This window comes from Nicotiana tabacum, chromosome 6 (assembly GCF_000715075.1).
Source record: "Nicotiana tabacum cultivar K326 chromosome 6, ASM71507v2, whole genome shotgun sequence".
Classification (NCBI taxonomy): Eukaryota; Viridiplantae; Streptophyta; class Magnoliopsida; order Solanales; family Solanaceae; genus Nicotiana; species Nicotiana tabacum.
Genome location: NC_134085.1, coordinates 188,194,302 through 188,266,390, shown reverse-complemented (window position 1 = coordinate 188,266,390; position 72,089 = coordinate 188,194,302). Strand labels below are relative to the sequence as shown.

Here is a 72,089-nt window from a genome sequence, read left to right as displayed (position 1 = left end):
GGATCGTAAGACTGGGAATGAATTGATGGTCGAAGGAATCTCCAGAAGAGGGGTCGTATCTACAACGCCCCGATTCCTCGAAAGAAATAAAATGAGAGAGTCTTATCGGTGAAAACCTGCACAGGCACCGAGAGGCGATGTAACATGAGGGATATGAAATGAGAGAGTCTTATTGGTGAAAACCTTCACAGGCACCATAAGGGGCCGGGAGATGAGAGAAAAGAGAGAGTCTCATTAGTGAAAACCCCTCGAAGGGCACTATGAGGCGGCAAGACAGATCAACAAAAAGCGACCACATTTACAAAGAAATGGACAATCATTTATCATCCCCAGCAAGTCAGACCATCGGGCAAGTCGATTGATATAAATAGACTGGGTTGGGAATCTATGGTGCACGTCATGATCACGGGGACCAGTCATATCCTCCAGATAAGTTCTTTTGAGGAAAGATTTTTCTCCTTTTTCCACCTTTTACTTCCTTTTCCTAAAAATTGTCTTGAAAGGATTTTTCAAAGCTTACTACCAGAAACCGGAGGGGAATTCATCCAATGCAGGATAGTACAAACAGTCTTAAAAGCCGATCCCAGGCAATGCAGTGATCGTGCCCGGCAATTTTGGAGGAAGTAAGCTCCTAAAGGGAGTGGTGTCGGGAGTTAAAAGCAGACTCCCACAGCATGTGCTTAAAGAGAAAGCAGAAAAGGGGATTAATTGAAAGCCAATCCCCAGCAGGCTAGAGACCCCCAGCAGGCAACTCTGCCCACTAATCAATTATGGGGACATAAAGTAAGAAAAAGAGAAGAAAGGAAAAATCATCCGCCCGAAAGGCACCCTCTACCACCACGAGGAAAACTAATTAAATCCTTTTGTCTGTTGCAGGAAAACAAAGGATTGATGATGGCGGCAATATGCAACGCCAGGGAAGTCACCAAAAACCGGGGCAGAAAACTTTCTACCGATTGTCGAAATTTTCTCGGAAGAACGGGGAAACAATTTCAAATACATTTAAGTTCTAGGTCGCCCACCAGTATAATGCGGGAATACATTTAAGTTCTAGGTCGCCCACCAGTATAATGCGGGAATACATTTAAGTTCTAGGTCGCCCACCAGTATAATGCGGGAATACATTTAAGTTCTAGGTCGCCCACCAGTATAATGCGGGAATACATTTAAGTTCTAGGTCGCCCACCAGTATAATGCGGGAATACATTTAAGTTCTAGGTCGCCCACCAGTATAATGCGGAAATACATTTAAGTTCTAGGTCGCCCACCAGTATAATGCGGGAATACATTTTGTCTGTTCATTCCATATTCTAGGTCGCCCACCAGTAAAATGCGGGAATACATTTAAGTTCTAGGTCGCCCACCAGTATAATGCGGGAATACATTTAAGTTCTAGGTTGCCCACCAGTAAAATGCGGGAATACTTTTAAGTTCTAGGTCGCCCACCAGTATAATGCGGGAATACATTTCAGTTCTAGGTCGCCCACCAGTATAATGAGGGAATACATTTTGTCTGTTCATTCCATATTCTAGGTCGCCCACCAGTAAAATGCGGGAATACGTTTAAGTTCTAGGTCGCCCACCAGTATAATGCGGGAATACATTTAAGTTCTAGGTCGCCCACCAGTATAATGCGGGAATACATTTAAGTTCTAGGTCGCCCACCAGTATAATGCGGGAATACATTTAAGTTCTAGGTCGCCCACCAGTATAATGCGGGAATACATTTTGTCTGTTCATTCCATATTCTAGGTCGCCCACAAGTATAAATGCAGGCATGTCATGACCAATAGGAGGCGCACTTCCTCAGTTTAGTTTCATCATAGGAGACGCACTTCCTAAGTTTAATCTTACCAATAGGAGACCCGCCTGTAGAACGGAGTTTGTTGTATGTCAAAGAAAAATAGAAATCAGGCGTCCACCTGGAGAACAAGGACAAAGAAAAATAGAAATCAGGCGTCCACCTGGAGAACAAGGACAAAGAAAAATAGAAATCAGGCATCCACCTGGAGAACAAGGACAAAGAAAAGAAGTAATCAGGCGTCCACCTGGAGAATAAGGACAAAGGAAGGAAGAAATCAGGCGTCCACCTGGAGAACAAGGACAAAGAAAATAGTAATCAGGCGTCCACCTGGAGAATAAGGACAAAGAAAAATGGAAATCAGGCGTCCACCTGGAGAACAAGGACAAAGAAAATAGAAATCAGGCACTCACCTGGAGAATAAGGGAATACGATTGAAGTATTGAAGTCAAAAGCCCGCTCATATGAGAAAGGAGCACACTTAGAATCAATGAAGCAAAGGAATACAACAGGAATCTCCAGCAGAAAGCAATAAAATCCCCAGCATTCACAAGAGGCTGGTCAAAGAAAAGACGACAAGAAAACAAGAGGGGAAAAGAACCCAAGGTACGGAAGTAGAGAACAGATGTGGTCCGCTCAAAGAACTAGCACCTACAACTAGCTGTATCAAGGTTCAAACCTGAAGTCTGTATGAAGCACCATTCAAGACTCAAGACCAAGTTTCAGAAGACTTACAGATAGGAATCCCTGTAACTAGTAGTTGATAGGCTTAGTTAGTCTTTTTTTTCAGGCTTCGTTTTTGTTGTAACGACAGGACCGCAGACCGGAACCTCAACGGAACGGCACCTCGATCGGCTCTTCACCTCGGTACACTTCACTATCTCTCTCATTTCGAACTACACGTGGCCTGATTCCTGTATAACCAAGGATATGTAGGCAGCTCAGATACCAGGGCTCGGTCACATTCCCTCCCTTTCCGTAAGTGTAGTCCGTCCAAGTAATGGTCGGGTCAAAAACACGTCTAGTCGTTCTTTGTCGGAAAACTCTTCGTGTTTCCAGTCAAAGAGGGGCAGCTGTAAGCACGTGATTTTTGACCCTCCCCGAGATTTTTCACCTTTTTAGCGTGAATATGTGAAATTGGGTCTAATATAGCCATTTTAACTATTTTTACTTTATTTCGTTGCAAAAAGAAAAAAATCACAAAAAGTACATATATAAATTTTAGTTTATGCATTTCTCATAAACGTGGGAAAAATACAAAAAAATTGTACTTTATTTTGGTACTTTATATAAATTCAAAAATTACTAAAATATATAGTTCTATTAATGTTTGCAGTCATTATAATTTTGAAAAATACAAAATTTGTACTTTATTTTGGTACTTTATATAAATTCGAAAATTACAAAAAAATATATATAATTCTATTAATGTTTTGTAGTCATTTTAATACAAAAAATACTATTTTATATTTTGTCTTTATTAAAAAACGAAAATTACAAAAAAATAGTTTTATTAATATTTTATAGTCATTTTTACTTTGAAAAAATACAAAAAATATTACTTCATATTTTACCTTAATATTTACGAAAATTACAAAAAATAATTTTATTAATATTTTAGAGTCATTTTAACTTTGAAAAAAAAATAATACAAAAATATTACTTCATATTTTATCTTAATATTTACGAAAATTACAAAAATAGTTTTATTAATATTTTGTAGCTATTTTAAATCCTTAAAAATATTTAAAAAGATATAGTTTTGTTAAATACTAGTCTTATTTTTGGTAGTTATTTTGCTTACATAGGACTAGTTAAGCAACGTGTTCCTATTTCTCGGGTCTGGGCAAAAGAATAATATTCGGGTTCAAACTACCCGGTTTTAGGCCTAATTTTCGGACCTAGCCCATAATAAACCGTGTCCAGGACACGTGGGGAACCCCACCACGCGTGGGGGACATATGCCTTGAACCCCACCACGCGTGGGGCTCATTTTTCTTGGAAAAACATTACAAAACACGGACAAAGGCAAAGGGCATAGGGAGACTTTTGAAAAATTGGCAAGAAAACTACTGTTGCTCTTTCTTCTTCAAAAGAAGAAAGTAAAAAACCTACTGTAAAAAGAAGCTCCGACCATCACTTACCCGGCGTCAAAAAAACCACGACGACCCTCCTCCTCGCATCGTTCAAACCCAAAGACCTCCCCGTCACTTCCCCCACGCTCGACCCCTCCGGTAAACCACCCAGCTGACCCCTCCCCGTCACCTCCACCATAACCGACGACCAAACGACCACCCGTCCCCTCCCTTCACAAACGCCATAACCACCGAACAACAACCACCCTACTGCCCCCCAGCGTCAAGACCAAACCGGACCACCCTCCTCCTCCCAAACACCACCCCGTCCCAACACGAACCAGTCGCACCACCACACCCCCCGTCGCCAAAAAACCACCACCCACAACGCCATAACCACCATCCAAACGACCACTCCTCCAGTCCGTCGACCTCCACAACCTGCTGCCCGGTTTCGTCGACCACGACCACTCCTCCATTGCTGCCGCTTCTACTCCCTACGTCCAAACGACCACCTGCTCCGACGACACCATCTCCCTCGTCGTCTCACAACCAGTCCGTCGACCACTACCCGACGACCCAACAACCAGCAAACGCCCGCCTCCATTAACGCCGGCACCCTCACGTCCAAAACCTTCAACCAGCCCACCTGCTCGTCGAACTCCCTCTTCCTCACATCCCAACGTCCCTTCTGCTGCAGCTTCATGCACCAGTTGCTGCATCGGAGATACAACAGCAACCAACAATCTTGGGGCATCGACAGTTGTGGGGTCCAAGCTCTCCGTCGAGGTCGTCTTTGGTTCGTCGAGGTGTTTGTCCGAGGTTTCGTTGTTGTTCCTCGTTCAGTGAAGTCCAGCTTGAGTCCCGTCGGGGTCTTGTTTGTGTTCTAGGTTTGTCGAGGTTCGAAGGTTAGTATTCCTCATCCTTTGTTTCATTCCGTTCATTTCGCATATTATCGTTCAAGGTGAATAAGAGTATTATTTGATATGGATGTATGTCAATAATGCATTTTCGTTGTTTCTTTTGTTAAAAAAAAAAAAAATAAACTTATTTCATGGTTAGTTACCGCATATGCTTAAAGTAAATGAGAGAATATATCGTGGGCTTAAGTTTTTACGAGAATGTTTACTTCTATGCATATATTTGTGTTTATTAAGGGAACAATTTGACATCCAGTGAATTGTTGCGAATGTATGTACTCACGTGTATTATGTACTCTCGTTGCAATAAGTATGTGGACGTCTGAATGAAAAATCATGACTACTGGCGTTAAAGCCATATTTCTCATTTTTAGTAATAGAAGTTAGATTTAATAACAATAACAATACTCTAGCAAAGTTGGGATTAATAGGAGCCTTATTAAAATATTTAGATTCTGGGACGGACCGTTTAGCAAATTTCATGGCCTTACCCAAAAATAATAATGCGCTAGTTGCTTTAGGCGCGCCTTTAATAATGTTATCTCCCTAAACTCGGGTGCACGTTTATGTGACCCAAATCCAAATCTCAACGGAGTCGAAATATGTCTCTAGTCACGGGCGCATTGATTGTGGCGGGGCCCGAGATGCATTTCCATGACGTTGCAAATTCTTTAAAAAAATAAGAACGAGATGAGCCTCGCCGAAAAAAAAATGCAAATTGCGGGGCCCTCAGTAAATACTTGTTTTAAATTACTTAGAATTCAGGAGGGCCGCTTAGTGAATTTCGCGGCCTTCCCAAAATAATAACATGATAGTCTCTTTAGACGCGTGTTTAATAATTTACTTTCTTAAACATGGGCGTGCATTTCATGCGACCCAAATCCCGATCCCAAAACATCAAATAAAATGTGTTCCGGATTATGGGTGCATTTCATGTGACGTAGTCCAAAAACGTGTTTTAAATGATGTTCACATTCTTTTTAAAAAATAATAATTATAAAAGCGGTAAAAAGTTAAAATTTGCACATAAGTTCATATTCGTATAAAATCAGATATTCAAGACGAATATAACAGTTGAGCGACCGTGCTAGAACCACGGAACTCGGGAATGCCTAACACCTTCTCCCGGGTTAACAGAGTTCCTTATCCGGATTTCTGGTACGCAGACTGTAATATGGAGTCATTCTTTTCCTCGATTCGGGATTAAAATTGGTGACTTGGGACACCCTAAATCTCCCAAGTGGCGACTCTAAAATAATTAAACCAATCCTGTTTCGATTGTCCTTTAATTGGAAAAAAACTCCCTTGCACCCCATCGGGTGCGGAAAAAGGAGGTGTGACACCTACTGGATCAATTTGCTCTGTTCTTTCTGAGTTGCGGCCAGCTCAGCTCGGAGGCCCTTGTTTTCTTCTTCTTTTTGCTCACCAAAAAGCTTGAGGGCATCTCTCTCCTCAATAAGCCCTTGTATTTTGGCCTCGTATCAGCTCAGTTCTCTTTGAGACCTAAAGAAAGCTTCATGATGAAGCACCGAGGCCTACACAAATAGAAGAAAAAGAATTAGGCAAGAAGAGAAAAACACACAAGTATGGAAATTGGTATTGACAAGTAAAGTTAGAGCTTACCCGATTCAAAGCCTGCTGGGCCTCATTGAAAAGACACAATGCTCCTACCTCGTCCATCAGAGCTTGGTCTTCCTACAGTGACCAGACTTCGAAGGTAACTAACCACCCCTACGGGGGCAGCAAAAACTCGTCCTCCGGGATCGAAATGATGATTGTTTGTTTGCACTCGGGATTGACACTAGGGGCCGAAAACTGGCTGACCAATCTGAAACTCGAGAAAGATTCGCCCAAGCTCTTCCTCGGTACCTCCAAGTCACTTAAGCCAACAACATCATCGACCTCAGGGAAACAACCACGAAAAAGGTCCTCTCCTCCGAAGGTGCCTTCTACGTGAGGAGTCTTCATGGCCCGAGCCTCTCGAACTTCCTCTTCGGAGAATGAAGGAAGCGAATGGGAGTCTCCGATTTATATTGCCCCAAGTGGATCTCTTGAGGAGTTCTCCCCATTTTGAGGAGCCCCGGACCGACTCCACGGCCATTATCGATGCCTTCTCACCCCGAGGTGAGGTACTTTTGGCTTCAGTCGGCTCAAAGACTCCAACTGAATCCTCCTCTTGGACCCCGTCAAATTGAGGCAGAATATCTTCAGTTTCGACTGATATAGTGGCCTTTTGACCCTCGGTATTAGCTCGTGCTCGAGCCACCAGAACGGAATTATCCTCTTCTTCTTCTTCTTCTTCTTTTTAGGAGTTGAACTGAATCCATGGATAGGGTAATCACATCCTTATTGGGCTTTCGAGCCACTTTATTCTTAGGCTCTGGCCCCTTGGAGGTCGAATCCCTTTTCATCTTGCTTTCCTTTGCTGGCTTCGAGACAAGGAGTGAGTTTTCTTCTACACCAGATGGGGGGAGTGAGTTTTCTTCTACACTAGACGAGGGCCTCATCATCACCTCCTTCCCAAGACCTAAAAAAGAAGAAAAACAAATTAGCTCAGAAAAATATCCGAACAGTGGTCGAATCTATCAGGTTATTATGAAAACTTACCATGGTTTTGGGCCTCCCATCGACCTTTCGCCAATTTGTGCCATGTGCGCTCAGCATGTGTCGATTTTGATACTAAGCTTCTGACCCAGTTCTCGAGCTGGGGAATCGCACCTGGCATCTAGGCAACGACTGCATCAAATAAAATGCCAATAAGAAAGGATGAAAAAATGAAGGTAATAAGCAGAAGTTGAAAAGGGAGTTATACTTACGTCTCATATTCCATTTCTCCGGAAATGGCATACTTTCGGTCGGGATCAGGTCCGAAGTCTTCACTCGAACAAATCGGCCCATCCAGCCCCGATCCTTGTCCTCATCTAAGCTCTAGAAATCTGTCTTGGAAGCTTGACGTTGAAGATTTATTAGCCCCCCTCGATAAAGTCGGGGGCTATATAAGCGTATAAGATGGTCGAGGGTGAAGGGAAGCCCATTGACTTGGCTCACAAAAAAGTAGAGAAGTATCACTATCCTCTAAAAGGAGGGGTGTATTTGGCCGAGGGTGACCTCGTACTTCTTGCAGAAGTCTATGATAACTGGGTCCAGGGGGCCCAATGTGAAAGGGTAGGTGTAAACACTTAGAAACCCCTCCATATACGTAGTGATTGACTCCTCAGGCGAGATCACCACCACGTGCTTGTTTACCTAGTTGCAATCTTTTTTAACTTGGTCTAAAAGGCCATCGGTGATTGTGCATCGACATTGGCTCGCATCGGCCCAGAATTGAGGGGGTCTTTTCACCTTGAAGTTGGAGTCAAGGACGCACGATAGAGGAAAGAATTCTTCAGGGCGTGGCTCCGCCGCGGGTTGCTCGCCGGCCAGCTTAGACGAGGAAGCCTTTTCTTTCTGCAGAACAATTTTAGATGTTTTGGCCATTTTGTTCTTGTGAACGAAGAAGAACAAAGATTGGGATATCTGGTGTTTTGGAGAAAATAAATGTCGAGCCCCCTTTTTCTCGCGAAATCGGGTTTATGACATTTGGAGGGCAACTCGTTCCTTTTGGGAACTGGGTATTACATTTTGAAGAGTTGCCACCTAATGAGTTAAGGTGCATTAAGACACCAATATATATTCTATTCTAGGTTTGTTTGGATAACCAGAGATTGGGTAAGGGCTTGAAATTATCCCGAGGGGAAGGTGGTAGGCACCCCTCAGGATCCACTAGTGTGGTTCTCGGCTAGACAATTTATTGTGAATTTAGCAAATATACAAGTATGAGCTCAAATATTAGGGGATTTAAATTTAAACACATAAAAGAAAGAACAATTAAAAGAAGAATTTTAAAAAGGGGTTTGCAAATAAAGGAAAAGGGGTCCTAGGTTTATATTTAATATGGATCACGTCAATGCAATACCCGGTAATCACTCCTCAAAAGAGGGGTTACACATGGCATTAGCGCACCGGTCATCATATCCATATCTACCTTTCCCAAACCGTTAAGGTATTAAAGCGCGGATTGATCTCAATTACTATTGCATGCTATTACCCGTCTCATTCCTATCAGTCCCGGAGGCACTTAGGACTACTAGTCCTAAAGGATGGGATATTGGGCTGATGGTTTCAAAGGATAAAAGTCTAAGGCGACATACGAAACAAATAACACTGCACATTAGGGGAAAGCATGTAAGAAAATAAAGGCTCAGGTATGCCTCCTCAAACAAATCACATATATAGCATGACTTACACATACTTTTAGGTCTGATTAAAACACTAAAGACGAGGGGAGTTTGATTATTGAAGCAGATTTGTTTATTACATAACTCAGATAAGAAGTCCGAATCAGGTCTGCCTACTGGTTGTAGCAATTAACAAAAAACGGATTTAATTTTACAGTTATTACTCTAAGGCTTGCCTAAGTGTTTAGACGGGGTCCTATAGGCATGATATCTACTTAATTCAGGAGGTGGTGAAACAGTGATAACTCAAAACGAGTTGCTTGAAATCCAATAAGCATGCTTGCTAAATCTTGTTAAAATAAGGGAATTAGATTATTAAAAAGGTTCAGAACTGACGAATTTTAAATTAGACTAGTTTAGTTTCTGCAGATGACAGTATCCACTATCGCTGATTTTTACTCCTATGAACATGATATCTATGTCACACCTCCTTTTTACATACCCGAGAGGGTACAAGGGAGTTTTTTCCAATTAAAGGACAATCGAAACGGGATTGGTTTATTTATTTCAGAGTCGCCACTTGGGAGATTTAGGGTGTCCCAAGTCACCAATTTTAATCCCGAATCGAGGAAAAGAATGACTCCATATTACAGTCTGCGTACCAGAAATCCGGATAAGGAATTCTGTTAACCCGGGAGAAGGTGTTAGGCATTCCCGAGTTCCGTGGTTCTAGCACGGTCGCTCAACTGTTATATTCGGCTTGATTATCTGATTTTATACAAATATGAACTTATGTGCAAATTTTATCTTTTAACCGCTTTATTATTATTGTTTTTAAAAGAAATGTGAATATCGCTTAAAACACGTCTTTGGACTGCGTCACATGAAATGCACCCACAATCCGGAACACGTTTTATTTGATGTTTTGGGATTTGGATACGGGTCGCATGAAATGCACACCCAGGCTTAAGAAAGTAAAATATTAAACACGCGCCTAAAGAGACTATCGCGTTATTATTTTGGGAAGACCGTGAAATTCGCTAAACGGTCCTTCCGAATTCTAATTAAACCATACATTTTGTGAGGGCCCCGCAATCTATACGTTTTATTTGGCGAGGCTCGTCTCATTTTTAATTTTGAAAGGATAAACCTACAATGACTATATTTTCTATTAAGTTCGTCTCTAAAATAAAAAGAAAATCTCTTAATTATTTACATGCTGAAAAATGTAACTTATTAGTTATTAGTTTACGGCTAATGCGAATGGAAAATTGCGATCGAATTTGTACAAAGAAAAACTGCTTTCATTTTATATTATGTTATTCAATAATACTAGAACATGAGATTGATCATAATATCAAAACATATTAATTATTCTCCGATTAATTTAAACTAACATTATTAGATGAAGAAAATATACATATGCAACCTCATTATTCATTAATCATTCAACTACATCTTTATACGAAGAAAGAAAAATTATATTCAACCACAAATCTAAACAGGATGAATTCAACAGGAACAAAGCCTGATTAATATTTCATTTTTGCTTCAAGCCGAGATTGTACAAATGTGTACCTGGAAACAGCAGTACAAGAACAAAAGAAGTAGGAGTCAGCAACAATAATACTACAGCAACAGCAGGTTCAGCAACACCGCAAACCAGTAACAACCAGTAGAATAACCCAGTAACAGATTGAAAACTCAGCAATACCAAAGTGCAATTGTAGTCAAAGCAGAAGAGAGACGGATACAAGAATCAGTAGCTTACTGATTTTCAATAACACTCGAGAAAAGACAAACGGAATTTATTCAAGTAGAAGTTCAAGTTGTCTTTCTCTTTTACTCTCTAATATTCTTGAAATATTCCAGAATGTATTACTCTCAAAAATATTCTCCCAATAATCTCTAAGTCTTACTTAATGTTCAAGTCCTAAAAACTCTCTTCCAATCCTCTCTATTTCAAGTCAAGAATGACTCTATATATAGCAAGACAAGTCTTCTATTCCCAACCCCAAAATTATTCCCCCAATGGCATGCTTTGGCCCACTATTAAATGTCTTCTTTATTTTAAATTTTGTCCCCCATGCCTATATTAAATAAATACCACATTCTCAACCCATTACAATATGTTCTCCATGCCTACATTAAACAAGTACAAGATTCCTCCCCATTATGTTTTGTCTTGTCCCCCATTATATTAAACAAGTACATCAAAAAACCCACCCCATTATATTTGTCCCCCATGCTTAACATAAAGAATCAAAATAATGTTCAATTACCAAACTACCCCTCCGACCTTATTGCAATTACAAATCTACCACCGAATGCAATACAATTTACCAAATTACCCCCATCAGCTCTAAACACTCAATTAATCATAACTTGACCAAAATATGATCAAGATGACCAATTTCTCAACAATCTTCAACAACAAATTACATGAACATGATGAACAACACAAACTCCAAATTAACGGAAATAAATCAATCATATCGGGAACCAATCCTGGTTAATTTAGACCATTAATGGATGAACAAAGAGACAACAATACAAACAACAATATGCATGATTCAAATTAAATCAAGCAAATCACAAACAAACATAAACTCACATTAAATCACTGAATTTACACATGAACTTCAAACCAAGACGAACATGAATTAAATCTATCTTTAAGCAACAAAACATGACAGATTCAATGATTCAAACAACATTACTAATTTCTGGAAAATACATAACAACATGAGACAAATTGAAGAGATAATTAATTAGATTTCAATTTGAATCTAACAAACGTTAAACTAACAAATATTCACATAAACAATAATACAAACATGAAATAAACATAAAAACAACTAACTAACTTCCATTTGAAATCTGAAAATTAATTCAACAAAACACATGAACATGAACAAAACCAAAATCAAATATCCAACCATAGACATGAACAAAACAAACATTTGCCGATTTTAGATTCGAAAAATATCCAAACGAAATACGGACAAAATAAAACTCAAAAACTACTAACCGGATCGACTATATGTATGGACTGTTTTGATGAACCTCGACCAAAGCTCAACCAAAGCTCGACCAAACGTCGACGAACACGAACCTAAGAAACAATCGAAACCACACCGAAGCACTATCGGCAGTTGGGGGTTCGTTTGGTTAAGTGAAAGAGCTGGGGTGCGGGCAACAGTGATGGGTCTGTTTGGCTCGACTGGTTCATCAATGGAGGGAAGGCAGTAGCAACAGTAACGACGGTGAAGCTGCAGCGACATGGACGACGAGGACGAATGAAGCTAAAGCAGCAGCGCGGAACGGAGGAGCTGGAGGATGAAACAACAGCTGAAGAAGATGAAACAGTAGCTCGGAGGAAGATGAAGGCAGAAGAAGCAGCTCGGAGAAAGGCAGCCATGGCGATGAGCCTCGACGAAGCTGGGACAGCAGCGTCGGGGCAGCAGCAGTGGTGGCGCGGTAGGTTTTGGTCATGACGAAGCAGCGGCGACGAGGCTTCGAACAACAGAAGTACAAAACAACGGTCTGGTCGACGCACAAGCAGAAGCAACTGGTAGTGATGACGGACTGTTTTGCCGGAGAAGATGAAGCTCGACCAAACGACGACGAACTAGAGCAACAATGGTGGACGAAGAAGATGAAGTGCTTGGGCAGCAACTGTTTGGACGACGAGGGTGTGTCGAAGAAGAAGGTAAAGGGCAGCCATGGATGCTTGGTTGGAGCTTTGGAGGAGTTTTTTTGAGTTTGGGGAAGAAGAAGATAGGGAAGGGGCTGATGGGTTAGTTTTAAGTTTTTAGGGTTTTTGTTTTGTTTTCTTTTTTTTGTTTTTGTTTTGTGTTTTGAAAAATGAAGAAGGGTGTTAGGTATTTGGGTTAAAGGGGCGGACCGGGTCGACCCGGTCTGAAGTGGACTGGGTCATGGAGAAGATTGGGCAATATTTTGGGCCTTTGGCTTACAATTGACGAAGTGGCCCAATCCGATTTTCTTTTATATTTTTGTTCTCTTTTCTTCTTTTATTTTCTAAAACTAAATTATAAAAGTACTTAAATTATTATTAAGAACTAAATTAAGTTATAAAAGCGCAAATTAACTCCCAATAACAATTAACGCACAATTAAGTAATAATTAAGCATAAAATTGTTCATTTGGACATTAAATGCTAAAAATGCAAAAGATGCCTATTTTTGTGATTTTAATTTTTGTAAAACTAATTTAATTACTAACAATTGTAGAATTAAATCGTACATGCAAAATGCGACATATTTTTGTATTTTTTTTATTAATTTAACAAATAAGCAAACATAGACAAATACAAATAATTATCCAAAAATATCACAAAATCTCACAAAATTGCACACCGAGGAAAATCATATGATTTTAAATTTTTTGGGAGTAATTCTCATATAGGGCAAAAATCACGTGCTTACAATCTAGGATTACTGATTTTAGACCATTATAGACATAATTGCTGATTTTAACCCTAGTATCTGAATAATGTCAAACCCCTATAGGCATAATATCTAGTAGACAATGAAAACAGGCAGGTTTTCCCTTTGGGAATTCCTATAAGCATGATTTCTAAACTTTATATGGATTTTAACTTGCTACTGGGTTATAACTAATTGGGCGCTAAAACATGATATCTAAATGGTGACAAACGTGTAGAATTTTAGATAATTCCTATAGGCAGGTTATCTAGGTGTGAACAAGCAGGATTTAAAGTAAGTCTTATAGACATGGTTTCTAAATGTGATGTGAATATGCAGAATTAAAAGCAGTCATATAGGCATGTTTTCTAAATGCGAATTGAACATGTAGAAAATGCAGTCCTGTATGCATGTTTTCTACCCTTAAGCATGCATAATTACCCAACCCTTTTCACTAGCCAGCCCCAAATGTTCATTACAACTTATTACAAACCAAGAATACTGAATTTCATCAGAAAAGTTACAACCAGAGGAAGCCTAATTTTTGACTTCCTCTCTGAGTTATGGAATAAACCACCTCAAAATGCCATTGATCCAAAACCTTTCTCAGACTTGAGTGTGTCAGAGTTCCCTAAGGGCCTCAATAGGATCCCGTCCAGTTCTCACACCCAAGTTACATAACCAGAATAGAGATGAGTGCAGTGTGGAAACGTCAGCCCTCATATGTCCAAGTTCAGATGGAGCTCATGGGTCCCAAGGCAAGGCTCACATGAGGGGGCAGAACTTAAGTCTAAGAAGAGAGTGAAAGTGCAAAAACTGAGTTTTAGGAGCTGAGGGAATAAAGGAGAGGGAAAGGGTGATGGGAGACAATCATTAACATTTCAGGGAGTCAATAACTTCATACAAAGGGGAGCAGGGGATTGGGAATCCATTGCAAGGAGCCTATACACTTAGGCATGGGTTAACTTTGGGCATGTACATCAATAGGAAGTGCTGACATGCTTGTAAATCAACCAGAGCACACAACATATAAGAGAAACATGGAGGTTATGATCCTAAGAGGATCAAGTTTGGGTCATTTACAGCAATGTCCAATGTTGTCATGCCCCAAGCAAACCACAAGTATTAAACACATTGGGGTGGGGATTTAGAATTCACAGGTCATGATGCATTGATTCAGAACAGGAGAAAGGAAATTACAGCATGCTAAATAATGGCACTGGGTTAAATCAAACAGTAGGCAGACAAGAATGCAAGAAACAGTAAATAAGCATGTTGCTGTTGGTACAGAAAAAACTTAATTAGAACATACCAGTAAGATATGCAAATGCAAAAAATAAGCAAGTTCCCCCACAGCCTAGCCTTGGCTTTCAGCCGGCTAGGTAAGGCAACAATATAGTAGTAGCATAAAAGAGAGAGAGGTTTAGTGTAGTGTGTATTTGAACTCAAGTATTTATGCCTTGTGTTCGTGTTTTTAAAGAGAAGAAGTACAAGGTATTTATAGTTTTTGAAAATGAGTAAGAGAGAGAGGTAATAAGCTACAAACATGGAAACAATCATGATTAGGAATCAATTATACAAGTGATTCCCTTTAATTGAGGGATCACTTGCTTAACGGGCATTGATAGGTTCAAAACAAGGAAAGAAATAAATTTGTCAGCAGACTGACAGTTTCCATAAAAGAAGTAGTAAGACATTAAGTAAACAATAGATTCTAGGTACAGAAATATTCTAATTTTGGAAAGGATTCAATAAGGCAAAATAGGAAAAGAAATCAATTAACCTTAACGGGCGGGTGAAATCAGAATTTCACAAAGGAAAAGTTTGAAATCAGTCACAAGTTTGAAAATTAGTCAAAGAAGGAGACTCAGCATATAAATAGGATGCATAAACATTATACATGCGAGGCCAAACCTGTTGGCAAAAGGAAAATAGCATACAGTAGTAACACAAAAAGAAAATTCAATGGATAGCAACACTCGAAACATGATAGTCAATTGAATCAGTAGTGAAGAAACATAGAAGATCAAAAGCATGCGAAGGTCTCACAGTAGCAGGTGGGGAAAACCCCTTTTGAAAAATTAGGGTTTCGAGCATACTTGAGTTCTAAAGGAAATAGGAACCTAGAATCAAAAAGATCACACAAAGGAAAAGAGGTTTCGAAATAAAGAACTTCAAATCGGGCCTTGTACTTAAACTAACAGTCTCAGATCCCAAACAGTAGGGATTTCAACAATAGAAGAATTTTAAAAGATGGATAAACAAATAAATCGGATAAAACTCTAGCAAACCAGCATTAGTCTAATAAACAGTTCAAAAGGAATTAAGACTTTTAATATGCAAACTCAGGCAAAAGAATAATACGAGCAAACACAACAAAACATGTCAAAAAACCAAAGAAAAGTTTTTGAAATATCTTAACATAACCCTAATCGAAAAGATAAGGAGTTTTGAAAGCAGAGTTTTAAAAGAAACTTCGAGAAAAACGCTTAAAAGTTCAGAGCAAACATAGATCTGAAAAGGACCTAAGAGAAATCGAAAGAACCTTAGAGGTTAGGGTTTTAGAAGAACCCCAAATGATGAGAAAGGCTTTGAAAACCCTCGATCTAAGTAGGAGAGTCAAAAGTCTGACTCGAATAGCCATGGCTGGCTGGAGAAAGGCCAGAGACGACTGGAAAACGGTCATCGAGCAAACACTGGACAAAGTCCCTTCACGATCCGGTCATGATAGCACAGAATTGAACACGTAGAAGCCATGAGAGGTGGATACGAGTTTTCGATGACCTCAGAAGCCATAGATTTGGGAGGTATTAGGGTTGCAGTTTGATGGCGGCAGCTAGGGTTTGTGAGGGATTGCAGAGAGAGTTGAGAGGGAAAAGGGTTCAAGGGCGGCAAAGTTTGGAAATGAGGCTAGGGTTGGGGGTCGTTGGAATTAAAAAGGGAAAGGAACCATGAGGGTCGTTGATCTAAAATCAACGACCAAGATTTAGCAGGTCTTGAGTCAGATAGGCGGATTTGTTCAGATGGCAATTGGGCTGGGATATTGGTGTTTAAATTGGGGGTCCAATTCAGGTTGTAATTGAAATGCAATTGGGGCTAGATTTTAAATAGACACTTTTCACTTACTTATTTTATAAAAATAGCAAATTAATTTCTGAAAACAAATTGAAGGTACTAAAATGATTCGTAATACATATTTATTAATTTTAAAATACTGGACTTAATTTTTATAAATATAAACGCAATTAAATCTAAAAGAGGCTAATATTGCAATTATATGCAATTTAGCTTTAAAAAATACTAAATAACTTTGTAAAAATATGCAAAACTTATATTAGCTATATTTTAGTATGAATATGAGAATCCAATAAACGAATCATAAAAAATAATAATTTTGGAAATTATTATTGGATTTTAGGGATGAAAATAAGGAAATAAATTGGTTTAAAACCTTTTAAAAATTAAGGAAAAATAATAAAACAACTGGACACACTTATATATACATACACATGCCATTTTGAAAGTATTTTGCATATTAAAAAATATATATAGGAAAAAATTGGGTATCAACAATAAACAAGGGAATTCAAAAACTTGAAAGTAAGAGGTTCTGTAGGTGGCGAAGAAAAATGGAGATTGGAACGGAAAGAGATTAAAAGTAAAGTTTGGGCAAGAGAAGGAAAATGCATTTATAGGATGAAAACAACAGTTCAGAACCGATAGTGGCCGACAATAATCGACATGCATTTAATGCCTCGATATACGAAAAGACAGGACGTTTCGGTCACCTCTGCCGCTTACGTCATGATAAACCGAGGGCAAGTTCGAAGCCTCAATTCATTTTTTGTCATTGCACTCTAAAAAACGAGGGGACTATCTGTATACAGTCAAAATCTGTCTTGCCTAATTTTGTACAACTAATCAAAATCGGGGGTGGCAGATCAAGGCACGACCTCGGTTATTTCAAACATGATGCGGAGATGAAATGGTAAGCTCGTGGCTCAATGGCCGATCAAAATCAGGACCGGGTGTGATCGAGACCTAAGCAAGAAAGAGATCAAGCAAGATCAAATGAAGCCTGCTAAGTTGAGTAATAGAAAGCCGAGATATCCGCGATTGGGCAAGGATCATGGCGGAAATCTCGGCACATATCAAGTCAAGGCTGGTTATTTAGCCTATCATGGGATTTACTTCTGCAATTAGAATTGTACCATAAATAGGATACCTCTACTAAATAAAGAGGGTTCTAATCATTTTGTAACCATCTTACATTCACGCATATCAAAGCAATATATCACATTTTTATCTCTTGCAAGCTCTGTTGTTCAGTTCTACTTTTAATAGTTTGTTCGGTTGGTTCGAGGGCAATTAGCTCAAGGACCATAATTGTTCATCACATTGGTTTGATTTATTTTACTGCAATTTCTATCATTAATTCTTACATTTATCAGTTTGTGCCAAGTGAAATCACATATCATTAAAACCACTTATAAGTTTAATTGTTATCCCATTTTAAGGGTAAACAATTATTATAAGAAATACGAAACTCTAAATACATATGAAATATTGGTCTCTGTTATGAACAATAAAAGAAGAAGAAGAATATTACAGAGAAAAGCAAGGAAAGAGAATTCTTATTGATCTTGGAGTTATTTATAATGGAATAGAACTCCTCTATTTATAGGAAAAAAGTGACTTAGCCATCAAGTAACAAACCCTAAGATTTCTCTAAAATACAGACATTCACCATAAAATAAAATTTTATTTTTAACACTCCCCCTTGAATATCTATTTTACAGATAATGTGCCTCGTTAAAACCTTACCTAAAATAAAATCCAGTGGAAAAAAAACTCGTAAGGAAAAAAGAGTAACGTGTATTAATTTCCCCTGATGAGAGCATTCCAATCTTGTGTACTAGCTTCTTGAATGTTGACGTCGACAAAGATTTGATGAATAAAAATAGCCATATTAGCTCCAATGAAAATGTTGCACCTTGAAAATCATCGCTATCACATTATCATGCTTATAGTTATAGCAAGATACAAATGTGCGCAAATATCACTTAGGATATGGTACTTCAGGACCAAGAATGTATATGGTTTAAGCGATTTAGATTCTTCAGGGATTGTCATATAAGTTAAGTCATATAAGCTATAAAATAGACTTTATATGCATATCAAGTTTTCATGTCATGCTAGACAAATAAAATATTGAAAACTAATTGCATATATCATTGACTTTATACTTTCAAGTATTTGAACTGCATGTCTTTCATATGAAACCAATTCTATTCGAAATTGTTTCTCTAGACTTAAGATCTTCATATATATTTTTAGCGCAAATATAGATGCCATTGACAAACATTTTATATCGGTTTCCAACCTCCTTATTTTCATATAGACATAACATAGAGATCTCTTCATTCATATATTCAGGTACCTGAATCTCTCCTGAAATTTTATGAAGTGTCATGTCATGTGATCATCTAGATCACTTGCCTCCTTTATTATGATTATTTTTATCATTTGCTCATCTTCAAGAAGTTTATTTGAAACCGATTTGTCCATACGCTTTAAGCGAACCATAGACTTTGTCCTTCTAGGACTTATTCTAATAGGAGGATTTACAGCGAGAATATGGTTACTTTCTTTGGGTCAGCAAATGCGCCCCACATGCTTTGCAATATATTGCAGATGAATTATAGTTTTATGAACTTCAAGTTCATATTATCTTCGAGGGTCTAGAGGTATAAATGATAATTCATTCCACGTAACTTTTCTTAACTGGTTATCATGTCTCTCTCATGTTAGAAAAACTGATTTGCTTCCTCAATTTGGAACCCCACCTTTGTGCGTTATAGTGTTAATCAAAATATACACTGCACACCTATAATAATAAGATGAAATTATTTGATTTTTGACCCTGCACCATTTGTGAGGGGAGAATGTAATATACTTTTGTATATAACCTATATCAAACTGATATAGATAACTTTGTTCTCATAAGCAATAATTTAACTATTAAGTGGAGGCACTCAATAAATCATCTTGCTAAACCAGTTGTGATGTAAACCAACTTACCAAGATAAACCATATTGAGTAGAAATATGAAAATTATGCTCTAAATTAAATTATCGAGCAAGTTACCTCACAAACATTAGTATTTGAAACCAATTCTATTCGAAATTGTTTCTCCAGTATTTGAACTACATGTCTTTCATATGAAACCAATTCTATTCGAAATTGTTCCTCCAAACTTAAAATCCTCATATATATTTAGCGCAAATATAGATGTCATCGACTAACATTTTATATTGATTTCCAGCCTCCTTATTTTCATATAGACATAACATAGAGATCTCTTCATTCATATATTCAGGTACCTAAATCTCTCTTGAGATCTTATGAAGTGCTATGTCATGTGATCTTCTAGATCACTTGCCTCATTTATTATGATCATTTTGATAATTTGCATATCTTCAAGAAGTTTATTTGAAACTGATTTGTCTATACGCTTTAAGCGAACCATAGACTTTGTCCTTCTAGGACTTATTCTAATAGGAGGATTTACAGTGAGAATATAGTTACTCTTTTTGGGTCAGCAAATGCGCCCGGCATGCTTTGCAATATATTGCAGATGAATTATACTTTTATGATCTTTAAGTTCATATTATCTTCGAGGGTCTAGAGGTACAAATGATAATTTATTCCACGTAACTTTTCTTAATTGTTTATCATATCTCCCCCTAATGTTAGAAAAACTAAATTGCTTCCTCAATTTTGGAACCTCACCTTTGTGCGTTATAGTATTAATCAAAATATACACTGCACATCAATAATAATAAGATGAAATTATTTGATTCTTGACCCTAAACCAATTGTAAGGAGAGAATGTAATATACTTTCATATATAACCTATATCAAACTGATATAGATAAGTTTATTCTCATAAGTAATAGTTTAACTATTAAGTGGAGGCACTCAATAAATTATCTTGCTAAACCAGTTGTGATGTAAACCAACTTACCAAGATAAATTATCTTGAATAGAAATATAGAAATTATGCTCTAAATTAAATTATTGAGCAAGTTACCTCACAAACATCAGGTTGCGGGTTAATAATAATCGCACATGTAACGATCTCATAGATGCATCTTGTGTGGTATACATGGCGGGTGAAGCCCATATTCACCTTTGATATTTCCAACATTTATGGGATTCAATCCCAATTTTAATTGGTCTATAATTAATGAGAACAAGTAACATAAGAGAATTCGTAAAGAACTTTCTAGTTCTTTAATATTTACCCATGTGATTTCTCTTTTATTTTTGCACATCATACTTAAATTAACATGACTAACTAATTATGCCAACTAAATAAATTATCAATACTGATAAAGTTCAGATTTACACCATGACATGTGCAATTATCAATAAACTCCAAGTTTATTATGATATGAGTTTAAACTGGAGAATAAAGCGGGTAGCTTTTCACATACATATTTCCCCGCTACAAGTTGTAGTAATGGAAGATATTAAATCTTTCCTTTGTTTACAATCTCAATTTAATCAACCGCTTTCGCGTATACTTTGGAAACTCAATTAAGTTTCTTTGAGACTTACTACAACACAATGCCTTATTGATAATCAATTTTATTCCTCTAAAATAGTAATAATTGGCTCTTCGAGAGCTCTCAATTAATTTGGTACTACCATATATTCATCAACATCCATATGGTGAATATCTCTTTTAAAGAGAAAGTTATACCATTATGGTTATGGTCAAAATTATATGCAAGATATGTTTCTTGCATTAATGTTATTCTTTAATAATCACATTATCAAAATATTTTGGCGTGCAATAGGTACGTGACCAATGACCATTCATGCCATAATAATGACATTATTTTTTTATTTCCCCTCAAACCTCATTCTAGAGGTGGGTGTGGTATATTCACTACCACTAGCACGTTCATATTCTTCCAAGAATGAATATGTATTCATAAATCACATGTTGTCACATTCACATCATGAATGGACCATAATCATCTATATGTGCTTTATAAAATCTCATATCAAATCGATGACAAATATTACTTTCACAAAGTGAAGGATTATTTTGAGAATCCTTATTGTTCTCATTACTACAATGATGACGATTATAATTTCGTCTATTCCCACGTCAACATCCATTGATACATTTCTAGTAATAATCTTGTTTTCTTTCAGACTTATCATATACTGCTATCACACTCTCTTAAGGGAACGAGAATGGAGCAAATTCAATGGGATGAGTTTTCAATTCTTGTGCTCATGATCATACATGACTTTGGTCATGACAAGATATAAAAATTTTACCACTTCGAGTGGTTATAATTTCTCAGTAACTCCATTAGAATTATAATCAAAATTTATTTTGTTTGTTTGTATTTAAAATCAAATTATAGAATAAAAAAAGGGTAAAATACACACATTAAATCCAGAATGTAATCATGAAAGAAGTTCATGGAATAATTGACAATCATTATACTCAATCCCAAAGCTTTTACTCAATTGATTAGAGTCTCATGCTGATAACGTGTTATGAACAATAAAAGAAAAAGAAAGAATATTGTAGAGAAAAGTAGGTAGAGAGAATTCTTATTAATCTTGGAGTTATTTACAATGGAGTAGAACCTCTCTATGTATAAGGAAAAAGTGACTTAGCCACTAAGTAACAAACCCTAAGATCTCTCTAAAATATAGACATTCACTATAAATAAAATTCTATTTATAACAATCTCATTATTCATCTTTCTTTTTGTCCGGTTGCATATATGGATAAAATTGTTGATACAATTAATTCTTATAAATATTCTTTTTTTCTATTCATTGTTTGACCTTTTTAAATTTATTAAAGAATCTCATTATATTCTTGTACGTAAATTGGCGATGTTATGAATGTAATAATTTTTTAACTAATAAAATTGTTAATTAGTTTATTTTAGGATGAGATAATAAAATTAATAAATCTCTTTTCCAAATTTCTTATTCCTTTTTTTTATAATTTCCAAATCATAATGATCCTTTCAATATCGAGGTACAAAAACGTAAAAACACTTCGTAATAATTGAAATGAACATGACCAAAGGCGAAGTAATCTAAAATGGTTACGAAATAAAATATAATAATAATTCAACTTTAGAAGAATGATGTTTGCTAAAAACTATAGCAAACAAATTCAAAAAGCTCTCTACAACTTTGTCAAAACCGAAAAGCAGAAATGCTCTACAATGAAACAGAAAGAAAACCCTAGCCGTTCTGCCCTCCCTTCTTCTCGCTGCTGCCGGTGAAAGCGTGAAGCTTTTGATGATAGTCCGATTCAAGGTTAGGTTCTCTTCTCTCTTTCTCTTATTTTATTTTTTATTTTTTTACTTTTTACTTCTCTGTATTTGGAAAAGTCGAGGATGAATATGGAACCATTAGTGATAAAGCTGACGATTGTTGATAGTTTTTCCACGACCCAACTACAACTAGAAACTTGTTTTTCCTACATTTCCTTGATTTTCATTAAGTAATAATCCCAAAAGAAATTTGAATCAATTATACAGTGGTACTTGCTAGTAGCTGCTTTATTTCTACGCCAACGCGTAAGTAAAACTTCAATTCTCTTTACATTTCACAAAACCCTAGCCTTCTGAAACTGTTTAAGCTTGGACATTTCACCTTACTGCAGCAACAATGAAGATAGTTGAGGAGAAGTTGGTAGAAATGGAAAACCCGATGGCATCACCTTGTAATAGTAGTAAATCATTTCTGGAGCCCTTCAGCATCGGTTCTCAAGTGTTAGCCGCCACGGAAGTAAACGGGTTAGAGCTGAGTCCAGCTTGGTATGACGCCACAATTTTCGCCGAAGTCCAGAACTTGGAAAATTTGGATTCTGGGTTGAGTATAAACATTTGTTAGATGGATCCACACCTCTATATCAGTCAATAAATTGGCATTACTATTTTATGAATAAATAACTTCGATGTTGCTAATCGATTTACATTATAATTCACCTGCTACTTCAAAGCACGTCGGTGAGAGTATAAATGTGTAAATCGGGAAAAATGAATGGTTACTAATTCAATTATAAATGGATTGGCAGTTTATAGGCGCCTGAAAATACAAGAAGGTAGAACCAATGCAAAATTGAGCACCTTCATGGGGAGCAGGTCGTTTTGCGACTGGAAGAATAGAACTTGCTAGTAGAATAGTAAAGCATGTGATTTGTGATGTTTTCATTACTTCTATGTTACAATCTAAGCTGGTCATGTGAATGCCTAAATATAACCTGCTTTTAAGCATGGTTATCTGTCGTGTTTTTTTTTGGTAATTAAACTTTCTATTTACCAGGGAAAAAATATTTACAAGAAATACTAAACCCATACATTTCATCCTACTCATCTATGTTCTCCTCCCCTCCTTTAACATAAAACATATATTTATCTATTACAAGGATACCAATTAAGACTATTCAACCTTGTTTCTATGTATTTGTTGCTTCTGCAATGAATTTCTTGCACAGTCTTCTTGCATAGTGCTTCCCATCCCCTTGATTTTGCCTGAAAGATTCTTGCATTTCGTTCTTGCCACACATAGTACACTGTTGCAGCTAGTGCCATTTTGAACAGTTCTGACTTTGGATTCCTTTGCTTGGTTATGTGTACAGCCCATATCAGCTCTTGCTCCCATCCCTGTATTCCCCTACTAACTCCTTGCCAAACTAACATACTGTTCCATAGTGCTTTTGAATATTCACACTCAAAAAACAGGTGTTGAACACTCTCTTTCCCTGTTCTGCAAAGTACACATTCATCCTCTACATGCATACCCCATTTCTGCAGTCTATCCTTCGTGTGTAGCTTACCATGAGCCGTCAATGTTAGCAGGAAAATCCATCGTGGACTTCCTGCATTCTGGCATACTACTTTTGTCCATCTCACCTTTTCAAATGTGCCCCGCAACCTGTGATATATTTCTTTGATACTGCACTTCTTGGTTCTCTTAACATCTTCATAGTTGAGTCCTGCCTTAACAAGTGTTTCCTGTGCTTTTAGTATCTTTCCCACCATCCATGATGCTTGCTTCACCTGAATACCCCATACATCTCTGCCTTTAATGTAGTAACTATGAATCCATTGGATCCATAACTTATTCTTTTCTCTGCATAGATCCCAGTAATGTTTGCATATTGCTGCTTTATTCCACATGATGTTAAATCCTCCTGCTGTCTTGGGCATGCAAATCTTCTCCCATGCTAATAGAGCTTTCTTAGACACATTGCTCTCACCTGTCCATAGGAAACTCCTGCAAATAGCCTCTATTAGCTTTGTAATCTTTTTAGGCAACACAAATATTTGTGCCCAGTATGTCTGCACAGAAAATAGGACACTTTTGATAAGCTGTATTCTTCCAGCATAGGATAGAAATTTGGTAGTCCATGATGTTATTCTTCCTACTATCTTCTCAATCAAGGGTTGGCACTGTGCTATGGAGATTCTTTTTGTGCTTAGTGGAACTCCTAGATATCTCACATGTAATTCTCCCTTCTGTATTCCCAGGAAGTTCAATATCTCATCTTGGTCCTCTTGTGTGACTCCTCCACAGAATAAAGAACTCTTATTCTTGTTGATCTTCAGCCCAGCCCAGATACTTTTGAGAACTTTTGAAAACCATTGAATAATAATTGGACTGACTTCAAATCTCCCCTGCAAAACAGTAAAAGATCGTCAGCAAACCCAAGTTGCAAGATTTGCATCTTTGCACACTTGGGATGGTAGTTAAAATCTGGATTATTGTTGAGCATTTTTAGCCATCTTGTCAGGTACTCCATTGCAAGGACAAACAAATAAGGGGACAGAGGGTCCCCTTGTCTTAAACCTCTTTTTGCTTCAAAGGGTCTTGTTTGAACCCCATTAATCAGAATAGTATATGTGACTGTCCCCATACAACTCATTATCTATCTGACAAACTGTGCTGGGAAGGCTAAGGCATGCAACATTTGTTCCATAAACTCCCACTCTATTGAGTCATATGCTTTCTGCATGTCTAGCTTCATCATGCACCTTGGTGATACTCCTTTTCTCCCATACCCTTTAACCAATTCATGGCTTAAGATAATATTATCAGTGATAGCTCTTCCAGGTACAAAGGCAGCCTGAGTATTATCAACCAAATCATCCATTACACGCTTAGTTAATACCTTAGAAATCACCTTGTAAATCACTGTGCAACATGAGATGGGCCTGAACTCTTTGATACTTGTAGGATTTTTGACTTTAGGGATCAAAGTTATGGTAGTACAGTTCACTGGTTTATACATTTGTGCAGTATCAAAGAACTCCTCAACAGCTTGTGTCACCTCTTCTCCTATACTTCCCCATGCCGTTTTGAAAAATACAGCATTGAATCCATCATATCCCAGAGCCTTCAGATCATTAATCTCTTCCAATGCCTCTCCTATTTCTTCCTTAGTTACCTGTCTGATTAGATGCATTTGTTGCTCTCTACTTAAAATTATTCCCATTCTGATTACATTAGGATTAATAGCTGGAATGGAATCATCTTTTGATCCTAGTAGCTTCCTATAGTAGCCAAGGATTTCTGCCTCTATTTCATCATCTAGAACTAGCTGCCTTCCCATGTAATCTGTTAACATTTGGATTCCATTTGTGTTGTTCCTGTGTTTCATCTGTACAAAGAAGTAACCTGAATTGGAATCTCCTAGTTTCAGCCATTGCCCTTGATTTCTGCTTGTAGACACTTTCCTCTATCATCACCCACTTCTCTAAATTATGCTTCAGTACTTTCTCTTTCTCAATTATCTCAGTGTGTTGCATTCTGTAACTCATGTCTTCCTGTACTGTTTGCAACTCATTCCTTGTCTCCTTGATTCTTTCTTCAATCCCTTTATAATGCTTTGTGTTTAATTCCTTAACAAGTTCCTTAGTCTTCTTTAATTTATGCCAGACTGTTTGCATCTTTTCAGCTTCCCTTCCCTCTTTCCAAGCCATTTCAACTTGTTGAATAAAGAGAGGATGGCCTGCAATACAATTTAGAAATCTGAAAGGCCTGCTTTTCTTTGTATGCATCTGTGTGATCATCAACTTCAAAGGTGAATGGTGAGATATTAGTGGCTCTAGCACCTGTATTTTCAAACTAGGCACAATCATCATCCAATCTGTATTCACCAGCCCCCTGTATGTGTGATTATTAGTCCATGTATATTCCCTTCCCACATACTGCAATTCATTCATACATGTATCCATCATGTACTCCTTAAAATCTTTCACTTCCATGTCCTGCACTTCTGTTCCATGCTGTCTATCTGTTACATGTAGCACAACATTGTAGTCCCCCATTGCAAGCCAGGGTCCTTGATGGTTGCTAATAATCTGTCTCAACTTCTCCCACATAGCTTTCCTATCTTTGATGGTATGAAGTCCATATATTGCTGTAAACCAAAGTTAACTGGTTTTGACTTCACTCTAATCTGCCCATGTATAATCTGCTCATCTACTTCACTAGGATCAAATATGTAAATTCTAGGATCCCACATTACCCATATTCTACCTTTCTGCCCTGTTCTAGCATTAGACACCCATTCCCAACCCGGTGCTATCTTTTTAATAATTTCATTGGCTTTCAGATCTTTGACCCTGTGTTCAACTAATGCTATAACAACTTTATTATTTATTCTAACAAACTCCTTTACTTCTTTCTGCTTGTATGTTTTATTCAGCCCTCTAACATTCCAAGTTATAACACTCATACTGGAATGAAATAAGGATGATGATAATACCCCTGAACTCCTTGGCTACTATTCTGACTAGTACCTGCTTCTTCATTCCTTTGGTCAATCATCAAACTCTGAGATCCATTGTTCTCATCAACACTTTGGCCCTCATGTTGCTTAGCTTTGGTTGCTCTTGCTGCTGATTTGCCTGCCACTGAGATCCAACTTGCTTCCTTATTTTGCATTTCGTCTCTTCCTTGTTCTGGTTCAGTCCTTTGATTGACTGAACTTTCTTTCATCTGATCATTTTCCTTATTCTCATTTCCTCCTTCTTTATCAGTTCTGACCCATATTATTCTACCCTTGTTAGCCTTCTTCTGCTGCATATTTCTTTGCTGTTGCATTGGCTTCCTGTTTTCAGCACAGTCATGTCCTATTTTCAAACACTTACTGCAGTACTTTGGTTCCCAATCATACTCCACCTCCTGTACCATTTCCTTCCCTTTAGGATCCTGTAGTTTCACCTGCCTTGGAAGGGGTTTAGTGATGTCCATTTCTACTAATAATCGAGCATATGAGATCCTAATTGCTCCAGTCGTACATTCATCAGCATAAATAGGATTACCTAGGGCACTTCCTATTTTGCTTAATGCAGTCATACTCCACCAGTTAATGGGTAAGTTGGGCAACTTAACCCATAATGGAATTGTCTTTAAAACTTCATCATGTAAATTGAAATCCTCCGACCATGCCTTCATAATAATTGGCCGATTATTGATTGTATGTGGCCCAGAGTACAATACTTGGTCCCTTTCCTCAATACTGCTGAATCGTATAATGAAATAATCTTCATTGTGATAGTAGATCTGAGGTTTCATTGAGTACTTACCCATTGAATTCACAAATCTGTCCATAGCTCCAATAGTGGGAGATTCTCCTATCACGTATATCACAATAGCACTTTTCCATTTCTCAGTCTCCTGTTCTACATCTTCAGCATCTAACTTCACCATTTTCTCACCATTTCTGCACAATTGGGGCAATAAATTGTAGATTCATGCCCTTCATAGCCAATTTGTTCCCAACCACCACGTTTGCCCATGTTTTGGTCCTATTTTCATTCTGCTTTTCATCATCTTTAGTTTTCTCTACAGTACCATAATTGCATGGTACTGTTCCATTCATGTTCTTCTTTGTCCCTTGCTCTTGTCTCCCCGTCTCGTCTCCTCTAGCAGTAATTGCCATTTGGAGTACTCATTCCTTCCTTCATTTTCCCTTTGCTTCTAGCTAGATCTCCTTCTTCTCTATTTTCCCCAGCTTGCATGTTTCTCGATTTAGGTCTTTCCTCTGGTTCTTTGATTCGTATCCCTTTTGGAGATACAAACAATTCCAGCACTGCATTCCTAGTTGCTGAAGAACGCTGCTCATCCGTCGCATTCTTCTGTTGATTCCGCTTAGGTCTTCCCCTCCCTCCCATGGCTTCCAAGCGCAGGTTAGCTAACCACGTTAACTTGCACCGATAACCTGCTTTTAAGCGTGGTTATCTGTCGTGTTAATGATGATGTTATGTCAAAACCTTGGGAGCAGTTGCCTATTAGGAGATGTTATCTGTCATATATCTCACCTTGTTCCATTGAGAAATGCTTTCCATTGAGAAAGGTCTTAAGATATTTCTCGCTGGATTTCACTACACTTCTGATGCTTTATTACTGATTCGAGGGCTTGGAGTTGTGATGCTACATCTATTATTCACAGCTAGAGACTAGAGTCTATTAATTCAGGATATTGCATCATTAAGTAACAAAATTACTTACTTTTATGCCGATGATATCAGGCGGCTCTTCGAAATAGAAGTTCAACTGCTACAAAGGATCAGACTAACAAGGGGACATCAGATTCTAAGAATCTTACGAAGAATTTGGAGATTTCTGAATCTAGAGACGATGTGGTTATCCTGTGAAGAAATTAAGAAGTATAAGAAAAGTTATGGAAGCATCGGATAATCAACATTTCCCAGGCCTTTGGTCTCTACCCTCTTCTTCTTAGCTCATGCATATTTGCATTTTTGCCCTAGCGTTTTTGGACTTATTTAGGTCATCTATTGTTCATGTAAGGTACAACATGTGTGCAATACCTGATAGAGTGGTTCTTTCTTAGGTAACAAGGATAGGAGGACTTCTAATTGTAATTGATTTCCATGTTATATGCTGTGCTCCATTGCTTTCTAAGACTGTTCAACAATAACTGGTAGAGCTTAGTTTTTCCCCTGAACACGCAGGAAAAATCTCGGTAACATGCGAAAATATACAAAAATTGGTCAATTGTCAGATATCAAATTGGTTTGTCAATCTTTTTGTTCAGTTTGTCAACTGTGAAAAAGAGATTTATTATTGCTACTGCTTGACCAGCCCGAATTTAATAATTTAATTTCCTCTTTTCCTGATATCTTGCGACTTGATCTTTTTTTTTAATAACCAAGAAACCTGCGAGCGCCAACGACGCATGGTTCGAAACATGATGGATAATGAGCCTGCCCCCTCTACTCTTCTCCACTTAAATACCAAGCTTTTGTCTCTGATAGTGATAGGGTTCAAACCTGTGACGTGCTCCTAGCCCACACATCTCTTTTACCACTAGACTAATGCCTTGGGGCACAGCTTGATTTAATTTTGCTTCTACGTTAAACTGAACTTCGCTGAGTTCTAATACGTCTGGTAAATCATCAACAAAGAATATTCAGATTATCTGATTTTCGGATAAACCTATTCAAACATATGACTGTTTTCAGCTGTGTTTAGACGAAATCTGTTAATTTGCATAACAAATTATCATAATGGGAAAAGATAAGGGAAGAAAGAGTTCTCTATAGCTTGACTGTTGTTGTACTTTGTGCTAACTTTTGCAGACTCGGAGACCGGGAAAAGTTGGTTGGGTAGATAATCAATCAGGTCATGTCATGGAAGAAAGTACAGATTGTTCACCAGCTGGGACTGCACATTCTATCGATAGGGGTAAGTGACTCTAAATTTTAAATTCCACAGTTGGGAGTCATTGCTACTTGTCTAGAACTCAACTAAACTGCGGATACAGACTGCGGTAAACAAGGAGATGTTGAAAATGTTATCAACAGAGAGCTGAACGAAGAAGATAAGGATGGGAAGCTAATTGACCCAAAAGTAAAGATGGTTGAGGTAACATTTTATAATGGTGCTTATTCACCTGTCATCAAATCTGTAGGGTAATTGGAATCTATAATCGGCATTCTTTTTTCCTTATTAAAAAAATTAGACCTAGTACCAGAATAATGCATGCTGAAGCTTGTATTTTACCTACAGCATGGGCCAAAATATGGATTTTGGTGATATGTAACTGATAGAAGTATGTATTCCATACGATTGAGTTCCCTTGCTTTTCTCCATAAAGTTACTTTTCTGTTCATTTCTGATTGATTATGGTGTTTGTTTTCTGTTCTTTCTCATTCAGGATAGCGTCAAAGAAAGTACTAAGAATCTGTCTGATCATGGAAAACTGTCAGTGCGAGAAGGTAACTGACTTTGCACTTTTTGTTTTGGCTCACTGCATCATTGCAAAATGTTCTACTTGATGATAGATGTGGAGAAACAAGTATCTGGGAGCACACTCCATGACACAGTTAGCGAACAGAATGCAACAAATCAAGTTGAGTTGACTTCAGCCAACGGGATGAGTGCTTCTGCAGGTAAAGCATGCCTTTTAACACAATATTTCGGCTCATATTGACAATTCTTGATAACCTATGTGTTTAGCATCTTGTTTTGAAATTTATGGTTCTCAATGAAATTGCGTTCTAATGCTAAATTATTGCTGCTTGTTTGAATTTTTATTGAGTAAGTTTAATCAGACTTCCTTTGTAGCAAGAGCTTTTAGTGTGAACTCCAGGTTTCCTGCATTATTTTATACAATTTAAATATTAGAGAGGGGTTTCTGAAATTAGGAAACCTCAATTTCTAATAAAAACAAGGGCTGCAGGTTATCCTTTTTGCCCAACTCAGGTGCTTGTGCCTTTCATTTCTGATATCTTGCAGTTTTCGGATATTTTATGTCTAGATCATGTTGTTCTTTTACCGTGTCAGTAGCATGGTTAACCAGTCAGTATTTGCAGGAGCTTCTTCTACAACAGTCCAACCATGTGTCTGGAACAGTCCTCGGCAATCTAATGAAGGGCCAGATGCTGCACTTAGTTCCATCACAACTCCTAAGCCGAGCCTGGCACTGCCATTTCAGAAAAGTTCCACTGTTTGGATCTCACTTGAATCTATGGAAATATTTGCAAAATTTCCACAAAATCCACACTTCTCACCTTTAGCAGAACATGAGGAGGTGAAACGAGAAGAGCTAGCTTTACAAAAGATGCTAAAGTATGCCTTCCTTGGTGATAAGATATCAAAGTTGACCATTGCTGATCTTAAAAATTCAATGGTCATCAATGACATTCTGACATGTCTCAAGGACTTGGAGGAGTGTGGATTTGATATAATGCAGATTAAACGTCCATTATACGATCTGTTGAACAGCGAGAGGCAAATTCAATTCCAAAACAAGTTTGATGAAATAAAGGGCAGAATCAGAGACTACAATCTTGAGAGAGAAGAAGCTGAACAAGAGATCAGTAAGACTGCTATGAAGGTAAAAGATCTGGAGAAAGAACTTATGTCAGCCAAGAAAATGATAGAGATGAAGGATCAAGTGATCTTTGTATTGAGATCTGAAGAGAGTGCCATTCGTGATGAAATACGTCAAGTTCAACTTGACTTTGAACGGACAGCGGCTTCACCCTTCTGCTGACCAATACTTTGTACAAATTAAAGTATGAACAAACTCTGTTTTGCCGAATAGATGTCTACTGAATCTGTTTAGCTGGAGTAATCTTACTCCTGTAAACAATGTTGTCTTTTTCCTTGATTTTATTAGTTTTCTTACCCTGGCTTGACAGCCTATTTTTCGGTGCTCTATATTTTTTATTAGGTCACTGATCTTAGTTTAAGACATGCTGTAATGGAGCTAACATCTCACTTTTGTACTCATTGCATCTTCTTGATGCCAGCAATATAACATCTTACTTCATCAGGAAAAAAACAATGTCTGTTTTGGTGTAGTTTACAACTGAAATATGAAGGGAAAAAAAAAGCATTAATATGTTCTTCAGACATTATTGGTACTCTTTGAAAAGATCTCAAAAACTGCAAAATTTGAGGAAGGAATTTGAAATGAATGATGATGTGAAAACGTATTGTTGTCCTCACTTGTATATCAACATACTGATATTGATGTGGTACTTCAATACCAACAAGTATTCCATCAAAAAATTTCTCAGTGAGTGAAGAAATCCGCTCAAGTCCAAGTTTTGTTGATCTGCCCCACAAAAATGCTAGAAGTAAAAGTTATGGAACATTACAAAATTGGAATGCAAAAAACTCAAGGATCTCAATTGCTTTTTCTTTTCTAATATTTATTTATATTTGTCACCTCTAGTCCGTTAACCGTATTGAGGTCAAGGTTGTTGTGTTCATAAGATTGTAAATATGCATTGTACTATTCTTTCAATTATGAAAGTTTTTCCCGTTTTGAAAGCTTTATAGACAATAATTTAGTATTTCAAAAGAAAGTAACTCGATACTTAAAATTACTTTTGAGAGAGGTTTGTCAAATACAAATTATTTTCTAATTTTAATAGTTACTTTTTTAAAGTTCTTACTGAAAAGAAATAATTTGAAAATAGGAAGCAAATCCTGAAAACTCGACCAAACCCAAAGTCACTAATATGTTTGTATAGTTTGTACTACGGAGGAGGCAAAAACTAAAAGAAGTAAAATAATTAATTCAAAATAAAAAAAAAACTAATTGTTAAACCATAAACCCTACGGAAAGCATTCAAACACGAAACAGTGAGAGCGTGGAGAACTTGTGTATCAGTTCTGGGACTCTCAACAGCTGCATACTTCCTTCTCAATTCTCCTATTTCCTCTTACTCCGAATCTGCAATTTTGCTCCTATCTTATCAATTTTTACAACACATTTGAAATTATTGGGAAATGTTCAGAGCTGTTGCTTCATCAATCAGGTATATATTCTTGTCACAATTTTTTTTCTTCTGAAACACTTATACTTTGGGTACTCACAATTATATTTTTGCTTCTTGTCAGGTCCTCAACTTCCAGAAAATTGGTAAAATATCTACTTTTTACCTTACAACGACCTTCTATAATTGAAATTGCAACATTTAATTTAATTATTGATACTGGTCGGTATAATTTTCTTATTGGAGTGCAGAATTTATGTCAGAATAATAGATTGGGTTAATTGGGTACATTACATTTCTGGTTTATTTACTTTGTTAATTATTGTTTTTTGTGGTAAAGGTTGCCAGTAGGATTAATTCGAGAAGAAATTATGTTGCAAAGGATATCAATTTTGGTATCCAGGCACGGTTAGCCATGTTACAAGGGGTTAATGAGCTTGCAGAAGCAGTAAAAGTCACTATGGGACCAAAGGTAAAAATTAAGATTTATCCTTGATATCCTATATTAGGTCGAATTTTGAAGTAAATCTTAATGTTAATTGAAAAAGAAACTAATTTGACATTTTTACCGACGGACTATGGAGCTTAGTTTTTTCTCTGATTTTCACATGTTATTACTTAATATGAATACTACTTGGTATGTTTCATTTTTATGGAGTATTTGGTGAAGAAAAAAACCATATTGGACAGAAAAGGATGGACCTTTGAGTTTCAATTTTCACCAGTGACCTGTGCGGAAAATGTTTTGTTTTTTATTCATCTACCCAAAAGGATGCAAAAATGGTGTTTGCTAAGGTTTACTAATTTTGATTATTGGGTAGTGGAGGTTATAGCACTAGCGGATGTTAGGATTTCACTTGTCTTTGTCATCCTTTTCTTCTTTAAGGTCATACATGCTATAAATGACTTTCCTCCCAAGATTTAAATGAATTATTGAGAATGTCTAAAACGTCTAGAATATTGCATTTCACAAGGTCTCTTGATTGAAAAGAATAACCTGAGTTGTCATCATTGTTAAGGCTATTCTTCGTCTTCTTTTGTCACAATCCAGGGTCGTAACGTGATCATTGAGAAAAGCCAAGGGAATCCTAAGGTCACAAAGGATGGTGTCACTGTAGCCAAGAGCATCAGCTTTAAGGAAAAGACAAAGAATGTGGGTGCTGATCTTGTGAAGCAGGTTGCTAATGCTACTAATTCAGTTGCTGGAGATGGTAAGATCTCTACTTTGGATTAGCTTAGTTGTGAATCATAATAAATGTTTCAAGTTACATCAGATACATTTGCCATGGTGAAGGAGCTTTTATGTTCATCATCCTTTCATCCTACAAAGAAATCTTTAGCATATATCATAGTCTTGATACGTTGAGGTGCACTTTTTGATTGCGATGGTTGTAGGGTCTTACCAAGCTTATGTATGTCCACGAATTTTCTAAAATGGTTGCCATGTGATAACAGGTACAACCTGTGCAACTGTGCTTACTCAGGCAATTTTCTCAGAAGGTTGCAAAGCTGTTGCTGCAGGTGTAAGCGTGATGGATTTGCGTAGTGGTATTAACATGGCCGTTGATGCTGTTGTTGCTGACTTGAAGAGCAGAGCAGTCATGATTAGCACCCCGGAGGAGATTACACAGGTGAAGGGCTAATAGAGATTCTATGTCCAACTTGGATCATGCTGTGGACAAACACATCAACCAATCTATCAATAGACTACACCGCAAACTCATATACTTGGGGATGCCAAACTAGATAGGGCTGTGGACAAACTTATAAGATTTAAATCTGAAACACTTATTAATCCTTACTTTCTACAAGTTATAATTCAGTTTCAGGCAAAACCACTTCACCAACTGTTCCTACAAGTCAATATAGCTTTTCCAATTTCAGTTTTCCAGTTCTAGTTGTGGTTTTGACTCTTTGTTTGCCAAACTGATTTGTCAACTGGGAAAAATTCATCTTTCTGAAAATACAATGAAATGATGGTTTCCCGTTCTGGTTTCTTTCCATAATTTTTCTTGTCGCTGCTCTCCTTTTCCCTTTTGTACATTTTCCTTTTACTAGAAAACACACATTTATTTTCTTTCCCTACATTAGAGGTAAAATCAGATCTTTACAAGTTATGCTCAAGAATGATGCTATGATTGGAATTTAACTGCATGACTTGTAAAGCAAACCAGTTTCTGGATGCACCAGTAAATTTGTATGTTCCTTATAACTTCTTTAAGAAGACTCATTGAAAGCTAGTGCTGTTAACTCATAAAAGCATGTGGAGTTCTTACATGTTCTTTTTACCCTAAATGGTCCTTTTTTGAGAGTTCAATATCTTACTTCCAATAGGTGGCTACTATCTCTGCAAATGGTGAACGTGAAATTGGGGAACTAATAGCTCGAGCGATGGAAAAAGTTGGGAAGGAAGGGGTGATTACTGTTGCTGTAAGTTATGCTCATATTGGTGTTTCTGATAGAAATACATTGAGAACTGTTTAAGCTTGAAACTGAAACCTCAATATTTTGAATTAACAGGACGGAAATACCTTAGATAATGAGTTGGAAGTGGTGGAAGGCATGAAGCTTGGTCGTGGTTACATATCTCCTTATTTTGTCACGGATGCAAAGACTCAAAGATGTGTATGTAATAATTTCTACAGCTGAGTCGTTTTCCCCCAATTTCTACATTGAAGTGTAGAATTAGATTTCTCCAAATTGTCTGGTCAGTGGCTTGAAGCATAGAAGAATGACTCAATGATTCTGATGCTATCAACTTCCATTAGTACCTCAGAAAACCAAAACATTCTAATGATATTCCCCCAATTATTCCATTTCTTAGTGGAGATTGGCATATTTTCCTCTTCTGTTTCTGACTTACAAGTCATAGAAAGTAGCTGTCTCAGCCAATGCATACGTCATGCCATGCAACTATATCTGCATCTTGTGTCAATTTATAAAGTTCACGACATGATATTTTTGACTTGCATGTAAACAGGAATTGGAAAATCCAGTGATCCTTATTCATGACAAGAAAATCTCAGACTTGAACTCGCTTGTGCGGATATTGGAGCTTGCTGTTAAGGTATCCAATATCCTCTCTCTCTCTCTCTCTGTGTGTGTGTGTGTGTTCTTTTTTCTTTTTCTGGATCAGTAACTTCTAACTTCTTATGTTCTTCACCAGAAAGCATGATGCATATCTTTTCCATTTTCTTATCTGAATGAAGAAGAAATTTATGTGATAAAAAGGCAAAGAAATATGAATATCATTCAGAATATTTATCTAGAAAAAGTGATATTCATTATGATAAGGAGAAAAAGTAAATTAGGCAAAATCTGAAAAAGAGCTTAATTAACCATCTTGGAAGGGAACCTGCCAGCCATGTTGCCTGGCCACAAGTGCCACGTTACTCTATTGCGATAAAATATGTGTGCAAGTTACATATGTTGAATAATAGCTGCACCAATGGATACCTTTGAAAATGTAAAGAAATTGTTCTTTTGCAGTACATGTAAACTAATCATCATAATATTTTTTCCTGTCTCTGTCGTAGAGAAGGAGGCCTCTGTTAATTGTTGCTGAAGATGTAGAAAGTGATGCATTATCTATGCTTATCCTAAACAAGCATCGTGCTGGGGTTAAGGTATTAAACTTTCTCTATGCGAGCCATGTTTGTTGTGGTCTTGTTTTCATTTTTCATTATATTGTTTCATCATATGGATCTTTTTCATTTTTGCAAATAGTCCCCCTTACTTACCCAGAATATCTTTTATTTCACGTTATTTTTAGGTCTGTGCCATTAACCCTTCTGCTTTTGTGGATAATAGAAGAGTCAGCTTTGGCCTTGTTTTCATTTTTGATTTATATTGTTTCAGCATATAAATTTGAGGATCATTATTCTGCGCGTTTTTTTTTGCAATTACTCCCTTGTTCATACCCAGAATATCTTATTTTTCATGTTATTTTTAGGTCTGTGCCATTAAAGCTCCTGGTTTTGGGGATAATAAAAGAGCCAACTTGGAGGATCTTGCAGTTCTTACTGGAGGAGAGGTTAGACACCAGCTTCATGCCCCGATTATTGTCGATTTGTTTCTATAGTTTCAAATGCTTAATGTTTTATACAGGTCATTAGTGAAGAACGTGGTCTGGATCTGAACAAAGTTCAATTTGATATGCTTGGTACTGCCAAAAAGGTTTGTTTATTCAGTTTTATTTTGCATCAATTTGAAAAGTTTGCATGCATACATAGTATACAACTCTTCACTTTTGAGCAGGTTACCGTTTCCCTTGATGACACCTTAGTTCTGCATGGAGGTGGGGACAAGAAGCTAATTGAAGAAAGGTGTGAGCAGGTGATGACGCATTTTCCTCTTCTTTCCTTTTAGGTCAGACAGAAATTACTGTGGGTGTTGCACCCACTTCCTTTGTCTCTACTCTGTCATACCTTTGAACAGCCGGAGAGTGTAGTCTGTCATATATTCTGTATTATCCTCTTTGAATTAATTCATTCTGTTGTATTTCCAAATTATTATGTGTAAGGCCTGAATTCCCTTTGGGCATATCTGGAAAAAAGAGCCATTGGCTTTATAGATTTGCTTGGTTAGATGAGAGAGTCATTGACTTTATAGATTTGCTTGGTTAGATATCATTGACTGTCAATGTTCCTGGGTAGATTAAACACTGACAAGTTGTGCATCCTTGAACAGCTAAGGATAGCCAAGGAAAAGAGTAGTGCCATGTTTGATAAGGAGAAAGCTCAGGAGCGTTTGTCAAAGCTATCTGGTGGTGTTGCTGTTTTTAAGGTATATTCCTCAGGATTTGAGCATCCTACGTTTTCATTCAGTTACACTCTTCGCATTCTAGTTTGATCTGCACACTGTTTCAGGTTGGAGGGGCCAGTGAAGCAGAAGTTGGGGAAAGGAAAGATAGGGTGACAGATGCCTTAAATGCAACAAGGGCTGCTGTGGAAGAGGGCATTGTTCCAGGTACGTTATTTTATTGAATAAACTCTCTTCTTCTGTTGACCTGACAAAGTAATGCTCTTTCCTTAGGTGGTGGTGTTGCTCTCCTATATGCAACCAAATGTCTTAAAGACCTTCAGACTGCAAATGATGGCCAAAAGAAGGGAGTTGAGATCATTGAGAATGCTCTCAAGGTTCATTTCTCCTAGATTTTAATTTCTTTTTGTACTAGTTTATGTTCAAGTGGTTACTTGCTGTACTGACATCGGAATTCTTTGCCACTTCACAGGCACCTACTTTTACAATAGCTTCAAATGCTGGTGTAGATGGCGCCTTAGTTCTAGGCAAGCTCTTAGAACAAGATGATCTGAATCTAGGATTTGATGCAGCTAAAGGTTTGTGCCTCGCATCTCATGAACTGGTTATGTCTGATCACATTGTGAAAATGTTGCCTAATATTTGTAAAGTGAATTTGTTTGGTTCATTATATATGAGAACACAATTTATTTGTGCTACCTAATGGTAGTCTTCTTTTTTGTTGGGAAATTAGTAATCTTCAAGACACATCAAGTAAAAGAATCCACCCTCTCAGAGTGGATGACTCAGTTCGGAGTGCAATGGTCAAACCATTCATTCTTTGAGTGATTTTCAGTATCAGACGAAAAAATTTTGGAGATCATTATTATATATTTATAAATTTATAAATTGGACTTTCATATATATTAAAATATTTAAGTATTTTTTAGAGAAAGTTGTCAATAAAAGTATAAAACATAGTTGTTTGAAAAATTGTACTTGTGCCATCTAAATGGGACATGGGAAGTGCTATTTTCCTAATTGCAGAGAACTTGCCATAAACTCTATACTACATGGGAAGATTACATTGTTTTGGTTCTTGGGGAACAGTACTGTTATAAAAATTTAGTTTTCCATGCCTATAGCTCCTTGTTCCTGACAATGTCTTCTGTATAGAGTTTAGCATTTTGAAGTAATCTGTCAGTGTCATCTACTCATTGTTACTAAACTTATACTTTGCTCTAATAGATGGTTGTGAGAATTATTGTATGGTATGTTAGTCACAGTTGTAACATAATAAACAAAGTTTAGGTGAATGGGCCAAACAATCTTGTAGTTCTTGTTTGCTTTTTCAGTAACGAGTCAAACAAGTGAATGGGCGTAGAATACTTTGGTTGTCCATTACACTTAAGACACTGCTCTTTTGCATAAGCAGGTACATATAGACACATGGTCAAGGCTGGAATTATTGATCCCCTGAAAGTAGTTAGAACAGCATTAGTGGATGCTGCCAGGTAAGGATCGCAGCATGTCCAGTAAAACACTATTGAAATCTTTCAATTCTATTAACAATAACTGGATATATACTGCAGCGTGTCTTTGCTATTGACAACAACTGAGGCTGCCATTGTGGACCGTCAAGGAGAGAAAAACCCACTTGCAAACCGCATGCCAAACATGGGTGATATGTATTGATATAGGAAACACAGATGAAACTTTTTGATGATTGTGTTATAGCTGTGAGGGAGCAATCCTAAGGTAGGTTACTCTGAGGGACACATTTATTCATTTATGTAATGCAAGAAATTCATTTTGGTGCCTGGTAATGGTTATGCTGACATGCCGCACGTGGTACCTTCATACAAGTTTTAGTCTTTTTTGTATCTTAAATGGTTTCTTAGAAACTAATTAGGAAGTTATGTGAATGACCGCAAATATTTAAGACAGAGACTGTTAATATCCAACTGTGTATCTGAAAGTTGTGTGGGATTACAGAGAGCTCCAGGTCACATTGACCTCTTTCTATTTTTTGATATGGTAATGGTAATTTTATTAATGTCAGTACCAAGAAGGTACATAGTAGAGTTTGTTCTACAAGTTTAGCCCAAATGAGCTAAACTTAGCACTGAAGCAATTTGCACAAAAGCTCGAGATCACAAGATCATTTGAGAAAGTGCAGAATACATGTCCACATCCATTGCTCCATTGCTCGGATCGAATATGTTGTTGACCATATTAAGTGGCAACAACAAAATGTGAGTACTTTGGATTCCTCTTAATAGGACATGAGTATGGTTACTTGGACATTGACATTAGTTTATTAGCCACGCCAAGACAGAAAATAAGTTGCTGCTGCTATTTATTTGCGTTGAGCCAATTTCTGAATAATGCATTGGAATGGCTTTTGTCGTGTGTTGTGCAGTGGCGAAGCCAGTAATTTTCTCTAAGGATGTTCAAACTTAAAGGAGTGAATTTTTTTTGATAAAGAGTTCAATAATCAATATATGTTATATACCTCTAAAACCTAATATTTTACCTACATGTGTAGTGTAATTTTTCGAGGAAGGGTGGTCAGTTGACCACCCTTTGGGATATTTAGCTTCGCCCCTGGTGTTATGAGTTGATTAGCTGGTTTTGATGGATCAATAACCTTGCACCACAAATCGAGAGACTACTGAAACAATTTGGTACTGTAAATTAAATCTCCTAAATTGTAGACTATACCAAATACCAATGGAGAAATGATATGGGGATTATCGTAGAACTATTGTGGTTTAGTAATATGGAAACCAAAAATCGAAACCAAACGTGTAGATTTAGTACCAAGATTATTTCAACTAATACGAACACAGGATAAAGTTGAGTTTTTCTTCGTTTTGCTTTTTTCTAACTAGTTTTAGTGTACGCGTGTTGCGCGTGTAAATCATCACATAAATATTATATTAATGTTATGTTTAAATTGTAAAATATTAAGTGTAAGCTCTGTAAATGATAACATTGGACCTAAATAGGTAACTCGAAGAAGGGAGAAACTTTGTCACATAAAAGTTCTCAATCACCATTCAATGTAGTCACCTTAAACTTTGTGTCAGTTTTATAATTTTGTTGCTTCAATTTCACAAGTTATCAAATTATTCCATTTTAATTTAGCTAAGACACATAACCCTTGAATATTTAAGAGTTTTTGTGCAAATATTTTTGAAAAGTTGTACTCAAGTTCATTTGAGAATACACAAATATGATCAACTATACTTTTATTATGATGTAGTTATTGGAAGGGGTCTAATTAAACGACACATGGCAAGTGTAAAGTTAAAAAAATAATGGTTTATAATGTAAATACCGGGTGTGAGAACCGTTAGTGAATAATGGCATAAATGAACCAATAGTGTAATATCAGTGGCATGAATACATCCCATTTTTAACGAGTGACATAGATATGCCATTTTTTAAAGTTTGATAGCATATTTGAACCTTTTTCCGTAACTCTAAATTGAAAATTAAATCTTTTGTTCTTTAAAATTTGTGAATAAGAGGTGGTGCTCTAGCTCATAGAAGAAAATTGATTAAATAAAAATATGAAGCCTAAAAGTAACTAATATTGAGTTAATACAAAAAGTAACTAATATTGAGTTAATACAACAAGTTATTGTTTGTTAGGATGAATGCAAAAATAAAAAATAATTAATAACAACTCATTAAGGATATATTTTGTCTCTACTATTTCATCATTGTTACATCAAGTTAGGCACTTTTATCAATTTGAGTATTAATACTATATTAAGAGTTTTTTCAACTTAAAAAATAATTCTTTTTATATGATGAATTTAAAAAGAATTGAGTAAGTTTTTTTGTCTAATAAGTTGTTTCAAAAACTTAATAATTTGTTACTAAAGAAAATAATTTATATTTTATTATTTAAATATTAATATAAAATCCTCCCCAATTTTAAATATTTAACTGTGAATAACTTTATCTATTAAGAGTTATATTTCCAAAGGGTACAAATAAATATCTTCCTCACATTTTACTTTTAAATCTTTGTTTTGTAGAATTATTTGTGTTATTGACTTTTATCAACCATGCCTTTTCTCTCTCTTTTATAAATTTTTAATTTTATTTATTTTTTTATTTATATTATTGAATGTAATTTTCTAATATCATACAAAAAATAGATGAACAAAAAAAATATTATTTAAGTAGGAGACTAAAAGTTATAAATGAATAAACGACATATTTGGTTTAGACTACTCTTTCCAAGTATTCAAATAGATGACTCTAAAATCTATACTCAGAATTAATTATTGTGTTTCACGTAAATAAAATTTATTTATTTACCAAAATTGTGATGTTATTAAAATTAAAGAAGACAAGCTGAATGATATAGACATGATGTTTATTATTTTTGAACCTAACCTAAGTCAATATAATACATCAAATAACTGTAGACGGTAGAAACTAAGCCTAAACAAATAACAAAGCAAATTAATTGTGAAGTAAAAAATAACTTGATTGTAAATTTTCTAAATATTAGAAGTTCTTATATAATTTAAATAAGGAAAGATTTAGTAATCCAAATTTTAGTATTTTAATGTGTTAAATATTTGGAAAATAATAAATGACTATTCCTAAATATTAGGAAAATGATCAAATTACTATTTTATCTAATATGAACTCTATTTTAAAAAGGTAAAAAAGGTGAACGACATTTCGCTAAGGGTTTCGTGCTTTTAATATAATATAGATTAAATGTTTTCAACCAATTAAGTGGCATATTGCATGCACAGCTTTTTAGGTGACATATCTCTTTTGTTAATTTGTTTCAGAAAATGTTGAATCTTTTTCTAGTTCTAGAAAAAAAACTGCAATTTGTTTTGTTAATAGCAAATAACCACTGTCTTTTAGCTTGTAAACGTAACACTGGCAAACGAAATACAACGAATTATTGTTTGTTAATCTGAAAATCAACAGCCTCAAGCAGAGGCGGATTTAAGATGTTAAATTTATAGTTTTCTATAGTAATCTCAAATTTATATATAATAAATCATTGAATCAACGTAATGATTTCCATGCAAAATATTTTTATATATTTAAGGCAAAAAGGCCTCCTGGCCACTTAAACTTATACCCGATTGTCATGCCGGTAAATGAACTTTCAAAATTCCCATATGAACACTTCAACTTGAGCATAAGTGAACTAATAAATACCTCTGACCTATGACTCATAGTGCGTGCATTACAATTTCACAAACGTGGCAACTCAGTCAGCAATAAACGAATTAAAAACTGCCACGTGTTAGGCGCGAAAACCCACTAAACACCTACTATTTCCCATTCATTTTTTACCTAAAACACTCATTTTTCATTTTTAGTCGTCTCTCTCAATTCCCCTCTAACATTTTCAATCGTCTCCTCAAATGGAGTGAACGATTGTCATAGGATTTACCGCCAATTAGATCATCTGAAGGTTGTGTTTATTTTTCTTTCAAAATCGGTCCCAAAACAAGAATTTGAGATAATCGTGTACCGTCGCTTTCTCCTCCACCAGAAACACAGAAATCATTAAAGGTCCGATTGTTGTCTTTCGTGAAATTTCTGGTTGTTTTCTTGTATTTTTATTCGTTATTGAAGTTGGTCATGATAGAATAATGTTTTGTATGCGTACAATGGTTCTTTCGTTATTTAGGGTTTAAAATTACGGCTTTTTGGAATAACATACTAAATTCTTATTTTTTTTCTCTGGATTTTGTCGGTTCCATCGCTGATTTGGTATATAGGGTAAAAAAACTAGGGCTTTTTATCATATCGAAGAATATGATAAAAATATCTACCTAGAAAGAAATAATTTGACTTGAATCTGTTAAATTTGAAGAGAAGAAGAAATTCAGAGCTTGTATAAGTCAAAAATGGAGGTTGTATCCCGAAGGAGGAAGAAGAAGTTGTAGAGAAATGACACCGAAAAGTAACGATAATAATAATACTGCAATAATATTATTTATGAGAGAAAATACACCAACTGGCTTGAGTCATGCTGGGTACTGTCCTAAGAAACTATTTCAGTAGTATGAAGTGTTTCTCCAGGATTAAACAAGTTTACCTCTATTTTATTTAGAGGATACATGAATCAGCAAAATTAAATATTATACAAATCCAGCTAGTAGGAAAAAAAGGAAGAACAACTAATGTGTGTCACACCTCCTTTTTCCGCCCCCGCGAGGGGTGAAGGAGTTTTTCCAATTAAAGGACAATCGAAACGGGATTTGTTTATTTATTTCAGAGTCGCCACTTGGGAGATTTAGGGTGTCCCAAGTCACCAATTTAATCCCGAATCGAGGAAAAGAATGACTCTGTATTACAGTCTGCGAACCAGAAATCCAGATAAGGAATTTTGTTAACCCGGGAGAAGGTGTTAGGCATTCCCGAGTTCCGTGGTTCTAGCACGGTCGCTCAACTGTCATATTCGGCTTGTTTATCTGATTTTACACAATTATGAGCTCATGCACAAGTTTTAACTTTTAACCGTTTTTGTCATTATTATTAATTTTTTTTATCAAGAATTGCAACATCATGGAAATACATCTCGAACCACGTCGCATCAATGCACCCGTGATTGTTGGCACATTTCCACTCCGTTGAGATTTGGATTTGGGTCACATAAATGTGCACCCGAGTTTAAGAAAATTAAATTATTAAAGGCGCGCCTAAAGTGACTAGCGTATCATTTACTTTGGGTAGGGCCGTGAAATTTTGGTAAACGGTCCATCCCGAAGTCTAAGCAATTTTAAAGCAAATATTTACTGAGGGCCCCGCAATTTTGTATTTTTATTCGGCGAGGCTCATCTCATTCTTAATTTTTAAAAAAGGAATTTGCAATGTCATGGACACGCATCTCGAACCACGTCACAATCAATGTACCCGTGACTAGAGACACATTTCGACTCCGCTAAGATTTGGATTTGGGTCACATGAATGTGCACCCATATTTAAAAAAATAATTTGTTAAAGACGCGCCTAGAGCGACTAGCGTATTGTTGTTTTGGGAAAGGCCGTAAAATTTCACTAGACGGCCAACTCCGATGTTCTAAATAATTAATGCATGCATTTGTGAGGGCCCCACAATCTATACAATTTACTAGGCGAGACTCATCTCATTTATTTTAAATGGACAAATCTTAAAGCGACTACATTTTTTCTAAAAATTAGTCTCTAAAATAAAGAAAGAAAATCCTAATTAATTACGAGTTTTTTTTATTTATTTAAGAAAGCGTGGCATACTAATTGCTAGATTAATACAAATATTGATGAAAAGGAATTTTACTAAAAAAAAAATTTGAAATTATAAATAAAATAAAATTCGACAACTAATATTCAAAAGAATCAAATATAGCTAGATTAAAACTCGCATTGTTATAAAAAAAAACTATTGAGATTAATTATTCACAACCATTTGAAACTAGATTTAACCATAATTACTAAAGTTTATTAAACTTAAACGTTATTCTAATCTTGTTTGAACTCAAATCATGCCTTAATGATTAATTCACGAAATTTAGTTCAAATTCATGCCTTAGCTAAATTTAGCTACTTGTTTACGATTAACCTACTGTTGATAATCTTAAGACCTTCATAACTAGCGAATTAACCCGTTTTGCCAAGCCGATTCATTAAAGACTAACTTATGTTATTTCTCTTATTCCAATTATTATTCAGTAATACATGAAATAGCCTAAATACAATCAATAAAAGAAAGAAAGAAAAAGCGAAATTAAAACTTCAAAGTTTCATTCTTCATATATTCATACTTTCACATTTTTCAGCTTGCAATAGCTAGTATTACAGTCGTGTACCTGGTATTTGAATACAAGGAAAGGAAGAATAGGATCAGCAGCAGTAGAAACAGCGCAACAACAACAAACAACTAGCAGTCAGAAAACCCAATAGTAGACTTGAAAACCAAACAAAAATTCCAGCAACCACTCAATAAAGCAATAACAAAGGACCAACAGTTAACTCAAGAAGCCAATTGAAAATCCCGGAAGCAAACATGAGGCAGAGATCACACTCAGGAATACACGGAAATAGTATTTGGATATTTTAGGAATCCTCTTCCTCAAGATTAAAAGTATGTTCTTATCTCCTTTTTAGTTCTGAAATTTTATCTCTCCAAAATTCTTTTTTCCGTTCTCCTTTTAAATCTGTCTAAGTCCCATCTATTTATTACCACCTTTCAGCATTTTTTAAACATAAAACTCACTATCTTCCCACTCATCCTCCTTTTAATCTCACTACCTAATATTTTGTCCCCCACTACATTAAACAAATACCCCATTATATCTTGTCTCCCATGCTTATATTAAACAATTGCATTATTCCCCACCATTATATCTTGTCCCCCCATTATTGATTATTTTAATATTATCTTAATCTTAATGGACAGAACACTCAAAATAAATAATTGTTCAGAATTTTAATTCCAAAAATACCCCCCTGACCTTACTGAAATTACCATTTTGACCCTGAAAACATTGTAATTTACCAATCTACCCCGTCAGCTATAACAAGTTCAACTAATCAATTCTAACCAAAATATAGCAGCTATAACCAATTCCTAATCAGATTTTATGAACAAACTCAAACTATATGATGAACAACAAAGAAACAACTTGAATTATTTTGACTGAACAATGTTTTTACACAACAAACCTATTTTCAGATTCACCAACAATAACAAACAAATATATTCAAAGCATGAGCTCAAATTCAAATTAAACTTAAACAAAATAAATAAACAGATTCAAATCACTAAACTCAAATAATCAATTGATCTTCAAATTAAATCCAACAAAATACAACAAAGATACATGATTCAAACTAAATCAAAGAATTAAAAACCAAAACATAAACTCACATTAAATCACTGAATTAAAAACGAACTTCAAATAAAAAATGAACACGAATTAAATCTATATTAAACAACAAACATGACAGATTCAAATGATTTAAACTAACACTTTTCTATATTAAAACTAAATCCTTTTAAATTAATAAAACAAACTGAAAACAAATAATTAATTGAACTTCAATTTTAATCTAACAATATTATAATTAAACTAACAATTTCTACAAAAATAAACAAGAAAAATGAAACAAACTGAAGAAAATAACAAAACGATAAGCATGAAATTAATATCGAACATATCTAATTTTAGATCCGAAAATATCAAACAAATTACGGACAAAAATGAAACTCAAACCCACTAACCGGATTGAAACGACGAAGAACTTGGATGAAAACAAATCTGTCCGGAAACGATTGTCGCACCAAGACTGCCAACGACCTAACGGATCTTGAATTCAACGACAAACCCACCTTCCTTTTAACCTTGACGAACTCAAAACAACAAACGACGACCTCGACCAAAGCTCGAATAAATGAAATGGTGAGGTCTCGTTTTGGTTTTGGACTGAGGGCGACGAAAACAAAAGTGAAGCAACTGCGATTTGGTTTTAAAGTAGCTGCTCGTCGTGGCAGCAACAAATGCAGCAGAAGCAGCTGCTGGACGGGCCAAGGCAGCAACGGGGGTGGTCGTTTGACGATGGACGTTGGTGGTCGACTGAAGAAGATGAAGCAGCAGGCGATGAAGGAGCTGGAAAAAGCAACGAGCAGCAGTAACAGCAGCATCGACGGAGGACCTGGAAGAAAAAACGAGCAGCATCGTTGCATACTCGTCAATGGCGGAGCTCGGAGCAGCGGCAATGGTGGCTGGGTATGGTTGCGTCGCGGATGGAGTTTAACGGGCTGGTTTGGTCGTTCATGGCGGAGTGACAGTGGTGAGGGCTGTTTGGAGTGAGCTTGAGGACAAATGAAGAAGAAGAAGCAGCAGCCATGGACGGGCTGCTGCGTGTGTGTGTGTGTGTTTTGTTGTGTATGTGTGTGCTGTGTGTTGCATGAGTGTGTGTGTGTTGATGTGTGGTGTGTGTTATGTGTTGAAGGTGAAGGACGGGGGGAAGGGCAGCCATTGGAGGGGCTTGGAGAGTTTTGGAGAAGAAGAGGGAAAGAGAGAGAGGGGGGATGGGATTTTTAGGGTTTTCTTGTTTTGTTTTTGTGAAATGTAAGATAGAGAGATGGGGTGTTGGGTATTTGGGTTATGGACTGGGTCGACCCGGTTTGGAATGGACCGGGTCGTAGAGGAAGGTTGGGTATATTTGGGCCTGTGGTTCAAAATTGAAGAAGATGCCTAATTCCGATTTTCTTTTATATTCTTGCTCTCTTTTCTTTTACTTCCTAATTAATAAAACAAAAATTCTAAATTAACTTATAAACTAAATTAACTTATAAAAAATACTAATTAATTCCAAATAACTATTATCGCACATTTAAATAGCAATTAACGATAAAATCGCACAATTTAGACGTTAAATGCTAAAAATGCAACGCACATTATTTTTTCTGATTTTCTCATTTTTGTAAAACAAACTTATATAAATACTAAATGAAAATGCGACATATTTTATATTTTTATTAATTTAAACAAATAAACATGCACATACAAAAATACAAATAATTATACAAAAATACCATAAAAATACAAACATTGTACACAAAGGAAATTATTTTATTTTAAATTTTTGGGAGTGATTCTCATATAGGGTAAAAATCACGTGCTCACAATGTGTAATGTTAATTAAATATTATAGAAAAGGAATTAGAAGGAAGAAGAGAGTGACGTATGAGAAGGATTTCTGATGATGAGAATGAATGGCTAATGAAGGCTATTTATAGCTATAAGTGCATGTTCTTGTGAATGATTGCAACATGGCTATCTTCATTTGCCACTTCTCCAAAGGAATGTGCCATTTATCAAAAGGTTTAAAGGTTAGCCGCCACATTTTGATAGTAAGACCACTTGTCATTTATCTTTTCATGCAAAGAAATTTGTCAAATGCTAATTATATAAATTCTTTTAAAATACTAATACAATTTGGCTAACATTACCCCACAGTATTTTAAAAGAATTTTTGGGAATAAAAGTAAAATTTGTTGGATTTGTATGATCTAAATATAATAAGTTTGGTGTCTTTTAGACTATAAACCAAACTTAGATCAATAAAACTTAACTCACAGAATTACTGGTGAAATATAATATTTCTATGAACCAAATAATTCTTATTGTAAGCCAGAGATTTTATCAATCACATTTTGACCCTCACAATTTTGTTGTTCAACGCAGTTTTGCACCACTAGGCCATGCACGTGCCTGGTTATTCATGAGAGGTCAAGAGACTAGGCCAAAATCTCAGAGGAGCAGTCCCACTCCACCCTCATATAGGTGAATTCATCAAGTGTATACTGCTTTTAAATACACCATTGATAAGGACTATGAATTTCATTAAGAGTTATAACTCAGCCTCTCAATTAGTAGCAATAGCACTCTCCTTTAGTGCATCAGTGCCAATATTGACTTGTTATTACCAATATGAACCTACTTTATGGGATCTCCAATCACATAGGTTGGGTTACCATCTCTATTGACAACATGTCTGCCTTAACCCCATCTCTTTTGAGGTTTGAACAATTAATTTTCTTCCCACGGGTTTAGTCAAAGAATCGACCAAATTTATCTCTGACTTCACATAGTCAATGAAAATTATTTCATCTCTCAACGACTGTTTTATGACATCATGTCTCAACTTCATATGTCTACTTTTACAATTATAAGATTTATTCTTTTTCAACTTAGAGTTAGCATCAAAAGGAGTGCTCACAGATGTGACATTAAAATATTCAAACTTCTTCAGAATTCCCTCAATATAATATTCTTGTGACAACATTATTCCATCTTTACTCCTTATAACTTTAACTCCAAATATTGTATTTACTTCACCCAGATCTTTCATATTAAAATTAACACACAGAAATAATGTTGTACTTTGCACAAAATTTAAATTTGTATCAAATATAAGCATGCCATCAACATACAAACATATTATCATATAATCATTATCTACCACTTTAGAATAAATACATTTATCCACCTTAACTAAAGAAAAATCGTCTCCTAGTAAGACTTGTTCAAATTTCTCATACCACTACTTAGGAGCTTGTTTAAGGCTATAAAGAGATTTAATTAATTTACAAACTTTATTTTCTTGTCCAGGAATGACACAACCTTCAGGTTGAACCGTATAAATCTCTTCTTCTAAATCACCATTTAGAAAAATAGTTTTCACATCCATTTGATGGATAAAAAGATTACGGATTGAAACTAAGACAATTAAAATTCGAATAAAAGAAATCCTAGTCACTAGTGCAAATGTATCAAAATAATCTATATTTTGTTTTTGAGAAAAACCTTTTGCTACTAACCGAGCTTTATATTTATCTAAAGATCCATCAAGATTAAATTTCTTTTTGAAAGTCCATTTACAACCAATAAACTTTGCACCAGGAGGTAAATCAGTTAAAATCCATGTATTATTTTTCTTAATAGAATCAATTTAAACTTTTATTGCCTCTTTCTAATATTTAGCATCTAAAGAAGATATAGCTTCAAAATAATTTGATGGTTCATTATCGACAAGAAAAGTTTGAAAATCATTACCATTTGAAAAATATTCTTTCCTACGCCTTTTACTCCTTCTCAATTCCTCATTAGAGGTAATTTCACTATTTGTTTCAACAAGTGTATGAGAAATTTTATCAGATAGTAGAAAAATATGTTCAAAGAATTCCGCATTCTTTGTCTCAATTATAGTATTGCAATCAAACACATCACTTTTTAAAACAAGAAATTTATATGCAACACTATATTCAGCATATCCAATAAACATGCAATCAGCAGTTTTAGAACCTATTTTTCTCTTTTTAGGTTCAGGCAAAAGAACTTAGCAAGGCACCCCCACACTTTTAAAATATTTCAAGTTAGGTTTATAGCCTCTCCACGATTCATACGAAGTTTTGCCAATTCTTCTATGTGGTATTCTATTTTGTAAGTGACATGCAGATAAAATAGCTTCACCCCACAAGTTATCAGGAGCATTAGAACTAAGTAACATAGAGTTCATCATCTCTTTCAATGTTCTATTTTTCCTTTCAACTACTCCATTTGACTCAGGTGAATAAGGCGGAGTTATTTCATGAATTATTCCATTCTTTTTACAAAAATCATTTAAAGATAAATATTCTCCACCTCTATCTGATCTAATTCTCTTGATTTTTCTACTAAGTTGATTTTCAACCTTAGTTTTATAAGAAATAAAAGCACTAAATGCATCATCTTTATTTCTAAGCAAATACAACTTAGTATATCTAGAAAAATCATCAATAAAAGTCACATAATATATTTTACCACCTCTAGTCATAGTCTGCATCAAGTCGCCTAAATCAGTGTGAGTTAAAGATAACAATTCAGTTTCTTTATTTACGAAAAAACAGGTTTTTCTAGTACTTTTGTCTTAAGCACATATTTCACACTTGTCAATATTATTTGAGTCTAAACCAGATATTAATCCGAGTGACTGCATTTTCTTTATATATGCAATATTAATGTGTCCTAATCTAGCATGCCATAAAGAGATAGACTCAACCATATAAGCAGAAGCAGATACATTTCCATTGATAACATTAAAAACATTAAGTACAAAGATAGTTACAATAGCTTTTTCCCACAAACATATTATTTTTGGTCATTATGAACTTATCGGATTCAAATGACACTTTGATTCTGGATCTTCCCAACAAAGATATAAAGATCAAGTTTGCCCTCATAGTAGGAACATGCAGTACATTAACAAGGGCTAAAGTTTTTCCCGAAGTGAGTTTCAGGAGAATATTACCCTTACCCAAGACTTTGGTAGTACTTGAGTCTCCAAGGTAGTCTTCTTCTCTATCATTCTCTACAGGAGTATAAGAGGAAAATGCTTCTCGATTTGCACAAATGTGCGGAGTAGTCCCAGAGTCTATCACCCATTCTTTTGCATGTGCTACAATGTTTCCTTGAGAAATGACAGCTGCAATAATATCACTTCCTTCAGCTAAGTTAGCCTTAAGAGTATTAGTTTTTTCTTTGTCATTTCTTGCTCTGTACTTGCATTGTGAGGCATGATGGCCAGGTTTTCCACAAACAAAACAAGAGCCCTTTTTCCTTTTAAGGTTAGGATTTTAGGCTTGCAACCTTGAGACTTATTTTCGTACCTTTTGCGGTTGTTATTGCTGCTTTGCACTAAGTTTGTTTTAAGAGCTGTCATCCTAGCTTTGGCAGATTCTTTTCTGTTGGAATCTTCAATTAAGATGTGAGTCACAATTTTCTCAATGGTGAAATTTTTCTGTTTGTGCTTTAAGTTGTTTTTGTAGTCACTCAATGAGTCAGGCAACTTCTCAATTAATACTCCGACAGCAAACTTCTCTGGTAAAGACATCCCCTCGGCCTTCAAGCCTTCTAACAATTTTTGAAATTCGTTGATTTGTATGTTCATCTCTTTATCATCTCTCATCTGCCTCTGATAAAATTTTCCTACTTCAAATTTTTGTTTTGTAGCATCTCCAGTAGTGAATTTTTTAATTAACGCTTCCCATATAGCTTTTGCTTCTTTATAACCGCACTACACGTCAAACAGTTCGTTAGAAATAGTTTGCAATATTGTATGACGGCATACCTTATTGGCATATTGCCATAATTCCACTATTTTATTATCAGCGTCTGCACTAGGTTATGGATGCAGTAGTGCATGTGCAACACCATGGACATCAAGCAATGAGAAAATACGTTCTTGCCAACGTTTGAAATTTTCATTGGCAAAAATTTCAATTTTTGACACATCTGGAAATGGCCTGGCATATGGCAGTGCAACTAGGGCTGGAGCAGCAGATGTAACGCCAATATTGGAGGTATCAGTAGTATTTTCAGCATCAGTGTTATTTGTCATAGTTTCTTAGATTGTAGAGAAATGTTGTAGAGAAATGACACCGAAAATTAATGATTATAATAATACTACAATAATATTACTTATGAGCGGAAATACACCAACTGGCTTGAGTTCATTGTCCTAAGAAACTATTTCAGCTGTGTGAAATGTTTCTTCAGGATTAAACAAGCTTACCTCTATTTTATTTAGAGAATATAGGAATCAGCAAAATTAAATATTATACAAATCCAGCTAGTAGGAAAAAAGGAAGAACAACTAATGTGTAATGTTAATTAAATATTATAGAAAAGGAATTAGAAGGAAGAAGAGAGTGACGTATGAGAAGGATTTCTGATGATGAGAATGAATGGCTAATGAAGGCTATTTATAGCCATAAGTGCATGTTTTTATCCTTGTGAATGATTGCAACGTGGCTATCTTCATTTGCCACTTCTTCAAAGGAATATGCCATTTATCAAAAGGTTTAAAGGTTGGCTGCCACATTTGATAGTAAGATCACTTGTCTTTTATCTTTTCATGCAAAGACATTTGTCAAATGCTAATTATATAAATTCTTTTGAAATACTAATACAATTTGGCTGACAGAAGCCCTCTAAATAGATGGGCCCTTGGGTTTATTACCGTTGACCATTAAAAAAATCACATTCAAGCTCCTGCCAGGCGTGACTTACACGCACAACAGCTGACTAGGAATAACTAATGCCACGTAGATTGAGTCATAGGTCAGAGGTGTTTATTAGTTCACTTATGCTCAAGTTGAATGTTCATATGAGAATTTTGAAAGTTTATTACCGGCATAATAATCGGGTACAAGTTTAAGTGGCGAGGAGACCATTTGCCTATATATAATGATTTTTTTACCACAAATATAAAATCTAAAAAATATTATATTCACGTGAACCCGTAATCATTACATTAGATCCGATGTCTAAACTCTCTCTTAATTCATTGTTAAAACAATAGAAATGACATGCATAAGGACCCTTCTTCCTGTATTCGAAGAGTAAAAATACTGAGGCAAGCCTTACTTATCAGTTTGCAGATGCACGTTAATGTTTTTACACAATTTATGTTGTTTCAGACAGGGGATCGGTCCCCCATCAATGCCTTCTGCGTTGAGTCCGTCGTATAGGACTTGCCTAGTACCGTTTACATTCCTTGTGTGGTTTGTAGGTTATTACATAGCGGGGGGTTTACCTAGTACCGTCGCTTTCTCCTCCACCAGAAACACAGAAATCATTTAAGGTCTGATTGTTGTCTTTCGTGAAATTTCTGGTTGTTTTCTTGTATTTTTATTCGTTATTGAAGTTGGTCATGATAGAATAATGTTTTGTATGCGTACAATGGTTCTTTTGTTATTTTGGGTTTAAAATTAAGGCTTTTTGGAATAACATACTAAATTCTTATTTTTTTTTCCTGAATTTTGTCGGTTCCATCGTTGATTTGGTATATAGGGTAAAAAAAAACTAGGGCTTTTTATCATATCGAAGAATATGATAAAAATATCGACCTAGAGAAGAAATAATTTGGCTTGAATCTGTTAAATTTGAAGAGATGAATCTGTTAAATTTGAAGAGAAGAAGAAATTCAGAGCTTGTATAAGTCAAAAATGGAGGTTGTATCCCGAAGAACGAAGAAGAAACTGTAGAGAAATGACAACGAAAAGTAACGATAATAATAATAATGCAATAATATTATTTATGAGTGAAAATACACCAACTGGCTTGAGTCATGCTGTGCACTGTCCTAAGAAACTATTTCAGTAGTATGAAATATTTCTCCAGGATTAAACAAGCTTACCTCTATTTTATTTAGAGGATACATGAATCAGCAAAATTAAATATTATACAAATCCAGCTAGTAGGAAAAAAAAGAAGAACAAATAATGTGTAATGTTAATTAAATATTATAGAAAAGGAATTAGAAGGAAGAAGAGAGAGACGTACGAGAAGGATTTCTGATGATGAGAATGAATGGCTAATGAAGGCTATTTATAGCCATAAGTGCATGTTTCTATCCTTGTGAATGATTGCAACGTGGCTATCTTCATTTGCCACTTCTCCAAAAGAATGTGCCATTTATCAAAAGGTTTAAAGGTTGATCGCCACATTTTGATAGTAAGACCACTTGTCTTTTATCTTTTCATGCAAAGACATTTGTCAAATGCTAATTATATAAATTCTTTTAAAATACTAATACAATTTGGCTAACAATACCCCACAGTATTTTAAAAGAATTTTTGGGAATAAAAGTAAAATTTGTTGGATTGTATGATCTAAATGTAATAAGTTTGGTCTCTTTTGGACTATAAACCAAACTTAGATCAATAAAACTTAACTCACAGAATTACTGATGAAATATAATATTTCTATGAACCAAATAATTCTTATTGTAAGCCAGAGATTTTATCAATCACATTTTGACCCTCACAATTTTGCTGTTCAACGCAATTTTGCGCCACTAGGCGATACGCGTGCCTGGTTATTTATGAGAGCTCAAGAGACTAGGCCAAAATCTCATAGGAGCAGTCCCACTCCACTCTCATATAAATGAATTCATCAAGTGTATACTGCTTTTAAATACACCATCCATAAGGACTATGAATTTCATTAAGAGTTATAACTCAACCTCTCAATTAGTAGCAATAACACTCTCCTTTAGTGCATCAGTGCCAATATTGACTTGTTATTACCAATATGAACCTACTTCATGGGATCTCCAATCACATAGGTTGGGTTACCATCTCTATTGACAACATGTCGGCCTTAATCCAATCTCTTTTGAGGTTTGAACAATTATTTTCTTCCCACAGGTTTAGTCAAAGAATCGACCAAATTTATCTCTGACTTCACATAGTCAATGGAAATTATTCCATCTCTCAACGGCTGTTTTATGACATCATGTCTCAACTTCATATGTCTATTTTTACAATTATAAGATTTATTCTTTTTCAACTTAGAGTTAGTATCAAAAGGAGTGCTCACAGATGTGACATTAAAATATTCAAACTTCTTCAGAATTCCCTCAATATAATGTTCTTGTGACAACATTATTCCATCTTTACTCCTCATAACTTTAACTCCAAATATTATATTTACTTCACCCAGATCTTTCATATCAAAATTAACAGACAGAAATAATTTTGTACTTTGCACAATATTTAAATTTGTACCAAATATAAGCATGTCATCAACATACAGACATATTATCATATAATCATTATCTACCACTTTAGAATAAATACATTTATCCAGCTTAACTAAAAAAAAATCGTCTCTTAGTAAGACTTATTCAAATTTCTCATACCACTACTTAGGAGCTTGTTTAAGGCTATAAAGAGATTTAATTAATTTACAAACTTTATTTTCTTGTCCAGGAATGACACAGCCTTCAGGTTGAACCATATAAATCTCTTCTTCTAAATCACCATTTAGAAGAGCAGTTTTCACATCCATTTGGTAGATAAAAAGATTACGGATTGAAGCTAAGGCAATTAAAATTCGAATAGAAAAAATCCTAGTCACTAGTGCAAATGTATCAAAATAATCTGTATTTTGTTTTTGAGAAAAACCTTTTGCTACTAACCGAGCTTTATATTTATCTAAAGATTCATCAAGATTAAATTTCTTTTTGAAAGTCCATTTACAACCAATAAACTTGGCACCAGGAGGTAAATCAGTTAAAATCCATGTATTATTTTTCTTAATAGAATCAATTTAAACTTTTATTGCCTCTTTCCAATATTTAGCATCTAAAGAAGATATAGCTTCAAAATAATTTGATGGTTCATTATCGACAAGAAAAGTTTGAAAATCATTACCATTTGAAAAATATTCTTTCCTACGCCTTTTACTCCTTCTCAATTCCTCATTAGAGGTAATTTCACTATTTGTTTCAACAAGTGTATGAGAAATTTTATCAGATAGTGGAAAAATATGTTCAAAGAATTCTGCATTCTTTGTCTCAATTATAGTATTGCAATCAAACACATCACTTTTTAAAATAAGAAATCTATATGCAACACTATATTCAGCATATCCAATAAGCATGCAATCAACAGTTTTAGAACCTATTTTTCTCTTTTTAGGTTCAGGCAAAAGAACTTTAGCAAGGCACCCCCACACTTTTAAAATATTTCAAGTTAGGTTTATAGCCTCTCCACGATTCATACGGAGTTTTGCCAGTTCTTCTATGTGATATTCTATTTTGTAAGTGACATGCAGATAAAATAGCTTCACCCCACAAGTTATCAGGAGCATTAGAACTAAGTAACATAGAGTTCATCATCTCTTTCAATGTTCTATTTTTCCTTTCAACTACTCCATTTGACTCAGGTGAATAAGGCGGAGTTATTTCATGAATTATTCCATTCTTTTTACAAAAATCATTTAAAGATAAATATTCTCCACCTCTATCTGATCTAATTCTCTTGATTTTTCTACTAAGTTGATTTTCAACCTTAGTTTTATAAGAAATAAAAGCACTAAATGCATCATCTTTATTTCTAAGCAAATACAACTTAGTATATCTAGAAAAATCATCAATAAAAGTCACATAATATATTTTACCACCTCTAGTCATAGTCTGCATCAAGTCGCCTAAATCAGTGTGAGTTAAAGATAACAATTCAGTTTCTTTATTTACGAAAAAACAGGTTTTTCTAGTACTTTTGTCTTAAGCACATATTTCACACTTGTCAATATTATTTGAGTCTAAACCAGATATTAATCCGAGTGACTGCATTTTCTTTATATATGCAATATTAATGTGTCCTAATCTAGCATGCCATAAAGAGATAGACTCAACCATATAAGCAGAAGCAGATACATTTCCATTGATAACATTAAAAACATTAAGTACAAAGATAGTTACAATAGCTTTTTCCCACAAACATATTATTTTTGGTCATTATGAACTTATCGGATTCAAATGACACTTTGATTCTGGATCTTCCCAACAAAGATATAAAGATCAAGTTTGCCCTCATAGTAGGAACATGCAGTACATTAACAAGGGCTAAAGTTTTTCCCGAAGTGAGTTTCAGGAGAATATTACCCTTACCCAAGACTTTGGTAGTACTTGAGTCTCCAAGGTAGTCTTCTTCTCTATCATTCTCTACAGGAGTATAAGAGGAAAATGCTTCTCGATTTGCACAAATGTGCGGAGTAGTCCCAGAGTCTATCACCCATTCTTTTGCATGTGCTACAATGTTTACTTGAGAAATGACAGCTGCAAGAATATCACTTCCTTCAGCTAAGTTAGCCTTAAGAGTATTAGTTTTTTCTTTGTCATTTCTTGCTTTGTACTTGCACTGTGAGGCATGATGGCCAAGTTTTCCACAAACAAAACAAGAACCCTTTTTCCTTTTAAGGTTAGGATTTTAGGCTTGCAACCTTGAGACTTATTTTCGTACCTTTTGCAGTTGTTATTGCTGCTTTGCACTAAGTTTGCTTTAAGAGCTGTCATCCTAGCTTTGGCAGATTCTTTTATGTTGGAATCTTCAATTAAGATGTGAGTCACAATTTCCTCAATGGTGAAATTTTTCTGTTTGTGCTTTAAGTTGTTTTTGTAGTCACTCAATGAGTCAGGCAACTTCTCAATTAATACTCCCGCAGCAAACTTCTCTGGTAAAGACATCCCCTCGGCCTTCAAATATTCTAACAATTTTTGAAATTCGTTGATTTGTATGTTCATCTCTTTATCATCTCTCATCTGCCTCTGATAAAATTTTCCTACTTCAAATTTTTGTTTTGTAGCATCTTCAGCAGTGAATTTTTTAATTAAAGCTTCCCATATAGCTTTTGCTTCTTTATAACCGCACTACACGTCAAACAGTTCGTTAGAAATAGTTTGCAATATTGTATGACGGCATACCTTATTGGCATATTGCCATAATTCCACTATTTTATTATCAGCGTCTGCACTAGGTTGTGGATGCAGCAGTGCATGTGCAACACCATGGACATCAAGCAATGAGAAAATACGTTCTTGCCAACGTTTGAAATTTTCATTGGCGAAAATTTCAATTTTTGACACACCTGGAAATGGCCTGGCATATGGCAGTGCAACTAGGGCTGGAGCAGCAGATGTAACGCCAATATTGGAGGTATTAGTAGTATTTTCAGCATCAGTGTTATTTGTCATAGTTTCTTAGATTGTAGAGAAATGTTGTAGAGAAATGACACCGAAAATTAACGATTATAATAATACTACAATAATATTACTTATGAGCGGAAATACACCAACTGGCTTGAGTTCATTGTCCTAAGAAACTATTTCAGCTGTGTGAAATGTTTCTTCAGGATTAAACAAGCTTACCTCTATTTTATTTAGAGAATATAGGAATCAACAAAATTAAATATTATACAAATCCAGCTAGTAGGAAAAAAGGAAGAACAACTAATGTGTAATGTTAATTAAATATTATAGAAAAGGAATTAGAAGGAAGAAGAGAGTGACGTATGAGAAGGATTTCTGATGATGAGAATGAATGGCTAATGAAGGCTATTTATATCCATAAGTGAATATTTATATCCTTGTGAATGATTGCAACGTGGCTATCTTCATTTGCCACTTCTCCAAAGGAATATGCCATTTATCAAAAGGTTTAAAGGTTGGCTGCCACATTTGATAGTAAGATCACTTGTCTTTTATCTTTTCATGCAAAGACATTTGTCAAATGCTAATTATATAAATTCTTTTAAAATACTAATACAATTTGGCTGACAGAAGCCCTCTAAATAGATGGGCCCTTGGGTTTATTACCGTTGGCCATTAAAAAAAAATCATATTCACGCTCCTGCCAGACGTGACTTACATGCACAACAGCTGACTAGGAATAACTAATGCCACGTAGATTGAGTCATAGGTCAGAGGTGTTTATTAGTTCACTTATGCTCAAGAATGTTCATATGAGAATTTTGAAAGTTTATTACTGGCATGATAATCGGGTACAAGTTTAAGTGGCGAAAGACCATTTGCCTATATATAATAATTTTTTTACAACAAATATAAAATCTAAAAAATATTATATTCACATGAACCCGTAATCATTACATTAGATCCGTTGTCTAAACTCTCTCCTAATTCATTGTTAAAACAATAGAAATGACATGCATAAGGAGCCTTCTTCCTGTATTCGAAGAGTAAAAATACTGAGGCAAACCTTACTTATCAGTTTGCAGATGCACGTTAATGTTTTTACACAATTTATGTTGTTTCAGACCGGGGATCGGTCCTCCCTCAATGCCTTCTGCGTCGAGTCCGTTATATAGGATTTGCCTAGTACCGTTTACATTCTTTGTGTGGTTTGTAGGTTATTACACAGCGGGGGGTTTACCCAATGCACACAGAGTGCTCACCCGAACGGCAGAGTCTATGACAGAGACTTTAGCGGCTGCGAATTTTCCTGAGATTCCAAAAAAAATAAATCAATGTTGTTTCCCTTTTCTTAACAGGAAAATCAATTCCAAACTTAAAGTCTTAAAAATACTATTAAGTCCCGAAAATTCGAAGTCTTCAATTTTCTAGAGCTTTAATAAAATGAGACTCTAATACAATAAAAACTTCAAAGCATCATCAACTTACTATAAAGAACTATGTCCCTTCGGGACATCCAATAAAATTGGAACGATAGTGTAAAGAACTCTACCATAGTCTTTCAATCATTTACTACTTCTTAAGCTACAGCAAAGAAAAATGAAAGCAGTAAAATGGATTAACCCATATACTGGGCAATACGAAATTTACTTAATGAGACAACAAAATTATAATTTACGTACTAAATAAACAACTTCAATTTGACTTTGTCGTATTAACAAAAAATAATTGTATTATAGTTTTAAAATTCATTTGTGGAAACAGTACTCCAAGAAAATAATGTGAAGACACGTGTGAGGACATTTTATTTTTGAAACCTGGACTTATATGGGCCCCGCTTCTCTTTAACAATCCCATTTCTCAGCTCTCATTCTCTTCAACTAGAAATGAGAGAGAATTTCACGGAGCAACAATGGCGACAATGGAGGAGACGGAGTTAGAAATGGGGAATTTATCACCAACTAATAATTTGGCGCCCTTCAGCATAGGCAATAAAGTGGAAGTCACCAGAGAAGAAGTGGGTTATAGAGGAGCCTGGTACGAAGCCATCATTGTGGAACCAAACCCTATCCAAAAGAAAAAAAGGGGTTTCTTAGTTCAGTACAAGCATCTCTTATCTGACATAAAAGATGTGAGTGAATCAATACCTAAAATCGAGTTCATTACAAAACGGTCCCTCTTACGACCCGCCCCGCCGCCGCTTGCGACGGTGGATGAGCGGAGGTCCTTTAAGGTGAAGGATGTTGTTGATGCATTTCATCTTGCTGGCTGGTGGAAAGGAGTGGTTGCTTCGGTTGTTGGTGATGATGGTGGTAAAGGTAGCCGGTTCCGGGTCGCTTTTAAAGATCCGGATGAGGAGCTTGAGTTTTCTCAAAATGACTTGAGATTACATGTTGATTGGGTTGGCGGAAAGTGGGTGCCCCCTGTTCCGACTCATGAACAGGTAGTAAATTACTTAAGGTCGACAAAATTTTCTCTTTTTCGTTTTTATACAAGGAAGTTGGATGTTTACAAATTTCCAATTTCATATGGTATCTTAAGTAACAAAATGGATTTTTTTTATGCACGCCATGATAACAGATGCCTGATCTTCAGTTTGGAAGTTCAAGTGCTGCTTACTGGAAAGGGAACTATGATTTGAAGTGTTTAATTGCAACTTTTTTGACTCCTGCACAACAGGATAAGCTGAATAATGGTACATTATGGCTATGGAGAATTTCCATTGTAGCATGAAATTGGTTCATTGTTTGATTCTTTCTCGCATATTCACCAATGATCGAGATTCCATTAGTTTCAAGATTTTTGGCCATAATGTGTTCTTCAGCCTTGAAGACTTTCACATTATGTGCGGCTTGAGGATCACATCACATGATGTTGAAAAACCAATTAAATGATGCAGTAAGATTCTGAAGCGCTATTTTGGGAAGTCTAAGGATTTTGAAGGACATTCGAGACTATATGATCCGGAATAAAATTAAAAAGGATGATGTGAATTTCAAACACGTATGCGAGAGTGATAAAGATGCTGTGAAGCTTATGGAAATTCTTGTTGTGGAGTCTATTTTGTTTGGAAGAAAGAATGAATCAACTGTGTTGGAGGAGTATGCAGCTATTGTTGAAGAAGATCAGGCTTGTGTTGATTATCCTTGGGGTAATGCGTCTTATGAGACGCTCATTACCTCAATGAAATATGCTTTAGACTACCAGGGCAAAAATAATCCAACTGAGTATATTGTAGGTGGATTTCCACATCCATTATGTGTTTGGTTCTATGAGCGCTTCCCAAATATTCGACACAAGTATTTAAAAGAGGACGACTTACTTGATGCCCCCTCAGGTCCCAAGATGTTACATTATGTATCTTTGGGAGAGCCTAAATTTAAAGAACTTCATGAAGATTACTTCAGTAATCATGGTGTAAGTTAATGTTCTTTATGTTTTCCTTTTTTTTTCCTGTAGTTTTGTTAATATGTTGACGTATCAGTTTTATTTTATTTTTCATAATATACTTTTTTTATATTAAACAGAAGTATCAGACATTTAGGATATCAGATATAATTCCTACTGAATAGGAATTGAATTCAATGCCTTTAATTGGACAATTACCATGCAGCCGCATTCGTTCAAAGGTACTTAATCCGGTTCCTTCAACTGGTGAATCACCACGTAGTCGGAGTCTATCAAAAGAAACCAATCGAACTCCTGTAATTGGAGAATCACCTCGTACCAAGAATCTTTCTAACCGTTCTACAATGGCGTTTGATAATGAATTAGTCAACACAATATGTCATGTAAGTTTTGAGCTGAAGTTTTTGTTCTGTCTTTTGTAAAAGACAAAACATATTTTACTTTACAAAACACAAAACAAAACTTCAGCTACTAGAATGCTGAAGTTCATCACAAACAGAACAAAAACTGCTGACAAAACATGTTGTAGTTTTACAAAACACAGAACAAAAACTTTAGCTCAAAACTTACATGACATATTGTGTTGACTAATTCATTGTCAAACGCCGTTGTAGAACGGTTAGAACAACTCTGGGTACGAGGTGATTCTCCAATTACAGGAGTTCGATTGGTTTCTTTTGATCGACTTCGACTATGTGGTGATTCACTTGTTGAAGGAATCAGATTCAGTACCTTTGAACGAATGCGACTGCATGGTAATTGTCCAATTAAAGGCACTGAATTCAATTCCTCTTCGGTAGGAATTATATCCAATATCCTAAATGTCCCATATTTCTATTTAATACAAAAAATTATATTATGAAAAATAACACAGATATGTCAACATATTAACAAAACTACAGAAAAATAATGAACATTAATTTACACACAATGATTATTGAAGTAATCTTCATGAAGTTCTTTAAATGTAGGCTCTCCCAAAGATACATAAAAATCCTGGGAACTTGAGGGGCATCAAGGAAGTCGTCCTCTTTTAAATACTTGTCCCGAATATCTGGGAAGCACTCATAGAACCAAACACACAATGGATATGGAAATCCACCCACAGTATACTCCGTTGGATTATTTTTGTCCTGGTTGTCTAAAGAATGTTTCATTGAGGTAATGAGTTTCTCATAAGACTATTACCCCAAAGATAATCAGCACAAGCCTGATCATCTTCAACAATAGCTGCATACTCCTCCAACATAGTTGATTCATTCTTTCTTCCAACAAAATAGACTCCACAACAAGAATTTTCATAAGCTTCACAGCATCTTCATCACTCTCGCATGCGTGTTTGAAATTCACATCATTCTTTTTAATTTTATTCCAGGTCATATAGTCTCGAATGTCCTTAAAAGTCACACCCTTAGACTTCCCAAAATAGCGCTTCAGAATCTTACTGCATCGTTTAATTGGTTTTTCAACATTATGTGTTGTGATCCTCAAACCACACATAATGTGAAAGTCTTCAAGGCCGAAGAACATATCACGGCCAAAAATCTTGAAACTAATGGAATCTCGATCATTGGTGAATATGCGAGAAAGAATCAAACAATGAACCAATTTCATGCTACAATGGAAATTCTCCATAGCCATAATGTACCATTATTCAGCTTATCCTGTTGTGCAGGAGTCAAAAAAGTTGCAATTAAACACTTCAAATCATAGTTCCCTTTCCAGTAAGCACGACAGTTAAACCAATCTCCAAACTCATAATATCGTTTTGTAGGTACATCAACAGGGACTGAAGGAGCTTTACGTATTTTAGGTGATTTGGATTTCGTAGATGCCATCTGTTCGAAAAAAAATTAAAGGTAGGAAAAATAATTTCAGAACATTATTTAAAAGATCAGTTAAAACTTCAGCACAATTTAGCTTAAATTATATTTTAAAGCAATCTAACTTCAGCTCTACGAATGTTGAAGCTCAGCAAATACAGAACAAAACTCATCTCTAAAGAATACTGAAGTTCGGCAATTACATAACAAAATCTTTAGCGAAAACATGTTATAGTTTTTACAAATACAGAACACAAATTCAACTCCAATAATGCTGAAGTTCATCAAAAAGATAACAAAAACTGCTGACAAAACATACTTTACTTATATAAATCACAAAACAAAACTTTAGCTCCTAGAATTAAGTTTTCCTTGAAATATTATAAACTTCACACTTCAATAGCATCATCTATTTAACTCTCAAAAATTTTAAAAATTTCAACGTCTCCAAAATCGCTGAAGAATATATAGAATTTTCATCACAAACACAGTTTCAAAATACCTAAAAACACAATCGTAAAAGTAAAACCTACAAAACTAATGCACTAATCAAAGTAAACCGTAGGAAACTATTTTACCACAAATAAAAAAAGGAAATGGTTCAACTAAGATGACTATCAACAAAAAACCCAGAAATTAAATCATAAAAATAATACTAAAATAAAATCCCATACAAAGTTAATGCAATGTACAAAAGCAACCATTAAATTCGTACCTGTGATTATACATAATGTCAGTTGCAAAATCAAGAAGAATGCAATGACGAAAACCGTTTGATTTCAGAGAAGAACAAATCAAAAACGCGAAGAAGGGGGGAGAGAGAAAATAGACAATATGTCGTATACTTGGAGAGAAAGTACTCTTTTATTAAAGGGCAAAATCGTCTTTTTAAAACGCTTTTAACAAAAAAAGGGGTACGGATGAAAATAGAAAAACAAAGCTGGTACAGGTTAAAAAGGGGCGCCCCATGCAACTGAGAACTAAAGCGATTAATGCGTGATGCATCATTTGTCAGGGGTATAATTGTCATATTATTACGGATTTTTTGTCAGATGACTATCAAATCAATAATTTACAAATATAGGGTACGGCTGCAAATCGCCCTTTTCTTTTTTTCTTGGTAAATTCTGGATGTCTTATTATTTTCTTTACCAGCCCAGAAGAGACTTAGATTCCAAAATCATGTTTCTTGAAGAACATATTTTGCTTCTCCAATATGTATTTTGATAAATAAGCTCTAAGATCTGATTGAACTTCACTGGGTACTGAATACATCCCGTATGATTGCCAACGTACTTGGAATATTCACAATCTGATTGTCAAATAAACATATTCAGTTGCTATAAGCTCATTGCTTCAGCAATGTTTAGACAAAGGCTGTTGATTTACATACCAAATATGTCACACTAGGAAAATAGAAGGGAAGAAAGAGTTTCCTAGAGCTTGACTGTTTTTGGTGCTGACTTTTGCCGATCGGAAAACCAAGAGTAGTTGGTTCAGTTGATAATCAATCAAGTCATGGCGTGGAGGAAAGAATTGATTATCAATATGTATTTTGATAAATAAGCTCTAAGATCTGATCTATAATGAATTGAACTTCACTGGGTACTGAATACATCTCGTATGATTGCCAACGTACTTGGAATATTCACAATCTGATTGTCAAGTAAACATATTCAGTTGCTATAAGCTGATTGCTTCAGCAATGTTTAGACAAAGGCTGTTGATTTACATCCCAAATATGTCACACTAGGAAAATAGAAGGGAAGAAAGAGTTTCCTAGAGCTTGACTGTTTTTGGTGCTGACTTTTGCAGATCGGAAAACCAAGAGTAGTTGGTTCTGTTGATAATCAATCAAGTCATGGCGTGGAGGAAAGAATTGATTGTTCACCAGCCGAAACTGAACATTCTAATGATGGGGGTAAGTTACTATATTTTTCTCTCTACTTGGGTTTTGATAACTACTCGTCAAGAACTTAACAACTAAATTGGCATCAAGGCTACAGCCTCTTTGAAGAAGAGACCGGAGATGTTGGATACTGAGACTGGCGGGTTACAGCCGCTGAAGAAGTTAAAAAGTAGAAAACATGTTTCTTTTGCGTTGGAGAATCAAGAATTTCCCAAGCGCACCAGAGATAAGGATGGGAAGCAAAGTGATTCTGGATTTCTGATTGTTGAGGTAACATGTTATTATAGGGCTCATTCATCTGTGTCTATTCTATTATATAGAATCTGGTAACAGACATATGCATATGATACTTGGGTTAACAGAATACCATCACCCAGATGCTTTGATTATACTTGCTGTATGGGGCCTGACAAAATATTTGCATGATGTAAAAGATTTCACTGATTAAAGTATGAATATTCTATACGCTTTGGTTCCCTGAAATTTCTCCTCAATTAGTTCACTTTTCTGTTCCTTATCAATTCTGGTGTTTGCTTTCTTTTCTTTGTTATCCAGGGTAGCAGCAAAAGAAACACTGGGGACCTGTCTGACCACCGATCACTTGCTGTGCCACAAGGTAACTGATTTTGGTGTACAGTTTTGTTTCCTCATTGCATAAATGTTCTGCTTGATACCAGGTGTGGAGAAACAAGTAGTTGAAAGCACTCTCCATGAAGTGGTTAATGAACAGAATGCAACAAAGCAAGTTGAGTTATCTTCAACTAGTTGTATAAATACTTCAGCAGGTAAAGCAATGCAATTTAGCCCAATATTTCAGACGGTACTCACATATCCTATTTGTGATTGCTCATCTTAATGGCGTGTAGTAATTCCTATCTAGCAAAGTGTCACGACCCTAAACCCCAAACCCGATCGTGATGGCGCCTCTCGTGAAGACAAGGCCAGCCAGTCTCCAAGTTCAATCTTTAAGCAGTTAAACATTAAGAAACCGTAATAAGCATAAGCAATTAAACCAAGGTTTAAGCAGTTTAAAACATAATTTGCGGAAAATAACCCAACATAGTCCGATACCGGTGTGTCACTAGTCATGAGCATCTAAACAATTCGGAATACTCCAAATCAAACAGTAGAGTTTAATACAGAAACTAAGAATATGAAGAAATAAGATAGGGAAGAGCTCTGGGCTGCGAACGCCAACAACTATCTAGAGATTCCTCGGATCCGCCTGAGCCGGAAATGATCAGCACTCGGGAGCGGGACCAGATACGCCTGAATCTACACACAGGGTGCAGAGATTAAAGTGAGAACTCCAACTCTGTGAGTAATAATCATAAATAAAGACTGAAAGCAGGAAATTACGTAAGGCACAAAGCATGCTATAATGAAGCAGTAAAACCATTAAAAACAGTAAGCCGGTGAAAGATAGGTAAAAATCCTTTAACTCAGATTTAACTTCATGAAAAGCCTTTTTCAACAATTAAGCAGGTAATTGACAGGCAATTAAGAAAAGATAAACACATAAAGGTTCGCCTCTCGGGCACAGTATCAACAAATCTGCCCCTCGGGCAACATCTCAGAACAATACCAGCCCCTCGGACTCAATCTCACATCACAATGGGTACTCGTGCTCACTGGGGCATGCAGACTCCTGGAGGGGCCCCTTACGACCCAAGCGCAATATCAAGCCAACTCGTGGCATCATCACTAGGCTCTCGGCCTCATATCAATCAAGCCACCTCGTGGTGTACATAGCTCAGGCCCTCGGCCTCATAATCAGTATCAAATGTTTCCTCACAACATAGGCCCTCGGCCTTACTCAGTCAAAATCCTCACAAGCCCCTCGGGCAAAATGTTTCCTCACAACATAGGCCCTCGGCCTTACTCAGTCAAAATCCTCACAAGCCCCTCGGGCAACAGTAAAACAGTGATTCTCAGCCCAATTATTATTTAAAAGATCATTTAAGTATTTAAAACATAGTAAACATGGCTGAGTACGAAAACAGTGAAATATATCATGGTTGAGTTCAAGTATAAAGTCAAAACAGTGAGGAAATATCAATAAAAATCCCCGAAGGGTTCAAATAGTTGGCACAAGACCCAAATATGGCATTCAGCCCAAATCATGATGATAGCAAATAGTTTTCAGTCAAATACGCGGTAAAATAGTCATTCGGGACGGACCAAGTCACAATCCCCAACAGTGCACGACCCCACGCTCGCCATCAAGCGTGTGCGTCACCTCAATATAGCACTACGATGTGCAATCCGGGGTTTCGAACCCTCATAACATCATTTATAATCATTACTTACCTCGAACCGGTCAAATCTCTAGCTCGCGACGCCTTTGCCCCTCGAATCGGCCTCCACTCGCGTCCAATCTATCCAAAATAAGAACGAGGACGTCAAAATATGCTAAGGGAACGAAGCCCAAGCGAAAATAATCAATTTACAACATAAATCCTGAAATTACCAAAACCCGACCCCCGGGCCCGCGTCTCGAAATTCGATAATTTTTACATCAATAAATTCCTTGTCTCCCCACGAGTTCCCACATATCAAAAGTTCTGAAATCCGACCTCAAATAGTCCTTTAAATCCTCAAGCAAAGGTCTAAGTTTCCAAGCCCTAGTTCTTCAATTTTTGGCTTAATGTCCATGATTATTTAGGTGGAATTCATATTAGAATCGAGTTTTAAGTCCAAGAATCTTACCTCCAAGTGATTCCCTTTGAATCATTCTTCAATCCCCTTCAAATAGCTCCAAAAACGACTAACAATGGAAGAAATAAACCCCAAAATCGCGGACAAGACGAGTATTTAAACATTCTGCCCAGGCCTTAATTCCTTCTTCGCGAATGCGGTCAAAGCCTCGCGTTTGCAAAACACAAAATGACTTTGACCAAAAATCCTCTTACGCGAACGCGACATGCCCATCGCGAACGCGATGAACAACTCGACCTCAAACCCAACTGACCAATTTCCTCTACGCGAACGCGCTCCCCTTCTCGTGAACGCGATGCACAAACATCCAGCCCTTCGCGAACGCGCTCCCCTTCTCGTGAACGCGATGCACAAACATCCAGCCCTTCGCGAACGCGAAGGCTTAAATTCCACCTTCCTCAACTGACCCTTCGCGAACGCGAAGAGTAAAATACCTGCAACAGCTGAAACCAAAACATGCAATTTTCTTCAACTTAAAATGATCCGTTCAGCCCTCCGAAACTCACCCGAGGCCCTCGGGAGCTCAACCAAAGATGCCAACATATCTCATAACCTCATTCAAACTTGTTCCAACCTTCGGAACGCTCAAAACAATATCGAAATACCAAATTCGCATCGGATTCAAGCCTAAGAATTCCAAAATCTTCTAAATTATGCTTTTGATAAAAAACCCAACCCAACCACCTCCGAATGACCTGAAATTTTGCACACACATCCCAAATGACACAACGGAGCTACTGCAACTCTCGGAATTCCATACCGACCCCTATATCAAAATCTCGCCTACCAACCGAAAATCGCCAAAATATCAACTTCGTCAATTCAATCCTAAATCTACTCCGAACCTCCAAAACTCATTCCGATCACGCTCCTAAGTACCAAATCACCTCCCGAAGCTATCCGAATCAGCGGAACTCACATCCGAGCCCTCTAACACATAAGTCAACATCCGGTTGACTTTTCCAACTTAAACTTCCTCAAAAGAGACCAAGTGTCTCAAACCTTACCAAAATCAATCCGGATTCGATCTGACCAACCCGATACCACATAACACGGATAAACAAAGCATAAAGAAGCAGAAATGGTAAAAACGGAGCGGTAACTCATGAGACGACTGGCCGGATCGTCACACAAAGTTTGTGGTTGTCAAAGTGATTGCGTTCTAATGTTAAATACTTAAATTATTCCTACTGGTTTTAACTTTTATTTCGGTAGCTTGATGAGCTGTCTGCACTATTTGATACTATTATAATATGAAAGAGAGGTTTCTAAAATTAGGCATCCTGAATGTCTTCACTTTCAAGTTGTAACAGGAACTGCAGTTGAACAGAAAACACCTGTACATCGAAGCGCTAGTGCAAGATCGGAGTTAGTTATGGATAGGTTTTGTGAGTTTGAGCTCAAGTAGACCTTAAAATTTGATACAAGCTCAAGTTTGATGATTTTTCAAGATTTTAAGAAGGAAAAAGTATTTCAAAACTTTCTTCCTTATCCAGGTTAGCTAGCCACATTAGTATTTCCCTTAAAAAGATATACTCTAGTTGGGTTACTTGGTGTTAAATATTAGATGGAAGATAACCACTACCAATCAAAGTAGTACTTGAGCCAGCTTCCTGAGTTGCCCAGTTGACAATTCCCATGTTCATTTTTCAAATGATGTGATCTATCAGGTCTTTTTGAAAAATAAAAGATTTGAGATTGAACTGATAGGTCAACTTGCAGTGCTATTTCCAACTAAATAGTGCTCCACTTAGGTGCCTGTCATTTTTGATATTGCTCAGTTTTCTATTATTTTTGTCCTGATCACCTTCTTTTATCCCTGTGAGTAGCATGGTTAATCTAGTCATCATTTTGCAGGTGCCTCTGCTGCAGCAGACCAACCATGTGTTGAGAACAGTACTCAACAACCTGATGGAACGCCAGATACTAAACTTAATTCCATCACTACGCCTAAGCCGAGTCTTGTTCTTCCATTTAGGAAGAACTCCACTCTTTGGGGAATAGTTGAATCTGCGGAAGTATTTGCAAGGAGTCCACAAAATCCACATTTTTCACCATTAGCTCAATATGAGGAGAATAAACGAGAAGACGTGGCTTTACAAAAGATGATAAATTATGCTTACGTTGTTGAGAAGATACCAAAGTTAACATCCACAGAACTTAGTAATTCATCTCTCATTAATGACATGCTGGCATTTGTCAAGGACTGGGAGGAAAATGGATTTGATGTTATTCTGTATAAACGTGGCTTGAATGATATACTGTTGAACAACGAGAGGCAAAATCACTTCGTAGACAAGTTGGAAGAAGTAGATGGCAGAATAAAAAACTGCAATCTTGAGAAGACAAGAGCTGAAAAAGAGATTGAAGAGAAGGATATGAAGATAAAAGATCTGGAGAGAGAACTAATGGCAGCCAAGAGCACGATGGAGACAATGGACCAGGCGAAGGCGGTAATGGATCAGGAGATGTTGGTATTCAGGTCCAAAGAGAGTGCCATCTGTGGCGAAATTCGACATGTTCAGCTTCTCTTTGAGGCAACAGTAGCTTCGCTGAAGCAAATCTTCAGCTGACCAATACTTTGTACGTTCTCGGAGTTTTGTCTTTGAATATTTTTTTGGACCTTCTTCAGAATATTCTAGGCATGACTTTGAGAAGATAGCAACTAGCAGCAGCATCTTTGATTTTGATTTTGCTATTAGCTCTCAATTTTATTTTACGCACTTCATTCCAAACAATTTCAGATTTGTGGTAAAGAGCTATTCCAGTAGCGAAGTCCAGGCCTGTGTTCAAATGACACCACCACCCCGGCAATCTCCAATGATCCTCTGTTATTATCAATAGGCACATTTAGGGGCGTGCATTATTCGGATTTAAGGGGTGTGCATTTGGTTATTCGGTTTGGTATTGTGTTCTTCGGTTTTGAAAAATCACAATCCAATGCAACCTGCCATATAACATTATTGAATAGTTATATTTAAATGGCGAAAATGAACAAATATTGTAGAGAATGAGAAGTAATAATGACAAATCTCTCAAAAACACTTTCTAATATAAGGCACCAGTAATACTTAAAATCACAACATTTAAAAGTAAATTAATACATGTCCAATCACTTTGGTTCGGTTTGGTTTCTCGATTTTCTGCACATTGCAGTCAAACTAGCCAAGTAGCAAGAGAATTGCATTG

General features: G+C 36.0%; 3 protein-coding genes and 1 long non-coding RNA gene across 7 annotated transcripts in view; 3 read left to right on the top strand and 1 right to left on the bottom strand.

The window, feature by feature from the left end:
- The first annotated feature begins 22,637 nt into the window (after window positions 1–22,637).
- Window positions 22,638–32,141, top strand: LOC142161648 (DUF724 domain-containing protein 6-like). Of its 4 annotated transcripts, none has more exons than XM_075256182.1 (7): window positions 22,645–22,827; window positions 29,055–29,244; window positions 30,126–30,231; window positions 30,311–30,411; window positions 30,704–30,764; window positions 30,831–30,938; window positions 31,362–32,141. In XM_075256182.1, exons 3-7 carry the CDS (start codon window positions 30,177–30,179, stop codon window positions 32,042–32,044), a joined length of 1,008 nt encoding a protein of 335 aa, XP_075112283.1. In that variant the 5' UTR covers window positions 22,645–22,827; window positions 29,055–29,244; window positions 30,126–30,176; the 3' UTR covers window positions 32,045–32,141. The 4 variants fall into 4 exon arrangements, with proteins under 4 accessions (XP_075112280.1, XP_075112283.1, XP_075112282.1 ...); XM_075256181.1 differs by lacking the exon at window positions 29,055–29,244 and adding an exon at window positions 23,177–23,330; XM_075256180.1 differs by lacking the exon at window positions 29,055–29,244 and adding an exon at window positions 23,177–23,384.
- Window positions 32,142–33,097: 956 nt separating this feature from the next.
- Window positions 33,098–39,982, top strand: LOC107767906 (chaperonin CPN60-like 2, mitochondrial). The gene is made up of 18 exons (XM_016587013.2): window positions 33,098–33,320; window positions 33,403–33,424; window positions 33,619–33,750; window positions 34,330–34,489; window positions 34,734–34,909; window positions 35,613–35,708; window positions 35,799–35,903; window positions 36,259–36,345; window positions 36,815–36,904; window positions 37,231–37,311; window positions 37,386–37,454; window positions 37,536–37,613; window positions 37,968–38,063; window positions 38,147–38,246; window positions 38,313–38,416; window positions 38,512–38,617; window positions 39,454–39,532; window positions 39,611–39,982. Exons 1-18 carry the CDS (start codon window positions 33,292–33,294, stop codon window positions 39,711–39,713), a joined length of 1,713 nt encoding a protein of 570 aa, XP_016442499.2. The 5' UTR covers window positions 33,098–33,291; the 3' UTR covers window positions 39,714–39,982.
- Window positions 39,983–60,887: 20,905 nt separating this feature from the next.
- Window positions 60,888–71,853, top strand: LOC142182168 (DUF724 domain-containing protein 7-like). Its single transcript, XM_075256174.1, has 6 exons — window positions 60,888–61,485; window positions 66,089–66,194; window positions 66,280–66,452; window positions 66,738–66,798; window positions 66,860–66,967; window positions 70,758–71,853. The coding sequence occupies exons 1-6, from the start codon at window positions 60,955–60,957 to the stop codon at window positions 71,471–71,473; spliced, it is 1,695 nt and encodes a 564-aa protein (XP_075112275.1). The 5' UTR covers window positions 60,888–60,954; the 3' UTR covers window positions 71,474–71,853.
- Window positions 71,854–72,068: 215 nt separating this feature from the next.
- Window positions 72,069–72,089, bottom strand: part of LOC142182169 (uncharacterized) — a 2,254-nt gene continuing 2,233 nt past the window's right edge. Inside the window, exon 2 of the long non-coding RNA XR_012711068.1 lies at window positions 72,069–72,089. This exon is cut by the window's right edge and continues 491 nt beyond it. This is a non-coding gene — a long non-coding RNA (uncharacterized LOC142182169).

Excerpts from the sequence above, each read along its gene's own strand:
- LOC142161648 (XM_075256179.1), top strand. Across the intron at positions 30,232-30,310 it reads TGCACATTCTATCGATAGGG|ACTGCGGTAAACAAGGAGAT; the intron begins GTAAGTGACTCT and ends CTGCGGATACAG. Across the intron at positions 30,939-31,361 it reads CGGGATGAGTGCTTCTGCAG|GAGCTTCTTCTACAACAGTC; the intron begins GTAAAGCATGCC and ends CAGTATTTGCAG.
- LOC107767906 (XM_016587013.2), top strand. The coding sequence starts at position 33,292 with ATGTTCAGAGCTGTTGCTTCATCAATCAG. Across the intron at positions 33,425-33,618 it reads CCTCAACTTCCAGAAAATTG|GTTGCCAGTAGGATTAATTC; the intron begins GTAAAATATCTA and ends TTTGTGGTAAAG. Across the intron at positions 35,904-36,258 it reads ATGCAAAGACTCAAAGATGT|GAATTGGAAAATCCAGTGAT; the intron begins GTATGTAATAAT and ends GCATGTAAACAG.
- LOC142182168 (XM_075256174.1), top strand. The coding sequence starts at position 60,955 with ATGGCGACAATGGAGGAGACGGAGTTAGAAATGGGGAATTTATCACCA. Across the intron at positions 61,486-66,088 it reads CTGTTCCGACTCATGAACAG|ATCGGAAAACCAAGAGTAGT; the intron begins GTAGTAAATTAC and ends TGACTTTTGCAG. Across the intron at positions 66,195-66,279 it reads TGAACATTCTAATGATGGGG|CCTCTTTGAAGAAGAGACCG; the intron begins GTAAGTTACTAT and ends TCAAGGCTACAG.